The sequence below is a fragment of the Saccopteryx bilineata genome, chromosome 8, assembly GCF_036850765.1.
Source record: "Saccopteryx bilineata isolate mSacBil1 chromosome 8, mSacBil1_pri_phased_curated, whole genome shotgun sequence".
Taxonomy (NCBI): Eukaryota; Metazoa; Chordata; class Mammalia; order Chiroptera; family Emballonuridae; genus Saccopteryx; species Saccopteryx bilineata.
This window is the reverse complement of record NC_089497.1, coordinates 4376179-4448267: the sequence shown is the minus strand read 5'-3', so window position 1 is coordinate 4448267 and position 72089 is coordinate 4376179. Positions and strand designations below refer to the sequence as shown.

Here is a 72089-nt window from a genome sequence, read left to right as displayed (position 1 = left end):
TCCGTGTCCCAGTTCATTGCTCTATCCACTGCGCCACTGCCTGGTCAGGCCTCTTATTCTTGTTTTTACAGTTCTGTCATAGTTTCTTTAATTGTTAAAATTTGAAGGAAAATAAATTATTTATAATATTTTGAGTTCTCAAGTTCAGCAATTTTTTTATATAAACTTTGATTTTTTTCTTATAACGTGTTGTTTTGGAATCTGTGGATTATTTTAGAATAAAATATTTTTAATAAAAACTGTCTAAATGCAAATGGTTTTGTCTACTTCTTGTACTAGTACTTTTTTGCCATAAAAATTGTGAACATTGTACTTAGTGGCATGTATTGTAGTTCATCCAACTGTCCAGGTGTTAAATTTAGGCATCACAGATTTCAGGAATTTATATAAAATAATTTATGGAATCTATGGCTTATTTTAAAAAGAAAAAGTAAAGCAATTAAAATTTTGCTAGAAAAAAAGGAGAAACTCTTTTATTAGGTGTTGCAGAGTGAGGTAGTATTTTATGACTATCTTCCCCAAAAAAGTATTATCAAAATAACTGAAATGCATTTTCTGAGCATTTGCTAATTAATTATAAATATCTGGTTTTTAAGGTCAATTGCAATAGAAACATAAGACATCTCAAATATAAAAATCTGGTATTTTGCCTGAAACTAAACAAGACATGATGAAATTATTTGTTCCATGAATATATAAAAGCTAACATCAGTGAGCACATTATAGACATTATGCTAGGCTTCTCACATACAATTCTCTTCTAATGTCAATACAACGTAACAAAATGATTATTATCAGCTTACAAGCACAGAGGCTCACAACCCTCCAATGCTCAGGAGGCTTAAAGTAACTCACCAAATTTTACAGAGCTATTAGGGCTACCTCTTACAATGAGACTATGAGTGGACAGGAAATGGAAAAATAACTTTTAAAATACATAGAATGAGAATTCAGAAGGACAAGAGAGAATTGTTCCCCTTTAGGCCTGAATGAGTTATATTCTCATGGATGTGATCGCTCTCTCTTTTAGGAAAAGCAACATATAAACAACTAAAACCATCTCAGCCACTGACTGATTATATCTTTGGTGTCATTTTCGTGGGAATTTGTATAATTACTATTCTATATCACAGATTAATTGGGAAATAGCCTGAAGAAAAATATTTTTTGAGAAAAAAAATTTAAATGTTATTGGAGTTTATTTTTAACGGTCAAACAAAAAATACTTATAAAACATTTTCTTGTATCAGTAAATCATAAAGATTTTTTTTATTCAACTACATAATTGGTTTTTCAAAATCAATTTCAGCATAATCAAATCATAAATAGCATCTCAGTATTGCCTTTGGCACCTATATCATTCACAAGCACTTTGAATATTCTCACCCTACTATAGTTTTCAGTATGCTTAAAGCTAACTGTAGAAAATAGATAGACTAATAGAGAAACTAAACAGTTCTTATTTTTTAAAATAAGCCAAGCTGCTCACAAGCCAGTTGTGTGTCGGTAACACACCTGTAGTGTCCTTCACGCCGCACACAACAGCGACATGGTCCGCTCGCGCAAGGGCACCAGCAGACGCGAGCAAATATAAATTTCTACGGAATAGTCATTTTGCTTTTTTGTAATCTGCAATAAAACAAACGTGCTGATTTTGTATGTAGGAAGGTGAATTTAATGTTATATGTTATCAAAAAAGAAAACATCATTTTTATGGATCCATGATACACAACATGAAGGTTTAGTAATCACTGGTTTCGAAGACCAGACTGCATCCAATTCCAATCAATTCAGTGAATGCATAGCTTCCTATTTTTCCTAAAAGACAGAGTAACCATTTCTTGTCGAATATTAGGTAGAGGCAACCATAAAAATTGAATGTACAATGGAAAGTAAGATTCCCAAAGTTGATTTGCTGGTCCTCATTAAGGAGCGAAATAGTCACTCAACAAAAACTAAAATGATCTAGAATCATGCAGGAAATATCTTCGCTCTGGTCACTTGCCTATTGCATCTTGACCATCTTCACAGGAAATGCATAGGCAAAGCCGCAGCACACATGTGGAGTCAAATTTCTTCCAGATTTTGATGATTTCAGGCCATGGAGCAAGGGTAAGTGGGTCTGATCACGGATGGGAATGCCCCACCATTTTAAAATAGTAAAGTGATAGAAACACCAAAACTAGAATGCATATAAAAGTCAGAAAGCTGGGGGGAGGAGAGAAGCAGAAGGAGGGGGAATGCAGTGTAAAATATAAGAGAAATCAATTTTATCCTGTATGGGTGATTTTCAATCCAGGTGAAACATTTAAATCACATCTGAAAAATACTATTCGTGGGGAGATTAAGTCAAAATCCTTAGCCACGCCTCCTGGGCCACTGAGTTCTTTATTAAAGATCGTCCCAGTAATATAAATAGGCAGCCAGTGGGGTAATCAACTTTCTACTGAATGCTGAAAAAATAGTATAAATGGCATTTTTTAAGTTTAAATCCAAATTTGGCTTTGAAAAGCTTCAGTAATCTGCTGGCTGTGGTTTGCTTCTATAAACTTCCTGGTGGTCAGACCCATGAAAGTGTAGTCATGTCCCTCGGGGACCCTGTGCAAGTCCCTAGTGTATGATTGTCTTGAACCCGAGATTTCAATGCGCGGGGTGACTGTGACATTTCAGTAAGAGCAGGGGCATCGTCTTGTCATTGGTGCGTTTCAATAGAGTACTTCAGAGCAGTTCCGTGCACAGGGTCTCACAAGAAAGCAGAGAGTTTCAGTGGAACATAACCTCAGAGATGACCGGTACAATCTCCATATATTCAAGTTCTAGAAAATGAGAAGCTGGAAAATGGAATGATTTTCTTCTACTTCCTGTCCACAGGCCTTTTTTTTTTTTTTTTTTTTTTACCATACCAGAGTTTACATTAAAAAACAACAACAGTTAAAAAATATGTAAAGTCATCAACAATGCTGAATAGATGATGAATTATGGTCTGCACATAGAATAAAATTAATTTTTCTTAAAATTAGATTTTAAATCAGATAGATTATAGACACACTACATAAATATACAGGCGAAGGAGATAGAAAATATCTTTATCACAGCAGGTAAAGGAAAAACAAAGTTACTTTGCAAAAGTATGCAGAATAGGATCACTTCTTGTAAAATCAAAAATAATTATTTATGCGGTGTGTATAAAAAGAGAGGAGAGAGAAGTGCAAAGGTTAAAATATTTTTTGAGGTTCAATTTCTTATTTCTAATATATAGCAGGAGCACAGGCATACAATTATGAAAGCCATAGAAAATGCTTTTAGATATATGTTGAAAAGTAAGACAGCCAGAAAATAGGTCTACTGTATTATACAAACCCATGTCAATTTAAAACTTACTGTTGTCTCAACTTCTTCTTCTTTTTTTTTTTTTTTTTGTATTTTTCTGAAGCTGGAAACGGGGAGAGACAGTCAGACAGACTCCCGCATGCACCCGACCGGGATCCACCCGGCACGCCCACCAGGGGCGACGCTCTGCCCACCAGGGGGCGATGCTCTGCCCCTCCGGGGCGTCGCTCTGCCGCGACCAGAGCCAGTCTAGCGCCTGGGGCAGAGGCCAAGGAGCCATCCCCAGCGCCCGGGCCATCTTTGCTCTAACGGAGCCTTGGCTGGGGGAGGGGAAGAGAGAACAGAGAGGAAGGGGGGGGTGGAGAAGCAAATGGGCGCTTCTCCTATGTGCCCTGGCTGGGAATCGAACCCGGGTCCCCCGCACTCCAGGCCGACGCTCTACCGCCGAGCCAACCGGCCAGGGCAACTCTCAGCTTCTTTGTATGGAGCGGTTGCCATGTGACAGGGCTCTCATCAATGAAGCATACCAGACATCTCTTAGGACTTCCAGTAAAGCACTTTCCTATTAAAAAGAGCGGAAGTGGCCAGCTCTTTTGTCCCACTCACTTCCTCCTTGGAACATGATTGATGTCAGGAGATACAGCAGCGATCTTAATAAGTCAGTAAGCCAGTAGTCTAAAGATGACAACTCGAAGAATAGAAGCAATATACCGTATTGTATCATGTATAAGACGCTCCTATTCATAAGACACACCTTAATTTGGGGGCCTGAAATTTGAAAAAAAAATGTATTAATAAAATTCTTGAACTCCAGTTTTCTTCATCATAAAATTTATACAACTGCTCATCACTGTCAAATCGCCCACCCATCAGCTTGTCCTCATCTGTGTCTGATGACAAATCACTGGTAACAGGTGTGAAACAATGAGCACAAAAACAACAGCGTGAAAAGTGGGAAATGCAAGTAAAAATATCTATAACCACTGTATAAGACACACCCAGTGTTTAGACCCCCGATTTTTCGGAAAAGGGTGTGTCTTATACATGGGGAAATACAGCAGGTCTCTGGTGACATATTAGAGCGTTGTACCTGTCCCTGGGCGTCCTGTCTCCAAAATTCTTAAGTGAGATCACACATGTGTTAAGAAATCATTGAGCACTTAAGCCACTAGTCCCCTAGTAGATTGTAACATGAAGCTGAAAATATTGCTATCTGATACAACCACTCAGAAAAATTAAAATACGTTTTAGGGTCACACTCGCACAGAAAGGTATATAAGGAAAGAAAGCATAAAATTCTAGAAGAGTCAAATTTTCTGTTATGCAAAACAACGTGGACCAAGATGAAAGAAGAAAAGTGCTTACTCATATTGAGCAAAGAGCTTCTACCAATACGTGAGACAAATATTTTAAAAGAAAACAGGTATAGCAATAAACATAAAATCCACCTTAAAAGGAAATAATAATAGAAAAACTACAATTATGTTCAATTTTCTATTAAGGAAATAAATCAGATTAGAAAAGATTCAAAAGTTTGAATTATTCATTGTTATTAAGCATTCAAAAAAGCGGCATTATCCATTCACTCTTGATGGAAAAGTAAGTTGATATTAATCAAAAGGAAAATTTGGTATTAGGTGTAAAAAATTTACATGTGTATATTAGTTGAGCAAGTAACTTTGTGTTTTGGGGCTTTATCCTATAGATATGTTAAATAAATGTGAAAGCTTTCAAAGATATATGTACCAAAGGCGTTAGTTGCAACGTTGTTTTAATATTCACAATAAAATAGACATCCTAAATGTTAGTTGAATATGGATTATTTAATAAATAATTGTTCATACAGAAAAGAGAATTTCATTTTCTTAAAATTAGTTAGACTCATAGGCATTTAAAAGAGAGAAAAGGGACAGGGAGGGATGGAGGGAGGGAGGAGGGAAAATATCTATACGTAGTAGGTAAAGGAGTATCAAGTTACTTTGCAGAAGCATGAAGAACTGCAATTCTTTTTTGTAAGCAAGTTGCATATACATTCTATTATGCAGTCTATAGTATAGTCTTAAATTTAAAAATCTGGTAGAATCTATAAGTAAATTTTAATAGTGATTATTTCACAGTTGGAACAGGCATAATGCAGGAATTAATAGCTACATTATATATTTCTGACATGTTTGAACAATAAACCTATCACACACACACACACACACACACACACACACTGGTTAAAGTGAAACTATCTTCAAAAACAATTATTCAGATTTACCTCAAGGGAAAAATTTGAATTTATAGAAAAATATTAAGAAAAATAATGACTCTTTTATGATTACTTCCAGTTTTTAAAATTGTCTTCTAAATGAGTTCATCTTGATGAAAATCTATTTTAAGTCTCCCACTGAGTTATTTATCATAATGTCCATCCGATAAATATCTACCAAGTTTCCCGAGATCTACCATATGACCCAACGCATTTTTTAAGGTTTAAATTTCATAATCAAAACATGAGTTCCTGGCTTAACCACCCCAAGTCGTATTGCATGAAAAGTGAAGGGTGTCAAAAGTAGAAGGAACCCTTAGGCCACCACACTTAAAACCAAAAGAGAAAGAAGAGTCCGCAAAGGACAGAAAAGAGCTGCCTAGAGACCAGACATAAGAAGAACAGAACGTGACACTATAGAAATGAAGAGTGGAGAGGTTGCTATGAGGTGATCAGTCATGCTCAATGTTACAGCGAGTTAAGGTGACATAATATTCCAAAGACAGGTGGATACACCTGCTATTCAGACAAACATGCAGCCGCCCCCTCCCTCATAATCAGAAGCATATACATTTGATTAATCTGAGTTAAAAAGTTGAGCCTCGGGTATTATTTTATGGATTGATAGAAAAAGATGAGGAAAAATGAAGAACTAGATACAGAATTATGCCTCTCCCAATTTTCAATGAATTGCTCCATACTTGTTTACATGTAAATCCAGACATCATGGCTCCGTATTAGATTCCAGAAATTATAATTTGTCAATTAAAGTCAGCAGATGAAATTTGAATTACTTAAAACCTAATTATAGAGGTGGAAAGTAATTCTGAAGAGACATGCAGCCTGGAGCTTTCCATATTTTTTTATATTATAATTATGTCTATTGGTCATGCAAAAGGAGGCATTTATTTTTTCCTGTGTCTACACAACTACCAATGACAAAATAGTCACCAAATGCTACAAATTTCACCTTCTTTTTACTTCTCTTTTTTCATCTCCTTTTCTGCGGCCACTATCCTATTCCTGAACCCAATTACTTGCGTCGCTAAAACCAGTCTCTCCTTCCTACAATCTGTTTTCCATGTAATCAATACAATCATTTTTTAAAACAAGTGCCTCAGAAACGTCTCTTCCAGTTGAAAACAACTAAAAATAAAATGTACCTTCCCTTTCTGCTAAGTTCCTCATTAAATTATACAAATGAATAGGATGGTGAATAAAACAGGACCAGCAAAAGGCAGTCCAATATTTATATGAAGTCTCTAATGAATAACCGCCCTGGCCCCATGGAGGTAGGTACCTGGCTCAGAGACAATTGTCCTGCAGCATGAGACTAGGAAGAATGTTTACAACCCGAGTTATTGAAAGTCTGTCCACTGAAATACTGCGTTGTCTAGTGCCCTACACTGATTTCATCTCCAGCCCCTTCCTTATCTCCATGTGCACTGACCATCGCAGGCCAGCCTCATAGTCCCTGGCATCCCAAAATAGCACTCCTGAAGAAATGAACTGCACAAGTACAAGGTATTTTTTTTTAAAGAGACAGAGAGAGAGAGTCAGAGAGAGGGATAGATAGGGACAGACAGACAGGAATGGAGAGAGACGAGAAGCATCAATCATCAGTTTTTTTCATTGTGACATCTTAGTTGTTCATTGATTGCTTTCTTATATGTGCCTTGTGTGTGTGGGGGGGGTGCTACAGCAGACCGAGTAACCCCTCAAGCCAGCGACCTTGGGTCCAAGCTGGTGAGCTTTGCTCAAACCAGATGAGCCTGCGCTCAAGCTGGCGACCTTGGGGTCTCGAACCTGGGCCCTCCGCATCCCAGTCCCACACTCTATCCACTGCACCTCCGCCTGGTCAGGCACGAGTATAAGGTTTTGATGTTGCTGCAATGGCTTCCAGTGCTACAGAGTAATGCTCTACCCATTTTAGCATTCCAAGAGTGGTTTCCTCATTTGTTCACCTTCACAATGAGAAGCACTGTTCATCTCTGACCTCCAGTCCTGGTCCTCCAGGTGGGAGAGAGATGGCATACAGACAGGCAGACAAGCATGGAGAAGGGGGACGACAGTCACCAGTCTTCTGTTCTTAAATATGAACAAACTAAGACTGCCAGGTGTGCAGTAAACCAGGTGACTCAAGGCAAATAAAAAAAGTGCTGACAAACGGAAAAACAAATATCATAAGCTAGGGAAACAGAAAAGAACTCGAAAAATGAAATTCCAATGTATACTGAGGAATTTGAAAAATGTATACATGTACTCTGGAAGAACAGGGGGCTATGAAAAACAAATAAAAGTAAGAATTCTTGGAAAATAACACTTGACTATATTCTTGGGACACCTCTGATTTAGTGTAATAATTTAAAGAAAATCTGAATTTTCTATTTGAACTAGGAGTTGTAGCTCCCTTTCCAGGATATATAAATACTTATTATAAGTATTAATAAGTAGCATGATTAGCAAATTTTAAATACTAAGTCTTTTTATTCTCAGATGAATGTAAATAATAGCAATAAAGATATTATTATCCAAAACATAAACACTAGATTATATATAAATAATGCTAAATGCTTTATTCACATGTGCTTAAAAATGTACCACTTGTGTGCTTAGGCACAAGAATTAGGATTCACATTTGCATATAAAAAAAGAAGAAAAAGTAAATTTTACTGCAGTATTTTCAGAGAACTGTAAAAGAAACTAAGAAACTTATAAATATATAGTCCGTATAAATAATTCACATAAATGACAAACTGTTAGTTTTTTTCTTAGATTTGTAATGTTACTATTTCTGAAACAAATGCAAATTTCTAATAAATGATATTATAAAAGTTTTTCAGCTTATAGCCTATTAGTATGGTCTCTCTTCTCATAATCATTATGAATGAACTATGCAACTTTTACGAGTCAAAAGTATAAAAATATTACCATACTGTTTGGTAGGATAATTAATATGCATTTTAAGAAAACAAATACCAGGAATAAAGTAGAATGGACAAAAAATATCATATATTAAAAATTATAAAAAAAAAAAGAGATGGTGATTGACTTCCAGAGTAAATTCTGTTCCACCGGCCCTCTGTTTGCTCCAGCCTTGTGGGTCTTCAGACCCAAGTCTCCTTGACTCTCAGAGATGTTTTGAGGCCCATTCTTCCAATGGAAGTGTTAAAAGTTGGGGCACCAGATGTGGGCCAAACCCTTCCTTCTTGGGAGAGATGCTGGGAGTTGTGAGTCCTCCCCATTAGGAGAAGCTGCGCTGGAGAGGGGTTTGTTATGAAATTGTGTTTCAGTCTCTTCTACCTTGTTCCAGGTGAGTTTTTCCTCATTTGCCTGACATACAGGAGTTACCCATCTTGTTTCCGAATTTCTTTCAGAGGGGCTGTCCCATATTCAGCTGCAGATTTGGGGCAGGGGGGAGTGGGTTTGGAGGGGGTGAGTTCAGGAGTCTCCAACCTGGCTATCTTCAACTTTAACCTTACTTCAGTCTTTATTCTTTCATTGACACAACAAGCTGAGATTCGTCTTGCTGGTCCACCCTTCCGCCAATTTCAGGAGAGATGAGGACTGAGTGGGTAGAAGAATGTCCTTTATTTTGTTTTGCTGCAATTCTGAGAAAACAGGGGACATTCGTCCACAGATCTGTCTTAACAACCTCGGTTACTCTCTATTGTCCCAGATGGGACACAGAACAAAAATTATCAAGTTACTGAGTCAGGAGTTTATAGTTACTCCTGCAGCCAGAACACCCAAATCATGCTGCCTGTTTTTCTAACAGCCAAGGTCAGGACACAGAGCAAGGGCTTTCTTTGTGTTTAAAGCTTGTTACCCACAATTACAAGTATATGAATACATTGGCTATTCTAAGACACGTAAGAAGATGTCAGACAAGTTTCTCCCATCTTACATTTGGCAAAATCATAGCATCTTTTTATTTCTTTTTCTTTTTTTTTTTTTGTGGCAGAGACAGAGAGAGTCAGAGAGAGGGACAGACGGACAGGAAGGGAGAGAGATGAGAAGCATCAATTCTTCATTGCGGTTCCTTAGTTGTTCATTGATTGATTTCTCATAGGTGCCTTAACCGGGGGGCTACAGCAGACCGAGTAACCCCTTGCTCAAGCCAGCGACCTTGGGCTCAAGCTGGTGAGCCTTGCTCAAACCAGATGAGCTCGTGCTCAAGCTGGTGACCTCGGGGTCTCAAACCTGAGTCCTCCACATCCCAATCCGACGCTCTATCCATTGTGCCACCGCCTGGTCAGGCAAAAAAATCATAGCATCTTAACCTAATTTTTACACGTAACACCTGTATATTTTCACCTAATTAAGCATCAATTATATATCAAATAATGTAGCAGAATTCTTAATTTGGGAAAAAAAACACCACTCTGGATAGTTGAAGCATAAAATACACGTATTTAAGGATACCAGATAGTTTGCAGGTCTCAGGGAAGGCCAGAGTTCAGCACGTAGTAAGAAAAAATGCCCAAACACCTGGAGGCTTCCTCTAAAGTTCAGGGCATGTGCAGAACCGCAGAAGGCGAAAGGCAGGAAGGAAAAAATTAGGAATTCATGAAAAAGATGAAAGGATATTACAGATTCATTAGAGAAAACATTAAGGCATCATCAACATTTGGGGAATGCAAGCTCTTACGGTATTTTCTTCTATATTTTTCATTCATACACTCTACTGGTAGGGTTGGTGCCTTTGGGAGTAACTATTGTAGGTTGAAAGTAAATTGTGAACAAAAACACTCAAAGCAAAATGTAAAGAGAAGCCACAGCTCCAAGAACGCAGACACAGCCACCCTACGGCCGAATCTGAAGACTTCGAGTTTAATTTCATCCAGAGTTAATCAGCGATGCCTGTGAGAGCTAATGCTCCTTCCCTCCTAGAAGAACAGAGGAAAGTGATTTCGTGATGACGTTACATGACCTTTCCCCCAGTTTTCCACAGAAACCATTTAAACCAAAAGATAAATCAATTCGGGGATAAAATTGAAATCCTAGCTTTCTGTATTCTTCCATCAGAAACCTTGAATGTTATCAGTCCTGTAACATTTGATAAAAATAGGGATGCACTCCTTTTTTGTAGATAGAAGACAGAATTCTTTTCAAAAATAACACTGGTGATATTTGATAACTCAGTATGCTTTATGTTTTGGTTAAAATATTTTTAATGAAAATAGTTATGTGGATAGATAAAGTATTTTTTGGAAGAGGAAAACAGCTTATCATGGGGACTAAATGCCAAGAATTTTATGAGGAAAAGGAAAAGTTCCATTGTTCACCACTCAACTGCCTTAATCCACAACAGCAGCCGCTGAGGCCAAACTTTATTACATGAGGAAAAAAACAGGAGTCCAATATTTGGATACTAGAAAATTATAAATTAGATCCTCTCACCAAGGTAATGTTTTTCAGGACAAGATGCAGAGATATGGTGTATAGATGGTGTTATACTGAGTGGGACACTTGATATCATGGCAACACAATAAATTTTAAAATAAATTTAAAAAGGGAAAATATATAAGAAAGTATTATACATAATTGTGAAACACTGGAAACATGCTGCTCTTCTAAAAAGTTGAGAATAAAACATGAATACACTTTAAATTACTGACTAACCCACAATGTTTATAAAATTTTAACAATCAATAGGGCATGTAAAAATTAACAAACATATTTGATGATTTTTGAAGAGTTTTTGAGGAGTATATTGTTTTCTTTTTAGAAAGTCCTAAACAATAAATTGAAAAATAAAAAGGTATTCAATAAATTACCAACAGGTGTTAATTATTTTTCTATATATCAGCAATAAAAATTTAAAAGGTCAATGGAAAAAAAAACCTCTTTTAAATTAAGCACCAATACTAAGAATGAATACAAAGATGAACAAGAGCTAAACTTCAGAAAAATTTAAAACTTTGCTGATGGTCATAAAAGAAAACATGAATGAAGAGAAAGATGTTTTAATGTATATATTTTCCACTTGATAAACTGATTCTGAAGCTTATATGTAGGTTAATATATAAAAAATATATAACAGTATAAAAAAAGTACAGTGAGGGAGGACTATCTCGATTTCAAAATATACTATAACTCTAATTCATTAAAATAGAATAGTACTGGCCTGACCCATGGTGGCGCAGTGGATAAAGCATAGACCTGGAATGCTGAGGTCTCTGGTTCAAAACTCTGGGTTTTCCCAGTCAAGGCACATATATGGAGGTTCATGCTTCCTGCTCCTCCCCCACTTCTCTTTCTCTTCTCTCTAAAATGAATAAATAAAATAATAATAAAAAAAACAGAATAGTTTTTTTTTGTGTGCATAGTTTGATGAAAAGAATAAATAGAACATCAATGGTTCTATCTATGTTGTCACAAGTGGTAAGATTTTATTCCTTTTCATGGCCAAGTAATATTCCATTGTATATCTCTGTATCTCTTCTTCTTTATCCAGTTGACTTTTTTTTTTAATTAAGTGAGGGGCAGGAAGGCAGAGAGACAGACACCTGCATGCCCCAGGAACAAGATCCACCCAGCATACCCACTAGGGGGCAATGCTCTGCCCACTTGGGCGTTGCTCCTTTGCTGGAGCCATTCTAGCACCTGAGGCAAGGCCATGGGAAGCTATCCTCAGCACCTGAGGCCAACTTGCTCAAATGAGCCATGGCTAAAGGAGTTGAGGAGGTATTGGGGGAAAGGGGAAGAGAGAAAGGGGAGGGGTGGAAAAGCAGATCTGTGCCCTGACCAAGAATCCAACCTGGGACTTCCATACGCTGGGCTGATGCCTACCACTGAGCCAACCGGCCAAGGCCTGTCCAGTTGTCTATTGATGGGCACCTGGGTTGCTTCTATGCCTTGGCTATTGTAAACAATGCTGCACTTTCAAGCAAGCATAACCTTTCATTTTTTATAAAACAGTTCTTATTATCATAGAAAAAGCCAAATAAATATATTCTGAATAAAAATGACTCTTAATGTTTTTCTTAAAATACATATATATCAAGTTTTTATGTATGTCTGTGAATGTAAATTGAATATATTACACACATGAATATAATTTAGTTCATAGTGATTATATACATTTTTGTAATCATCAGATTCTAAATACTCACAATGAAATTCTGATATGATTTAGCAGAGCTGCACCTATTAGGAGTTATGGATATATTTAATGATCTCAAGTTCATTACTCAGGACTCTGTTGAAACGAAAGAGGAAATTTGGAAAATTTCTAGGCTGTTAGACTAGTTTGATTAAAGTTTGTACATTTCTTAAAAATTGATTTTTGAAGCACAGTAGCAACATAAATGAGAGGAAAGAATGAAGGGAAGATGAAAGGAAGAAGGGAAGGAAGAAAGAGGAAGGAAGGATGGAAGGAAGGAAGGAAGGAAGAAAGGAAGGGAAGGAGGGAGGGAGGGAGGGAGGGAGGGAGGGAGGGAGAGAAGAAGGGAAGAATAAAGACAGAAAGGGTGGAAGGAAGAGAAGAAGGAAGGATGGGCAGAAGGAGGAGAGAAGGAAAAAAGAAAGAGTTCATGTTTATCCTTCCACATTGGCTAGATTTAATAAATTCAATAAACCAACAAGGAAAATTGAGAGGGCAAAGCAGTAACTAAACAGAAACAGATCACCACCACAGAGCAAGCCAACCTTGCATGTTTCTGCAATCTTTTAGGATTCTAACTGGAAAAAATGAATAAGAATTTTCCTAGTGTAAGTATATTTTCAACCATACATATAGATGGCAGGTTGTATAATCCAAAATTTTTGGTTTTGCAAAGAATGTGGTTAGTTAGCAGTACACATGTTTATCTTTCCATAACTGATAAATTCACTTCCTTGTTTATCCAGCTAGCTGTACTTCCTTCCAATAACACACGTCATCCATCTAATGCGGCAAACCTTGTCCCAAATCCTGGCCCTAATGCAACGGGAGAAACAGGTAGGCAGAAAGAAAGAGGGAGCAGGAAAACAAAGTACATTTCCTACCACTGGTAAATAGTTATGACGAGGCAGCCAGCACATTGACTTCAGTTTCCTATCAAGTTGTTACTCTGTATTAGGTAATATACCAAACACTGTATATTAACTACTTGGACCCTTAATATTTTTATAGTATTATCTCTACTTACCAGATGAGACAAAAGAGAAGGAAACTGAGGAAGAGTGGGCTCGCTAGAATAGGGTATCTTTGCAGAACTTACACTTGAGTCAGCCTGAACAGTATGCATGGTGTGTAGGTAGACGTGATCAGTTATGGAATGGTAAGGAGTCTAAAACCTTGTCATGGCCCGCTGGCCAATTAATTCAGTGAGTGTAGTAAATATGCATACATTTATACATATATGTGCCTCTCTGTGTGTGTGTGTATGTGTGTAGTCACATAAGCATGAGGTCATCTACTTACAGGTTTATCGTTTTGATTTGTTTTTAGGATGAGGGTGGAGTAGCACTAATGTTGCTGTCCAGCTGCTCTCGGCCATCACAGAAATGGCCACACTCCCTGACTGCTGTGCCCTTATCTTTTACTTTTCTGTGTGGTCTACCCCACGTGGTAAGCAACAGGCAGAGCAGCTGTGCCAAGATGGTGGATGGATGACATTTCTTTCATGTAGAAATGATCTTCCCTTTCTGGCATCAGGAAAGAGGATTTTTTTTTTTTTAATATTTTGTTGGAGAATGAGCCTTTTGGAAAAACACAAGCCGAAACTCAATTAAATCAAGAATTTTATGTTACGATTATAGGCTACTTTCCTCAGGAAAACAAGAAGAAATTTGAGCTGGTTAATCTCTAAATGGATATATTGGAAGGCGTCTGAGCCAAGAAGCAAAACATCATAACGCTGAAGAATCCTGTCCCTGGAGAGAGGCTTGCCGGCTTCAGATCAACAGTTATCACACTCTTTAACTCTGTGCAAACATTCATCACTCATAAAATCAGAATAAAGTTTACTTAAAGCACAGAGAATTAAATGAGTGTGTACCTATACATAATTTATGCAACTCTATTTTATTTATAAAAATAAACAGACTTGTTCCTTTGTGACATTTCTGATCTTTTAACTTTTGCAAGGGCTTTGAATGTTCACAAGGCTGGACCCCAGAAGGCATAATGTCTAGAGACTTATAAGAGTGAGACATTAGTAGAAAAACATGAAGTCACATGGTATTTCTATTTGTGACTGCTATTAATAGTGGACTATTAGTTTCCTGAAGTGATTTGAGTTTAAACATTGAAAGAAAATTTATGAATTCAGATAGTTTGCTATCTAGTTGATATTTTTAATTTTTAATAAAAATAATATAATTACAGGCATTTTATTTTCACTGAAGGATTACAGAGAGGACATCCCCATAGAAAGATTTTAATTAACATTAACATTAAGGAAATCCTTAGACATACAGCTTAGAAAATCTGAGGTTTATTGGGAACCAAATTTAAAAAAAAAATTTTTTTCCTTGAAATAATTTATTTTTCAGTTATGGTTGACTTGCAATATTATATTAGTTTCAGGTATACAACCAACCATACAACCCAGTGATTCGACATTATATAATTACTAATTGATCACCCCAATAAATCTAGCAGACCTCTGACACCATACATAGTTATGACAATATTACTGACTATATTCTCTACTCTGTATTTTACATCCCTGTGACTGTTCTTTCTGTAACTGCCAGTTTGTACTTTGTAATCCCTTCGCCTTTCTCACCCAGCCCAACCTCCCTTCCCATCCTGGAAACTGTCAAAGTGTGCTCTGTAACCTGTGAATCTGTTTCTGTCTTTACGTATTTTTCTTTTTACATTTCACATATAGGTGAAATCCAATGGCATTTGTCTTGCTCATCCATGTTGTTGCAGAAGGCAAGATTTATTATAATAGAGCCAACACTTCTTCTTTATCCGTTTATCTGTGGATGGAAAATTTAGTTAGGTTGCTTCCAAATCTTGGCCATTGTAAATAATGCTCCAAAGAACATAAGGATGTATATGTTTAAAAAACTTTTTTTTTCTTTTTTAATTTTCCTGTGGATTTGAAAGACAGAGAGGACTGGGAAGAGAGAGAGAAGCATCAACTTGTTGTTTCACTTGGTTGCTCCATTTAGTTGTGTGGTCACTGATTGCTTCTCCTACGTGCCCTGACTGGGGGTAGAACCCACAACCTCTGGCACACCAGGTTGATGTTCTATCCATCGAACTGCCTGGCCAGGGCTATCTATGTCTTTTTGATTTAGTGTTTTGGGTTTCTTCAGATAAATTCACAGAACTGGAATTGCTAGGTCCTTCTTTGTCTCCTGTTATATAGATAGCCTTTGTTTTAAAGTTTATTTTGTCTTGTGTAAGTATTGCTACCCAAGATTATTTTTGGTTTGTTTCCATTTTTCTTAAATATTTTTTTCTATCTCTTTACTTCCAGTCTACCTATGTCTTTTGATTTGAAATGAGTCCCCTGTTGACAGCATATGTAAGGAACTTGTTTTGTTATCCATTCAGCCTCCTTATGTCTTTTGCTTGGAGCATTTAGTGCATTTGCATTTAAAGTAATTGTTGATCTATACGTATTTTTGCTATTTTATTATTATTTATATTTTTGACCTTTTCTTCTTTTTCTACCTTTTGTTCTTTTTTTCCCTTTTCTTCTTCTTCTTAAAGAAGACTCTTTAACATTTTCTAGTATATGTATTTTTACTATTTTATTATTATTTCTATTTTTGACCTTTTCTTCTTTTTCTACTTTTTGTTCTTTTTTCTTTTTCTCCTTCTTCTTAAAGAAGACTCTTTAACATTTTCTATAATACTAGTTTGGTGATGATAAACTCCTTTAACTTTTTCTTGTATGGGAAGTTCTTTAACTGTCTTTCAATTTTAAATGATAACTTTTCTGGCTAGAATAATCTTGGTTACAGGTCCTTGCTTTTCATCACTTGGAATATTTCTTGCCACTTCTTCCTGCCTGCAAAGTTACTGTTGGGAAATCAGCTGTCAGTCTCATGGGAGCTCCCTTGCAGATAACTAACTGCTTTTCACTTGCTGCTTTGAGGTTTATCTTTGTGTCTTAAACCTTTGTCGTTTAAATGATGATGTGTCTTGGTGTGGGCCTCTTTGGGTTCATCTTGTTTGAGGCTATCTGCACTTCCTGAACTTGTATGTCTACTTCTTTCACCAGGTTCGGGAATTTTTTTTGTCATTGTTTTTTTGAATAGGTTTTCAATTCTCTGCTCTCTCTCTTCTCCTTCTGGTGCCCTTATCCTGTGAATGGTGATACACTTGAAGTTGTCCCAAAACCTACTTATAATATCCTCATTTTTTTGGTTTCCTTTCTTTTTCTTTCTGCTATTCTGTTGGGTGTTTTCTGCTTCCTTAACTTCAAATCTCTGATTTGATTCTTTGCTTCATCTACTCCATTGTTATTCCTTGTAACATATTCTACATTTCAGTTCATGTATTCTGCATTTCTGACTGCTTCTCTTTTGTCTCTGTTTTCTATCTCTGTTTTAATGTTTTTTATCTCTTTAGGTCTTACCAAGTTCATCTATTCTTCCCCTCAGTTCATTGAGCATTCTTATAACCAGTGTTTTGCTTCCTGGCACTGGAATCCTTGCTGGGGACCCTGGGTTAGGGCTGGGAGCCCTCACTATTCAGTGGGGACCTCCACAGTCAAGATACCCCTCACAATTTTTATCTACCACATGTGAGTGAGGGAACCAACCCATTCTGCAACCCTGTCCTTCCTATCAGTCTCAATGTGCCTTCTCCTTAACATTCTTAGTTGTAGGACTTCTGTTCAGCGAGATATCAGGTGTTCTAAATGATAGCTGTTCTGTAGTTTTCTTGTAATTTTTATGTGGTTGCAGGAGGCTTTGAGTATCACATTTACCTAGGTCACCATCTTAACCGAAACCTGAAATATTTTTAAATAATCCAGCAGCTTCCCATATCTTCTCTCCTTTGTATGCAATTTTCATAACACTAGAGGTATCCAATAATCATTTCTTACAAATTTCCAATAGTTCACCTATTTGTAACTGTAATTAGTTCTTTTCAAATATATAACATGATTAGTTTATTATGTTTATATATATAGACATATGTATTTAAACACACACAATATGCAGGACAACATAACAAAAATAGAATTTTTTTTAATAGCCAAAGATTCCTGATCAAGGAGAAGTGTAATAAGACACTGTACCCTGCTTATCCCACTTAAGGTAGCAATAAATCCTTGTTTAAACATAGAGTAGCTATGTAAGCCCTTGGAAACGGTAATAATAGAAGGCAGATTAATTGAAAGCCCCAAAGAGCACTGCTTATGTAGATTTTACCATATTAGAAATTAAAACTAAAAAGTTGTTAAAACCCACATTCATATTTTATTTGCCTTGAGAGTAATGTCATCACCACCTATCACAAACTTCTGGAAATGTCCACTGTACACTCATTTGAGAAAGATTTAAAAAGTGGAGTAGGGATTTTATTTTTTAATTACTGACTTCTATCGCATCATTTTTTTTGTTATTCTATAATTAAGCTTATAAAGGATAAAGAGTTAGCTATATTTTAATTAACTCATCCTCCAAAAAAAAATATTTCAGCTACCCAACATTTATCTCATAGAGTCCTGATAAGATTATTTTTGTATATGTTGGAGGTCAGTTGAGAAAGCCCTGCTTTGACACGCTGGAGTATGACTTTGATACTGTGTAAAACATAAGACATCTCACAAATTCTCCACTTTCAGTTTTTTAATTTTTTAAAAAGACTCATTTTAATTTCATTAGTGTTTTCTTCTAAGAAGTGGTCATTTTTGTTGTTGTTGTTGTTGTTCTCAGTAGTGTGAATAGAACGACGACACTTTCGATTTCAATCCATGTCATTAAAGATAAGACCTCTGGATGCCTACCAAACCAAGCTGTTACTAGAAGTCTCTGTAACAATGACAGCAGTCACAAGAACAGTCGTCAACATAACGTACTAGTTTCATTTCTGCCCGTTCACACACAAGGCTACGCAGTTGGATCACTATCTCTCTCACGTTTCAGTGCACCGTGTCAAACCCTGCAGTCTGAGGTGGTCCCGTTCAAGTGGGAAGAGAAGCGTGTGTTTTCTTTCTGCTCAGAGAGAAGGATCTGTAGGACAATGCAGTCAGTGCAGAGGGAGGGGGGTTGTGGAGTGCCAGCTGTCTGAAAATCCTGCCGTGCCAGCCAGATGTTGCACAGAGATTCCACAGCCATTTCCATTTTAAAATAAGCCTTGACCTGGTAAATGGCTGAGAGAGGATTCCAGTCGCTCGAGCCTGCCCAGGGCACAGGCCTGTGTGATCGAGGGTATCCTCCTGAGTGGCCCTTTGGCTGTGATTTCAATGATTAGACACTGTGTGAAAGTTAGTCCTTAGCCACTTTTCACTGTTGCCTAAAGCAAGAGGCTAGTACTCGCTGGACTAGGTCGCCTTGTCTGTTCGTGGGTCCAACCCTAGTGGCAACGGTTACATCTTTTTTTTTTTTTTAATGAACAAGGTAAACCCGTGTTCCTCTCTCTCCTAATGGGGTTTTCAAATTCATCTTTATCTTTCATTCTTGTTCATTCTTCCTTCTCTCATCATCATCATCATCATCATCATCTCTCTTCTTCTTCTCTCTCTCTCATATATACACACACACACACAACACAAATTATAAGTAATTTGAGACTTCTAATTTAATTACTTAATCACATTTGGAATGCAAGAAAGCTACTATACGTTCAAAACAACTTCTGGGCAGCTGTCCAGAAAGTTGTTCTTTAGAAAAATTGATTAGTCAATTAAGAAGAAAAAGAAAGAAAAAGAAAAAAGTGCAGTTTTCTCCCCATTCACCACACAGTAAGGTAAGTCAATCAACAAGGCCTGTCACTGCAATCAGCCATGGGACCGCCTCTGGCATACATGCACACGGACTAGAGATCACCCGTCACGTACGGAAGACAAGAAAGACAAAAACAAACAAAAACAAAAGCTGAGGCCTGGCCAGTGGCTCAGTGGATAGAGTGTCAGCCTGCTATGTGGATGCCCTGGGTTCACTTCCGGGTCAGGGCACACAGGAGAAGCGATCACCTGCTTCTTTCCCCTCTCTCTCTTCCCCTTTCTCTTCCTCTTCCCATCCCACAGCCAGTGGCTCCACTGGTTCAAGCGAAGCGTAGCCCCAGGCACTGAGCATAGCTTGGTCGGTATGAGTAGTTAGGGCTCAGGTGCTAAAAATAGTTCAGTTGATTTGAGCATGGGCCCAGACAGGGATTGCTAGGTGGATCCCGATCAGGGCACAAGCGGGAGTCTGTCTCACTATCTCCCTTCCAAAAAAAAAAAAAAGGAAAGAGAAAAGAAAAGCTAAACTTAGGGTAAAGAAACAGAGATATTGTTGAAAAAAATAGCAAAAATCCCACCAAATCCATAAGTAATGACATAAAAAACAACCTACCAAACAAGAACAAGAATAGAAAACAAACTAAAAGAGAGGGGCCTGGGTGAAGGGCAGGAGTTGGAAACAGGATGACCAGCCTGACCAGGCAGTGGCGCAGTGGATAGAGTGTGGGGCTGGGATGCGGAGGACCCAGGTTCGAGACCCCGAGGTTGCCAGCTTGAGCGCAGGCTCATCTGGTTTGAGCAAAGCTCACCAGCTTAGACTTCTTGAACTCAAGGTCACTGGCTCGAGCAAGGGGTTACTCGGTCTGCTGAAGGCCCATGGTTAAGGCACATATGAAAAAGCAATCGATAAACAACTAAGGTGTCTCAACAAAAATCTAAGGATTCAGGCTTCTCATCTTTCTCCATTCCTATCTGTCTGTCCTTATCTATCCCTCTCTCTGACTCCCTCTCTCTCTGTCTCTGAAAAAGAAGAAAGAAAGAAAGAAAGAAAGAAAGAAAGAAAGAAAGAAAGAAAGAGAAAACAGGATGACCAAAGTTTAATACTAATCTAGGGTATAAAAGATAAATTGAGAAAACATCTTAGAAAGTTTAAAAAATAAAGATACTGAGAAGGAAAATAGAGAAGAAAAGGCATGTGAGAGCAGAGGGCACGGAAGAGGGGGAGAACTGCACGAAAGAGAAGGGGAATTTGAGCGCCTCGTTAGGACAGGAACACAGGTTCACCTTGGACATCCACATGAGACGTAACATTTGCAACTGCAACAGGTGTTAAACTCACTAAAACACCAGGCTACTGTGGTCCAGAGAAAACTAACCTAGGAGGTTTTGTTTGTTTGTTTGTTTGTTGTTTTTCTCAAAGAATGGAGGAAAGGTAGAAGGGAGGGGATAACTAAAGCATGTCTCCTGAATCTCTCTGTCCTGTTCCACCATTGATGAGTATTCTTTCTTAAACAAATGGTCCATCTCGTTGAAGAAGAATTATTGATGTTTTCTGAGAGTCCTTTAAGTATTATTGGCAGAGAGTGGCTTGGCTCTGATTATAAATGGAGGAAATGTTCTGATTTTAAGAGATCTCTCTGTATCTCAAATTCACTGACCAATTCAATGGTTATTACAGGACTCAAAACTTCTCTAAAGAATGAATTCTGAATTATCACAAACACTAATCTGAAATAGATCTCTCCAGAGTACACCATACTAAAACCTACTGATGTCATCAGAGTTACAGTAGACCTGTATTTTTTGTTACCTATAAGTCCAAGGATAAAGACCAAATAAACAGCAGACCCCCCCCCAAAAAAATTGAAAGCACAAGAGATGGTAAAGTTTAACTGGATTGTTCTTTGAGAGGCGGGCCTCTCAGAGGGAGCTAGTCATGCAGAACCTCTCAGAGAGAGCTAGTCATGCAGAATTCCTGCGAGACTGCTGAGGAGGAATCAGGACTGTGCCAGGTGATAAAATGGCAGCAACTACTCCATTTGGACCCCAATACCTGGTCATGCCCGGGAAATAACTGGTGCTTCCTGAACTGGCAAGAGTGAAGAGAAGAACGAAGCCAATAGCCAAGGTTCAGACATATTTCACTGCTGTTAGCATTACATGGTGTGCAGAATTGGAACCAAACAGACCCAGACATATATAATGGGCATGACCTGAGGACTAAGCAATCAGAACAGGTATTGGGGTAAAGAGAATTCTAAAGACGTTTTCCCCAATTTCCCAGCCCCTCATCTATTAATCCAACATTAGTGGAGATACTGCTGTGTAAATTCTTAAGGTTACTAATCAGCTGACCTTAAAATGGGGATAGGCTCCTGGATCATCCAGGTGGGGCCAGTATAATCCCATGAGGCCTAAAATTCAGAAGAGGAGAACAAGGGAAGTCAGAAAGGAAGATGTTGCATAGGTGGGGGTCAGGCAGATTCCAAACGTGAGGAGAATGTCGGAGAATGTCTACACAGTTGCTGCCGCGAAGGTGTAGGGCCCTGTGGGAAGCTAAGGGCAGTCAACAGGCAAACAGGAACCTCGGTCTACAACCACAACCACTTGAATTCCGCCAGCAACTTGAATGAGTTAGAATGTGGATTCTCTCCAGAACCTCCAGATAAGAATCCCAAGTGGCCAAGACCTTGTTTCAGCCTTGTGAGACCCAGATCAGATAACTCAGTAAAGCCAGCGCAGACTTCACACTCACAGAACTGTGAGATGACCAAGTTGTTTTATTTGAAGCTCCTCAGTGTGTGGGAATGTGTTACAGCAGCAGTAAAAATCTAATATTGATATAAATGCCCAGCTTTTCTGTACAACTATAGAGCCAGATCCAACTTTCTTTCTCCTTTGATAACATCTGCCTACGTGGCTTCAGATCGTGGCATAAAATTGTGGGATAGGTTTCCTGTTTAATGACCTCTCTTTCCTCCTTAAACTGAGGAAGTGGAGAGCTCAATAAATTAAGCCTTGTGCTTAATGTTTAACCAGGAACTATGGGTGAACATTCTTTTCTTATAACTAGATGTAAACGAAAGGACAGGATCTTATGACTGAATGCAGGATTTGGCCAGCATAGCCACTTCTATGACTTCCGACAGCTTGTGACAGCATGACCACTTCACTGTTAAAAAGTCAAAGAACAAAAGTAGGAGCAATTGTGTGCAGTTACAACAATAAATTAAGGATACACAGACACATAGACACAAAAAGTAAGAATAATGACAAAAACATACACGTGAAGAAGGTAAGGAAAAATTATAGTGATTTTAGAATGTGTTCAAACTTAAGTGACCATCAACTTAAAATAGATTGCAGTAAGCAAAGTTTAGTATATGGGATATACATGATAACCACAAAACAAGAATCAATGAGATTTGCAAGAAATAAAAAGAAAGAAACCCAGACACAACACTACAAAAATTCATGAACCCATAAGAGAAGAGACAAACATAGGGGATATTGAAGAAAGAAATTGAAGAAGAAACAAATAAATGGAAGGACATACTGTGCTCATGATGAGAAAAAATTAACATTATTAAAATATCTATATTATCCAAATGAATCTATGGGTTCAATGCAATTTCTATCAGAATACCAATGGAATTCATCACAGAACTAGAACAAATAAGTCTAAAATTTCTATGGAATTGCAAAGACTTCAAATAGCCACACCAATCTTGAGAAGGAAGAACAAAACTGGAGGCATCATGGTATGTAATATCAAACCATACTATATAACCCTACAGTAATCAAAACAGCATGGTACTAGCATAAAAAAGAAACATATAAATCAATGGAACAGAATAGAGAACCCAGAAATAAATCCATGCCCATATGGTCAATTTATGACAAAGAAGACAAGACTATACAATGGGGTAAAGACATTCTCCTTTAAAATGGTGTGAAGAAAACTGCACAGATACATGCAAAAGAATAAAACTGGATCACTTTTTTATACCATATGCAGGAGTAAACTCAAAATGGATTAAGACTTAAATGGAAGACCTAAATTAATAAAACTTCTAAAGGAAGACATTGGCAGTAAACTATTTGATATTGGTCTTAGTAATATCTCTCTCTCTCTCTCTCTCTCTCTATATATATATATATATATATATATATATATATATATATATTCCCCTTGGGGAAGAAAAACAAAAGAAAAATAAACAAATGGGATTACGGCAAACTTCAAAGTTTTTGCATAGCAAAGAAAACCAGCAACAAACAAAAAGACAGCCTACTGAAAGGGAGAAGATATTTGCTAATGAGACATCTGTTAAGGGCTTAACATCCAAAATACATAAGGAACTCATACAACTTAACACCAAAAACAACAATGACAACAAACAAACAATCCTATGGTATGAGGATCTGAATAAGCATTTTTCAAAGATGACCTATGAAATATTTTCAACATTACTAATTATCAGAGAAATACAAATGAAAACCACAATATCACCTCACTCTGCCAGAATGGCTAGATCAATCATTTGTCAACAAATAAGAAATACTGACAAAGATTGTACAAGAGAGAACCCTTGTGCACTGTTGATGGGATTGTAAGTTGGTATATTCATTATGGAAAACAGTAGGGAGTGTCCTCAAAATGTTAAAAATAGAACTTCCTTATGGCCCAGCATTTCTACTTCTGGATATTTATCCAAAGAAATCTAAAACCCTAATTGAAAAAGATCTATGCATCCTTATGTCCACTACACATTATTTACAACAGCCAAAATATGGAAGCAACCTAAGTGTCCACCAATAGATACAAAGATAAAGAAGGGGAATACATACAATGCAATAATACTCAGCCATAAATAAGAATGAAGTCTTGCCATTTGTGAGAACATAGATGGATTGAGAAGTCCATGTTAAATGAAGCAATCCAGGCAAATCATAAGACAAATACCTTATGATTTCATTTATATGTGGAATCTAATAAAGCAAAACAAAACAAAATAAAAACAAACTCATAGATATAGAGAACAAGTTGATTTTTGCTAGATGGCAGGGGCATCAGGAGGATGGATGAATAAGTGAAGGAATTAAGCAGTATAAATTTTCAGTTATAAAAACTGTCACAGTGATGTAAAGTACAGAATAGAGAATATAGTCAATAATATTGTAAAAACTATGTATGTTGTCAGATGGTTACTAGATTTAATGGGATGATCACTTGTAAGGTATAAATGTCTAATCAATACAACCAAAGCTAATATAATGTGTCAACTGTAGTTGAAAAATAAAAAAATAATAAAAATTTGTGTTCTGGTATAAAAAAAAAAAAAAAAGAATAAACAGGTGTCAAGGAAAAACTCACGTTGGAAGTTCTAGGGTACATACAGGAAGCTTTCTAAAATACTATGCAGAGCCCAGAAGTTAAAAGTGAACAACACAGTAAAATATGATTAAAAATAAAAACTATGTATTGTTAAAGCGATTTAAAATTAGATGTAATTCGTCCCTGGCTGTTTGGCTTAGTGGTAGCGCGTCGGCCCAGCATGTGGATGTCCTGGGTTCAATTCCTGTTCAGAGCATCGGCCCCCACCAAGGTTGCTAGTGGATCCCATTCAGGGCACATGCGGGAGTCAATCTATCTCCTGTCCTCTCGCTTGGGAAAAAAAATTAGATATAATTCAGAGACCCACTGGGCAAAAATAGTGTATCTTATTAAGAGATCAGGGATTCAATCCACAGTATACAAAGAAAAAACAAATCAGAAAGAGGGAAAAAATGTCCCAATCCAACAGAAAACTCTGTATTAAATATCACAAAAGAAAATGGTATAATGTTCAGTAATAATATGAAAAAATTACTCAATATTACTAGCAGTCACCATAAACAAAAACAGTAAGTTAAAACTCTCCAAACCATATAGCAAACATCTAGAAATGATACGCAAGAAGAGAAGTGATAAAACGAACCTTCTTGGACTATTGGCAGAATGTGTAAATTTCTCTGGTGTGTTCAGAAAGATATGTGCAAGGGTAATGACCATAACATAATCTGTAATTGTGAAATTGGAAGTAAAGTACACCGTGATGATAAAGTTGTGTATTAAATGCAAGGGTATTTCCAAGATGTGTCATAAGGTAGAAATGCATGGCATAACAGTTTGCATAAAATAATCCTGTTTATGTAAAAAAAAAAAAAACAACCCACAGAACCAGAAAAACACTGTATGTACTTCTGCATATAATTGGAGAGCACTTAATCTGTGGCAAGCATCATTCTAAACTTTTTGTATATTTTAACTTCCTTAATCCTCATAGAAATCCTATGAGGTAGATGGTATTGCCACCCTCGTTTCACAGATTTAAAAAGAGACACAGCATGTGCAATTTTCACAGTCACAGAGACCAGAAGGGGTCAAAACTGAAGTGGCTTAGTTTCCTCCCTCCTTTTTCAGCATTATTTCAATTTGCCTGCCCTCCCTTCCAACTATCCCCTCTTTCCTCCTGCCACCTCCTCCATTCTCTCAGTAATTGTTCAACCAATGTCTGTTAAGTGTTGCCATATCCGGCTTTATTGTGGGGAAGACCATGTGTTCACTTTCTGAAAGAGAAATTTTGAAAGGAAGGAAGAAAGGAAGGGAGAGTGAGGGGGGAGAGAGAGGCGGGGCAGGAGAGAGAGAGACAGGGAGAAAGAGAAAGAAAAAAGAAAGAAAGAAAGAGAAAATAAAAGGAAAGAAAGGGAGGGAGGGAGGGAAGGAGAGAGAGAGAGAGAGAAGAGAGAGAGAAAGAAAGAACGAAAGAAAGGAGGGAAAGAAGGAAGGAAGGAAGGAAGGAAGGAAGGAAGGAAGGAAGGAAGGAAGGGAGGGAGGGAGGGAGGGAGGGAGGGAGGGAGGGAGAGAGAGAGAGAGAGAAAGAAAGAAAGAAAGAAAAGAAAGAAAGAAAGAAAGAAAGAAAGAAAGAAAGAAAGAAAGAAAGAAAGAAAGAAAGAAAGAAAGAAAGAAAGAAAGAAAGAAAGAAAGAAAGAAAGACGCTTCCCGCCCAGAGAGAGACAGAGATGGAGGCTGAGCGACTGGAGGACTGAGAAAAAGCCCAAGAGTGAAAGCGAAACGGACCCAGGAGGAGCCTAAGCTCGACCCTCCCCCTGGCCGCGCGTACCGCCCGCGTCGCCCGGCCCGCAGAGCCGCCGGCGTCGCCGGGATGGATGGAGCGCACGGCCAGGGCGGGGGAGGCGTCCGCAGCTCCGCGCCCGCGAACGCGCCCCGGAGGGAGCCACCGCCCCATTCCTGACCGTCCCCGGTTCCGCGGGGCTGTGGCCGAGCGCCCGCTGCGCACGGAGGATCCGGGAAACGAAACTCGGAGGCGCGGCTCCCCCGCCCAGGTCGCTGGAAGGCCCCTTCCTGGTAGTGACTCAGGGTAGGCTTGTGTCACTGGCCGCGCAGCGGGACACCGGGGAGGCTTGGGTGAGGAGTCCTTGTCCGCGCAGCGAGGCACCGGAGCAGCAGCAGGAGCAGCAGCAGCCGCAGGTGGGTGGGCGGCGTGCGTCCCCCGGCGCGGGCGCGGGGCCCCGGGGGGCTGTCACCCCGGGCGGGACGGCTGGCGAGTTGCGCTGGCGCTGAGGTTGTGGGTCCTGTGTGGGACAGGGGGTCTCAGTGGCCTGAAGACGCCACCAGGAAGTGAACCGAGGGCTCAGCAAGGGGCCCCCTCAGGCCAGGTGGCGCCCTGGCCAGTAGGAACGGTGCCCAGGACACGGAGTCTCTCCCTTAAACCTCCCGCAGGCTGGCTTCCCCTAGCTGGGTGTCCTCACAGCCCCTTACATCGTGGTGAGAACCTGGGCCCCTGGGTGATTAATAAGGACAGTCCGCTAGCTGTTACTTTAAATACTAAGTAGGGGTGTGGCTCCTCGGAACCCCACAGTGGGAAAGATAAGAAGCTGTTTGTAGCCTGGAGGCGGAGGCATTATCTCAGGTCTCCACCTGCCTGACTTGAACTCTGCCTCTGCTACTTACATCTGGGGACCCCGAGCCAGTTTCCTCAGACCTTCCTTCCTGACCTCACCTCTGAAATTGTGTAGCGATTAAATAAGAGTACCAGAATAAGAGTCTGACATGTATTTGTGCATTAGTCCTGAGTAAAAGTCCAGTTTTTGTTGTTTTTAACATTTGACGAAGTCCCCGCTTCTTTGAGCTTACTATCTGGGTCTCATGACGTTTTTTTTCTTTGTTTTTTTTTTTTTAATTGAATTTATTAGAGTGATACTGGGTAACAAAATCATACTGGTTTCAGGTGCACAAGGTTACAACACATCATCGGCACACTGTCTTGCGTTGTCAGCTGCCCAGCCCGAGTCTGAATCTTCGTCGGCACCATTTATCCCATACCCTCCACCCCCACCCCCACTGCAGTCACCCACACTGTTGTCCTGTTCATGAGATTTTTTTGTCCTTTTTTGCTTAATCCCTCCATCCTCCTCATCCAGCCCCCCCCCACACACACACATACACAGCTGTCAACCTACTCTATCTCTGAGTCTGTCACTATTTTGCTTGTTAGTTCATTTTGTTCACTAGATTCCACTTACGAGTGAATTGTAGGTTACTTGTCTTTCTCTGACTGGCTAATCTCACTCAGCACAATGCTCTCCAGGTCCATGCATGTTGTCACGAAGGGTAAGATGTCCTCCTGTTTTACAGCTGAGTAGAATTCCATTGTGTAACTACACCACTGCTTTTTTATCCACACATCTACCCTTGGGCACTTGGGCTGCTTCCAGATCTTGGCTGTTGTAAATAACGCTGCAATGAACATAGGGGTGCATAGATTCTTTCAAATTAGTGTTTCAGGATTCTTCAGATAAATTCACAAGTAGAATTGCTGGGTCATAAAGCAGTTCCATTTTTAATTTTTTGAGGTAACTCCGTACTGCTTTCCACAGTGGCCGCACCGTCTGCATTCCCACATTCCCACCAGCAGTTCGTGAGAGTTCCCATTCCTTCACACCCATGCCGACACTTGTTATTTATTGATTTATTAATGATAGCTGTACACACATTGTTGAGTCAAGAAGACCAATTAGGTGCCTTGTCCTGGACTGGCTCTGCTCTGGCCTTGGCTAGCTAAGAGGGATTGTGTAGGAACTGTCTCCTGTCACCTCTCCATCCTCGAGTGTAACAGTCTCTCCCACTTTGTCTGTAACCCACAGACCTTTCCTTTCCCTGAATGAGACAAGCTCCCTCCGTGGCTGGACTTCAGTTACGTTCCCTCTGTCTATGATGCCTCCAGACACCTACTCTTCCAACACACTGCCTTACCCTCACCCACCATCCAGCCCGGTGCCCCATACTCTTTATCATAGCACCCTTATATTTATTTATAGCTCTTAGAGTGTTTGTAATAATAACATATTGTTGTCTGTCATTCTGATTTTTATGGTACCTTACATGCTATGCTCTATGCCTTCCATCAATAGTCTTTAAGAAAAAGGGCACAAGCTTTATACTAAGTAAATATTTAAACAATATTTCCATCTATACATATATATGTGCATCTATTTACACAATATTTATACATGTACATATATAGAATGTACACACGCTCTACAGGGTTCTCTTAAATAATGCTAAATTGAAAAAATCGAAGTACTGTAGCTAATCAGTACTAACAACGGTGCTCTTTACTTTTCCAAATTTTGAATTTTGTGTTTACAAAGGAGTGTAGCCTGGCCTATTAAAAACAAAATTGGCCATAAGTAAGTTTTAAATTTATAAGAAAGATACCATAAACAGTCTTTTAAGACATTTTACTGGGACTGAACAATTTTGGAGACTTTTTTTTTTCATTGAGTCAAGTACATGACTCATTTTAATTCAGCTAGTTAGTGAGCGCCCCAACATTAAGCCACCATTCCTGCTCTGCTCTTACCTCCCTTGTGTAGAAGGAGGCCAGGAAACCACTCAGATTTATGAGGGAGCTCGGACTTGTCAGGAAGGGCGTCACAGCAAGAATAAAGCAACCACACGAGCCTAACTGACTTAAAGTTCAGTTCTGCCTGCTTTTGTCTTTTTGGTGTACTTGTTAGTTTTGTAGACCACCCTTGGCCACCCCTCTCTCAGTTGGTCCCTGTTGATGTAATATAGACTTTTTATTCTTTAAAGTTTACTCTAAAACGCTATCCCAAAGTTGTTCTGGACATAATGGTTTTATTTATTGATTTGGACAGAGACCAAGAGAGTCAGAAAGAGGGACAGACAGGGACAGACAGACAGGAAGGAAGAGAGATGAGAAGCATCAATTCTTCGTTGTGGCACCTTAGTTGTTCATTGATTGCTTTCCCTTATGTGCCTTGACTGGGCTCAAGCTGGCAACCTCGGGGTTTCGAACCTGGGTCCCTCGCATCCCAATCTGACACTCTACCCACTGCACCACCGCCTGGTCAGGCTGTTTTATTTTCTTTAACATAGAATACTGAAGTAGATTTTTATAGGACGACTCCCAGTTGCCAGGTGCTCCCCTTTTATAAGGCAGCCTGGGCCACCCCATCTCCATCCAAAATTTTGTCCGTGCATATGGCGGACTCGTGGAATCAACCTCTGTGTAAGCTCTTCTGGGTTTGCTCTACTTTTCTTTTTATCAACACTGCAGTTCGACAAATGAAATATTTTTGTCCTTTGATGGTCACAAAAGCTTTTTAAATGCACAGAACTGACCTACAAGCAGAAGCTGAACAGCATGGAAATGATGCATTTTATTCACGACTTAACTCTCAGCAAGTATTCTCCACTTTCTGTGCCCAGTTTCTTCCCTCCCCCAAGCCTTGTGTCTCCTTCTCACTTATTCATAGGAATTTAAAGACGTGGGATTCTGAGACTGGTTTTAGAGCAGTAACATCTTGCTAAAAAAATATAATTTAGAACAGATGTCTCCATCCTGGGAATCTGAGGCCGGGAAAATGTCAGCTGGTTCGTTCTTAGGCAATTAAGAAGCAAATTTGGATAAATAATTAAAATCTAGTTTTGCCTAATTTGTAGGCATGCTAGTTTGGGGATTTTCCAAAATAAGGGATGCTTTCCCCTTGGTATCCAGATTTTGCATTTATAATTTTTGAAAGCAATGAGATCGAAATTTCAGGACCCCAAAGACGGTGAAAGGGGATTCACTGTAATTATGAATTGTGGAACCAGAACAGAATATCCCCTGCACTATTTCTGCCTTCTCCCCAGGGGTAGAAGTTTATCATTTGAAGTTCCGTATTTGTCCTGAAGTAATGACGATTCCAGTGATACCCTATGTAACAGGACTTTATTGGAGACATTTTTTCTTTTTTCTTTTTTTTTTTTTAGTACAGGAGATATTAGAGTTTCTTTTCTTGGAAGTCTTTCGGGGATTTGTTTCTCACAGAAGTACTTGTGAGGCATTCTTTAATAACAATGACTGTGTGTTACTCATTCATCAATTCACCCAAGACTCAGCAGTCATTTCTAAAGCTGAGTGATTAGGTCTGAGAAAAATCAATAGGTCTGGAAATCAGCAAACGAGAGTGGACAGGAATGACCATGGCGGCCATCTCCCATCCACTAGTCCTTTCTTCTACCTGGCACACCCACAGCTACAACCATTCCTTAACAGTTTGCACCAGCGCTTAGGACCTTGATGAACCTTTTTATAAAACCCGCCCACTTTTGCAGTGCTGGTCACCCTGGTCCCTCCCGCCCACTAGTGGGCGGTCCAGTTTTCATGGTGGACCAATCGCGGCACCATTTCGTTGCTCCGCTATCACCCACCATGAAAGCTGGAACGCCCACTAGTGGGCGGGAGGGACCAGGGTGACCAGCTCTGCAAAAGTGGGCAGTTTTTATAAAAAGGTTTGCCCTCACGGGCTTAGGCCATAACATTTCCGTGCTTGAGATATTATGTAAGAACGAAAATGTTAAAACCTGCAGGAAAACGAGGGCCCAGAGTTTGTCCCACAGTATTTTTCCCAACAGATAGTCCTCCTCACAAGCCTGTGGCATAAGACTCAAAATAATGCAAGCAAATAGAAAGGAAGAGAGCAAATATGAACCAATGAGCCCTGTTTGGGGGCCCATTGAGTTTCTCTTCGGAGCCAGAACGGGATGACCTCTGACACCACGAGAGAAAGGCAAATATTCAAGTCTCGGTACTCCCACGGCCAGGCCAGGGGAGCTCACTGCAGTGCGCGTCTTAGCGGCCCGCTCCTGTTCCTAGCGGGAGTCCCGGCGTTTGTTTTATGAATTCCCTCTTTCTGGCACATTCCTTCTTTCTGCCCGGGCCTGGACTCCCTGTGCTCAGACAGCGAAATGTAAGAAAAGTTATTTTTAAGTTAAAAATATTTTATCATTTTAGGCAAAAAATGTTTATGTTAATAATTTTAAAGTCCCTCTTGCCCCCAATACACCCAGAGAAGGGGACTTGTCTGTGTTCTTCCTCCAAGTACAATATTATTAGGATTTGTCCTTGAAATGAGTGTCTTTCTGACATGGTAAGCGAGTGGAGAACGAAGAAAACAATAATCCCTTAAAGTTGCTGTAAAATTGGTTAAAGGCTATAGGAGGTTTTTTTTTTTTAAACTAGCTATATTAAAGGGTATGGTCCTAAGAGCAACAGAGGAGAGATCAGAACATTAGAGATGTCCAGCCCAGCATGTTGATTAAGGGATGCTATTTGATTCTACTCCACATGTTTAGTCCTTTGATTTTATATGTCTGCGAATATATTATTCTACTTGGCACACACACGGGTACATGCATCATTAACATAAATACCTTAGCATGTTTTAAGGTAAGGGGTGTTGCTTCTCAGGTATAATCCTTGAGCCTGGAAATGCGTGGTTAACAAAAGTAACCATGGCATTTGGTGCGTGAGACTTGGGTCTCCTTCAGCTGTTCCTTTCTTGACAGAACCTGAAACCTGAGTGTGGCCCATGAAAACTTTTAGCCAACTTTGGTTACAATGTTTATTTGCTGGTTGATCATCTTCAAGAGTAACTGAAGGAGCCTGACCTGTGGTGGCGCAGTGGGATAAAGCGTCGACCTGGAACACTGAGGTTGCTGGTTCGAAACCTTGGGCTTGCCCAGTCAAGGCACATATGGGAGTCGAAGCTTCCTGCTCCTCCCCCTTCCTCTCTCTCTGTCTTTCTCTCTCACTCCTCTCTCTCTAAAAAACCAATAAATAAAATATAAAAAAAAAAAGAGTAACTGAAGGAAAAAAAACCCAAAAACATAAATTTTGATCTTTTTGTCCTTCTCACCTGGTGAGGTCCACAGCAGTTGGTTTCTGATTAGCTGATGAACACGTGGGTTACTGTTATTCTGGGAAAACCCGGGAAGTCCAATCAGTAACTCAAATTCTTTGCTTTATTCCAGGGCCAAGTAAACCCATTCCGGACTGCTGTATTTCTTGAGCACATAGAATTAACAGGTGACTATCGTTGGAATATTCGACTTAGACGGTAATAAAGAAATAAAATGATAAAGAGAAGAGGAATGTGGTTTTATTCTTGGGAGCATCAGATTTTAGTAAAGGATACAGAGGGATCAGTTGATTTTTATTTACCATTTAAGATGACACAATAGGAAGAGTTAATAAAGTAGCAGCCAAGACTGGAGAGGGCCCGGGAAAGGTCGTTCATACTAGTGTGTAGGTTTAAGATCAGACAGGCACCAGACTTTTTGCCTCATGTGTTCATTGTCAGTAACAGGCACATAGGGGTTGGGATTTAAAGCGGAGAGATAGGAAGAATAGTGACTGGGAACTAGTGAGAAGGCGTAGAGTAGGTCAAAGTACTGGAAGGCAGAAGTACTGAGTACAGTGTTTATTATTTTATTATTATTTACTATTTTTTCAGTGGAAATAACCAAACACACAATTTCAGTTGGACTGTCACAGTACTACAACTATGACAACCCCTGAATGTGGGTTCTCTGGCTAATAGCAGGTCGTAAATCCTAGAACACAGGGTCAGGCCTTTCTGAATGTAACATTAAGAACCCGTGCACAGGCCTGACCTGTGGTGGCGCAGTGGATAAAGCGTCGACCTGGAAATGCTGAGGTTGCCGGTTCGAAACCCTGGGCTTGCCTGGTCAAGGCACATATGGGAGTTGATGCTTCCAGCTCCTCCCCCCTTCTCTCTCTGTCTCTCCTCTCTCTGTCTCTCCCTCTCCTCTATAAAATGAATAAATAAATAAATTAAAAAAAAAAAAAAAAAAAGAACCCGTGCACACAACTTGGAATTAGCAGAGCTGTTTGGCAATTGTGTGACTGACAGCTAACCGTGCTCCCTCTCACGTGGGACCCCGCCTGGAGCCCCGCCCTGAGCTGTCCACCACCTGGGTGGACCCACGTCTGCAGTCCTACTCAGAAACATAGCACTGGGCAATGGGTTCAGAAAAAAGGGTTGAAATGACCAGATTCTGGTAAACTATAGATGAAGAGAGGAATATCTTATGGGTATGTATACTTTTAGAGATCTTGTTCTAACAGTCATATTTGCCCTTAAAATTGTACCTGATGTATTAATAGCAGCTCTTCTTTTTCAGAACTCTTTAAATCATGGACAAACAAGGTAAGTAAATTAAGTATTTACTTTCCTTCTATGATGTTAAATATGTTGTTCATTTATTGTTCATCAGATGTGTTATTCAGTTTCTGAAAGGATATAATTTGCTTTGTGTTCTTTACGCTCCCAAATCTAAAGTCAAGTTCAGTCTTTGATACACAGACATAGATATTTACTACCACCAGCGTTTCCTTTAAAAATAAAAAGCCTTCGATAAACCGAAGATTTTCTTAGGCTTTATTGGAAAATATGTTGTATAATTTATACTATATTTCTTCCAGATCAGTTTTTCCCTTTTATATGTGTATTCCATAGGCATAACAATTATTCAAATCATATTAATGAACAGATAATAAATTTACTATGTCAGTTCTCTGTAATAAAATTCTCACGTAAATTCCTGATACATAGTTCATAACATACACACATGAACAGTTTTAAATAAATGCCAACCATTATGTTCTAGGTTTGTTTGTTTGTTTTCTTTCAAGAAAATTCTAAATAATTTAGGTATTGACCACACATATAATAAGTCTGATTAAAAATATTTAAAGAAAAAGAAAACAAAAGACCTTGTTTGATTAAAAATATAAAGCGACACATATGGGGGAAACTATGCGAAAACAAAATCCTGTGTTCTGAAAGGGTTTAGATTCAGCCTCCTCATTGTGTAGACAGCCAGAGGTGTTTCTCTCTCACCACAACATCAGCCTCGCTGCCTGAGGCATCATTGATTAGGACCAGAAACCCAGGCTCTTCTTCAGGAAGTTTCATGATTCTCTCGTAATGTTTGCTGTGTTTATTTACTCTTACACACAAAACTCAAAGTTTTTTAAATGTGGGTTTGTCTAATAATATTAAGCTGTTTTGTTTGCTGTAAAATTTAGGATGCTTCAAATCACTTTAGAACGATTCTTTTGGCCACGCCCATAGTCAGCTTTTAACTCTTCAATTTTATTATATATAAATTGTCTGGGTATAAATAAATACATATATGTACATGTATGTAAATATACATATATAAATAAAAATAAAATACCTTTACAACAGCATGATACTCCTGTGAGTTCATAAACTGTAGTACTCCAGCCCACAGGGAGCTACCAGTGTCCTGTGGAAGAAACCCACCCGAGACACATACTTATGTCAAGAGGAAGAGAGAGGGAGGTCTGCTAAGGGAGGCAAAGAAGACCTCCTGAATGTCCTTCTCCCTCAGCTTTTATTGATCAGAAGCAGAACAGAGGTAGCAGGATTATAGGGGAAGGAGACCAGGTGACAAGGGGAAGAATGACTGATGGCTGTTTTGCTGACTTGGAGAAAGGGCTAAATTGGTCAGTACATTCTTTTTTCTTTGCTAATTCACAAGCACAAAGGAAGGGACAATCTAGAACCCCTAGGCTAATTTTCTAAAACCAGTTTACATGCATTCCTTTGTGTCTGCACAAAGGTCACTCACTCACACAGCTTCTTGGTGTTTGCATCTGATAGACATTCACTCCGGGGCTTTTTAACTAAAGTTTCCCCATCCAAGTCAGAGAGGTCCAAGGTTAGAGGGGTGATTCCCTGCAATAAACTATCCACTTGTGATTTCTGTGCTCTTGGCTCTACTGGGCCACTCGCCCATTGACATACATATTTTCTCTTTGTATGAGTTTCCGCTGAAATTTCTGAAACCAGGATCTTTGCTCTGGTACCGAAATCCCGGAGATGATGAGCTCCTAACTTCTTGAATCTGTCAGGTCATGGTCATAGGTGTATCTTTAGAGGCGCTGTGTGACATGTCACTTCAGGGTAGGTCTTCCAGCCAGACTTGTAGTGTGTTGTTTTGACACCTGTGGAGTCAGAAGGGTTGCCTCCAGCTCAGGTTGGGGGTGGGGGCTGTGAGCTGAGCCACAGGAGCTGGAGCACCAGGACTGGGGCACTCACTCCTGTGATGCTGAGAAACAGAGGGAATGGCTGAGAGGGAGCAGCTGCAGGACAGCATTTCAGAAATCTGTGACCTTTCGGGGTTCTTTTTTTTTAATTTTAATGGAGTGACATTGATAAATCAGGGTACATATGTTCAGAGAAAACATCTCCAGATTATTTTGACATTTGATTATGTTGCATACCCCTCAACCAAAGTCCAATTGTCTTCTGTCATCTTCTATCTGGTTTTCTTTGTGCCTCTACTCTCCCCCCACCCCCCAACCTTCCCCCCACTCTGGGTAACCACCACCCTCTTGTCCAGGTCACCGAGTCTCATTTTTATGTCCCACTTATGTATGGAATCCTATAGTTCTCAGTTTATTCTAATTTACTTATTTCACTCAGTATAATGTTATCAAGGTCCATCCATGTTGTTGTAAATGATCTGATGTCATCATTTCTTATGGCTGAGTAGTATTCCATAGTATATATGTACCAAAGCTTTTTAATCCACTCGTCCTCTGATGGACACTTGGGCTATTTCCAGATCTTTGCTATTGTGAACAATGCTGCCATAAACATGGGGGTGCATTTCTCCTTTTGAAACAGTGCTATGGTGTTCTTAGGGTGTATTCCTAAAAGTGGGATAGCTGGGTCAAAAGGCAGTTCGATTTTTAGTTTTTTGAGGAATCTCCATACTGTTTCCACAGTGGCTGCACCAGTCTGCATTCCCACCAGCAGTGCAGGGGGGTTCCCTTTTCTCCACATCCTCGCCAGCACTTATTCTGTGTTGTTTTGTTGATGAGCGCCATTCTGACTGGTGTGAGGTGATATCTCATTGTGGTTTTAATTTGCATTTCTCTAATAATTAGTGATGTTGAGCATTTTTTCATATGCCTGTTGGCCATCTGTATGTCCTCTTTGGAGAAGTGTCTATTCATTTCTTTTGCCCATTTTTTGATTGGATTGTTTGTCTTCCTGGTGTTGAGTTTTACAAACAGCCTGGTACTGGCATAAGAACAGGCATATAGATCAGTGGAACAGAACAGAGAACCCAGTAATAAACCCACAGCTTTATGGACACCTGATATTTGACAAAGGAGGTAAGAGCATACAATGGAGTAAAGACAGCCTCTTTAATAAACGGTGTTCGGAAAATTGGACATCTAACCTGCAAAAAAATAAAACTAGATCGCCAACTTACACCATTCATAAAAATAAACTCAAAATAGATAAAAGACTTAAATATAAGCCGTGAAACCATTAGCATCTTAGAAGAAAACATAGGCAGTAAGCTCTCTGACATCTCTCGCAGCAATATATTTGCTGATTTATCTCCACGGGCAAGTGAAATAAAAGACAGGATAAACAAATGGGACTATATCAAATTAAAAAGCTTTTGCACAGCTAAAGACAATAAGAACAGAATAAAAAGACAAACTACACAATGGGAGAACATATTCGACAATATGTCTGATAAGGGGTTAATAACCAAAATTTATAAAGAACTTGTAAAACTCAACACCATTCGGGGTTCTTGCAGTGGCTGTCCAGGGAGAAGCCCCGAGAGAGGCAAGTGATTCTCTGTTGCCTGAATTTATGGTCTCCATAGATTCTGTAAGGCCAGTAGCCACGGCCACCATCACAGCCGCCTGGCCCATGCAGGTTCACATTTAATTCGAACAGATGGTAATGAAACAACGGAGCTAAGAACTGGTGGGCCATTAGCTTTCATCCTAGCTTGCACCCAGCTGGCAAGAAATACACACAGTGGGAAAACACTTCCCTTTCCATTCAGGGCTCTCAAAGCCACTGACTTAATCCAAATTTCCTAGAATCAAAGGTTTCTACCTCACCAGCCTTATGCACCTCTGTTCCCCATCTCCTTCTCTCTGCACTAACTGGCTTCTCCTTCAACACTCTGCCATCTTGGCTGCTTCTCCTCTCCTCCACATGGCCTTTTTCTCCTCTCCTACAACATGGGCTCCTCCTAGAACATAATCACTCTTCCCCCGGAACAACGTAATCTCTCTTCCTTGTAAAACCTTTTGGAGCGAGAGCCCTCCCCCAACACATATTAACATAATCGTGCCCATCCCAAGCAAGAAGGGCAACTAACATTATCACCTGGGCAATGGGCTTCCACGTGGACAGCGCCATCTTTAACAAAGTGAGCATAATATATATTATCTGCCCACCAGACTCCAACCTGCTGAACGTAGTATGACGCCCATTGAAGGAAAGAGAGAGGTCCAGCCTCCTGCTGACACCCCCCTCTCTGTTGAGCGATCTTAAAGGGCTCATGAAAGAGAAGCATGGAGGAAATGGGTCAGATGGAGAGTTTGACCTACATTTTCTTCTGTATTGATGCCATGTCCCCATGAGTCAGAAAGAATCTTATGACTTCACAGTGAGTCGTGGGGAAGAGAGGAGGACGGAATAGACGCGGGGTGTCCCACTAGACCGTAAGTTCAGCCCCGGAGCCTAACCTAGGGAGCGACACAAGATGCTGTCCTGTCTGGCCGTGGCTGGGCTGGCTGTGAAATGAATTCTTGGAGAAACACAAGTATGAGCAACCAGGATGCCGAACCATTTGTACGTATATGAATGTTATTTAAGGCACACTGATTGGCAGATAACATTTCAGGTGTTAGTTTATTGTCGTTAAGTCAGCTATGATTTTTCTAGGTCTGAATCAGTCCAAGAGTAGAAGTTACTTTGGTCAACCTTCTCAGAGTAGCTCCAGAGGAGACATGAAAAGGGCACTTGGCTGACCAGGCAGTGGCGCACTGGATAGAGCATTGACCTGGGACGTGGAGGACCCAGGTTCCAAAGCCCCAAAGCTGTCGGCTTGAATGCGGGATCATCCAGCTTGAGCACAGTATTGCCCGCTGAGCACGAGATCATCAGCATGATCCCAAGGTCACCGGCTTGAGGCCCAAGGTCCCTGCTTGAGCAAGGGGTCACTGGTCAATGCACTTATGAGAAAGCAATCAATGAACAACCAAAGTGACGCCAGTCAATGCTTCTCATCTCTCTTCCTTCCTGTCTCTGTTTGTCTGTCTGTCCATCTATCTCTACCCCCTCTCAGGGAAAAAGAACCGCATATTTAAGTACAGATATGTATGCATTACTTTCAATATTTTTTATAATTCTTATAGCAATGATTTTAGGTATCTTTTAAATCATCCATAACCCTTCCATTCCCATCCTCACTGCCTCCTCATTTTATTTATCTCTTTGCACTCTATGTGTGGCTTTTTTGTTTGTTTGTATTTTTCTGAAGTTGGAAACGGGGAGGCACTCAGACAGACTCCTGCATGCCCCCGACCAGGATCCACCCGGCATGCCCACCAGGGGGCGATGCTCTGCCCATCTGGGGCGTTGCTCTGTTGCATCCAGAACCATTCTAGTGCCTGAGGCAGAGGCCATGGAGTCATCCTCAGCACCCGGGCCAACTTTGCTCCAATGGAGCCTTGGCTGTGGGAGGGGAAGAGAGAGACAGAGAAGAAGGAGAGGGGGAGGGGTGGAGAAGCAGATGGGCGCTTCTCCTGTGTGCCCTGGCTGGGAATTGAACCCGGGACTCCTGCATGCCAGGCCGACGCTCTACCACTGAGCCAACCAGCCAGGGCTACGTATGGCTTTAAAACCTATCTTTTTTCTACTTCTACCAAAATCAAAATTCTGACGAGAACACTCCTCAGGCAGAGTCGAAAGCTAGAAGTTCAACCCTAGTAGCTCAGCTATCTCATTTTATCGAAAAGGGAGTTTGTTTCCAGCAGGATTCAGGGGCAGACATAATTCTGGTCACAGCTATAGCTTTTGTTAAGGGAAGAGCCCGCTCCATGTCAATAGAGCACAAGATCTGACAAGGGAAGCTTCCTGTCGACAGGCATTGCGGTGTTCTTTCTCATATGATTGCACTGAAACCAACTGATGTTTACCTCACCTTCAATTACAGATATGCAGACTCACCCAGGGGCCAATTTCCCAGCTCCGTATCATCCTCAGTATCCACCGGGGGCGTTCCAAGGTAAGGCATCTGTTTAAAGCAGCGGTTCTCAAAGTGTGTGCCAGGGCACACTGGTGCACCCTAGAAGATTTCCAGGTGTGCCTTATGGTATTCCAGAAAAATATGTGCCTGTTGGGGACCAAAACACCAACAGGGTTTTTGGAGTTTAGATATTTGGGGAACAGAGGTGTGGGGAATTGGCTGTAAGCTGACAGTCTGCCCAACCCCCACCTTACTTGTCTGATTAGGTTGCAAAAGGCTGTTAAACTGTGGTGCTGAGTTGTTTACACTACCCTCCATGTTCCCCGGAAAGACTGGAGGCAAGTTTCTTCTATCCTTTGTTTGGTGTAAAGTTAAGATGATATGTATGATGGGGGTTTTCTGCACTCAACACAATTATATGTAAAAGAGAGGAATTCTTCAATGTATTGATGAGGAAATGAGAGTTTGCCTTTCAAATATACACCCAAACATTGAAGAAATCACTAGGACACACCAGGCTCATGTTTCTCATAAACACAAGAATGAAAAAACTTAACCTGGTTGCACCGGGACCTGCCGAATTTACTAGATCTTACTAAGAATGTATCTATATATATATAAAACACAACTTTTGGTCATTTTTTTATTTTTTAATTCCTCTTTTTTTATGAATTCTAAAAAGCATAACTCAAAAAATGTAACATAAAAATGTTTTTTAATGTCAGAATAAATTTAATTTTGTTGTATTTATTTCATAAAAGCACACTTGGACTTTATTTTTTTTCTTTAATATTTGACTTAATTATCATATTTCTCAGAAATTTGTATATAGTGCGGCTACAATTAATAGTAGGATTTTAAATGCTCCCCGATTTCAAAAAGTTTGAGAACCACTGTTTTAAAGGACCAGAACCAGAATAAACCAACCACTGGTATCCCCCCCCCCAATGGGTGGACGTGTGTGTGTCTTCTGTCTATTTATGATAGTAGTGAGCTTTGTGAAAGGTGCAGGAATGAAATTGGCAACCCTGTTCCTGACCGCTTTTGGTTGATGATGTGTTATCGTAAATATCATTCAGGTCATTTTGACTCATACCGGATACTAAAGGTGTAAGTTAAAAAAAAAAATAGTCGTGAGTTTACATTTAGCAAGAGGGATTGAAAGCTGCACAGAACTTAAAGCCTGACACGCACATATGACATAAGAGATGGTATTGCGGCCCTGGCCGGTTGGCTCAGTGGTAGAGCGTCGGCCTGGCGTGCAGAAGTCCCGGGTTCGATTCCCAGCCAGGGCACACAGGAGAAGCGCCCATCTGCTTCTCCACCCCTCCCCCTCTCCTTCCTCTCTGTCTCTCTCTTCCCCTCTCGCAGCCGAGGCTCCATTGGATCAAAGATGGCCCGGACGTTGGGGATGGCTCCTTGGCCTCTGCCCCAGGCGCTAGAGTGGCTCTCGTGGCAGAGCGATGCCCCGGAGGGACAGAGCATCGCCCCCTGGTGGGCGTGCCGGGTGGATCCCGGTCGGGCGCATGCGGGAGTCTGTCTGACTGTCTCTCCCCGTTTCCAGCTTCAGAAAAATACAAAAAAAAAAAAAAGAGAGAGAGAGAGAGAGATGGTATTGCTTCTCCTCCTCTTTGGAAAATGAGGATCAGGTATCCCATGTAGAAGGTTTCAGCCTGAGGGTTTCGGGCTCAGGTGTCGCCGAGGCTGATAGCGTTCGGTGAGAGACACGGGAGAGAGGCGACTGATTCAAAGGAAGCTGCACGCAGTAGGGGCGCAGCGACCTGGGCTGAAGCTTCTCCTCCAGCGCGCACGCGACATCCTGCCTCGCGTTCCAGTAGGCAGGCCACCCACACCTTGAGGGACCATCCGGGGGACTGAGGACCCCAAGGCATCAGGTTTGAAAGGAAGGGTGTATGTGTGCATTTTGTGTTCTACTATGAACAATGTTTGTGGGATTTCAAAGGCAAGGCTCTGAGGTGATACGCTCCATGGGGTCTGCATTTGAGTGTTCCTTCCATAAGAGCTCTGAAAAACACTCGTGGCAGGCCCGGGCCGGGCGGCTCAGTTGGTTGGAGCATTGACCCAATGTGCCAAGGATATGGGTTCGACCCAGTGAGGGCCCATGCAAGAGTCAACCAGTGGCGGCATGGGTGGGTGGAGCAGCAACTCAATGTTTCTTTCTCCCTTTCTCTCTCTCTAAAAGTCAATAAAAAATTAAAAAAAAAAAAAAAAAAAACCTACTAGTGCCAGAGCTCTAGCCCAAAATAACTAAAGCAGAAGCTCAGGAAGTGGGACCCAGGGTTTGGTATTATTTTTTTTATAAATCCCCCCCCCATTAGTCTAATGTGCAACCAGGGTAAGAAGCATTATTCTCAATTCTTCGATGGTTGATTTTGGAGAATTATTAGCAAGTCGAGAATAGTCATCCAAGGCACTTGGAGAATGACTTAATCCACCTAATCCAGCTAATTAAATGTAAGAGATACCAAATTTTGGATGGTTTTCATCAGACTTGAGAGTTTGTAAAAAAAAAAAATAATAATAATAATAATAATAATAGCTCAGTTTTATTCCTTTAGTTCAAGGCCACATATGGCACAGTCTTAATAGAACAGTGATGCCAACAATATTGAGAGCTTCCTCTGCATAATGAGGATTAACTCATTTAATTCTCAGAGAGCCTTATGAAGGAAATACTGTTAATCATTTCTGTTATGCAAGAAGAAAACAGGTATAAAGAGGTTTGATCAGGCTTCAGGTTCTGGCTTCTGTACTTAATAGTTGTTGGTGTTTTTTTATTTTAAAGTTTTCTTAAATAAAATAAAGTTTTCTTATCTTAATATTTTTTATTTTAAAGTTTACATCCAAGCCTCAGTTCTCATCCATAAAATGGGGATACCATTTTCCAATTTAGTTCTATTTAAAGGTAAAGGAAAGTTATTGTAAAACACCTAGCACAGTGCTTTACAAGTAATAAATGACAAATATCGGCTGACTGTATTAATAATATGTTAAATCAACTGGGCATTATATAAATGAAAATAACCACATTTCATGTAATTCTGTGTGCTCATCCAATGATTTTGGAAATAATGAATCATCCTCCTCTCATGCCCTGAGATGATTGGATCGATGCCATTAACTTTACCATCTCCACTTCCCATTGGCTCTTCAAAAACATACATCTCTTCACACTACAGACAGGGTCAGCCTCTGCTGGCTTCCCATCACTTTACGGCTGGAGCCACAATGTCTGATTTGCCCACCCAGGTCCTGGGGCATCCCCCGCCCTTGCCCTCCAGGGCCTCTTAATCCTGGCTCTCTACTGTGAGGGGACAGCCTTCTTCTCTGCTGTGACAGGCCCCTGTTTGTGACTGTGCAGGGTACTCTGAGATGCTCTTTCTGTGCCACTGGCCTGCTCCTCTTCTTTATCCCCTGGTCCTCAGGGAAGCTGTCCTGATCCTTCCCTTCCTCCCTCCTCAGCCACACACCTGCCTTTGCAAATACACTCGCAACAGGGTCCCTCCCTTCAAATGGCTTCTCTCCAATTCTAACCAGTCCACTCATCACAGTGGTGGAGCATCTCCTTACAGTCAGGGTGAGTATCTAGTTCCCTCTCCCATGAGGCAGGAGGGCAGGGATTTACTCTGTGATTCTCATTTTAAGTCCCAGTGCTGGGCACTCCTACAGCTTGTTCAGATAGGAATCAGATCTGGGAACTAACTCCCTCTTCTGCTGAAATCCTCTCCTGCCTTCAGTCACATGGAGTAAAATCCAAACTTACTAGGGGCTCCCTAGATGAGTCTGTTTCTTTACTGACAGCTCTCTATTCTCTCTCTCCCTACGATGTTCCTCTCTCTCTCAGACTTGCCAGCTCAGCCCTGCATCGGGGATTTCTGCACTTAGTGCTCCTTCCTCTGAGAGCATTGCTCACCAGGTCACACACTAAGCTTTTCTCTTATTCTCAACTTAACTTTTACCTATTTACAGATGCCTTTTCTTCTCTGCAGGCATTTTCTCCATCAGTTCAACCTGAAACCTTTAATTAAAACCTTAATTTCTGTCTCTCAAAAGTTGCCTGCAAGCCCCTGACAGCTGTGGCCTCTCTAATAGCTGTAGTGTCTGACTCTAGAACAGTCCGATTATAGATCCTCTGTAAATATTTGTTCATTGTAAAGGGGATGAATTTTAAAAGCTTGTGAACGCCACATAGAACACAGAGTGCACCCCTGTGAAATTCATGTGGAACGTGGAGTGTGTGCTTGTCAAAGTCACGTAGAGTACAGGGTGTACACTTGTGGCATTCAGCCATTCATGTGGAGTACAGAGTATACACAGCGGACACAGTGCTTATTAAGTACTGGAGACAATGTTGCCCAATATAAATTTTTACCTACCTTGTTTCTCAAATTGTATTTCCAGATAGCTCAGGCTGCTGAATTGTGACTTATAAATGTGTGACCTAAATATTGTAGTGCAATTTTTTTTCCCCATGGGGAGAGTCTCAGGAACGTACTATCCCAATGGATTAAAACTCCGGGGAATTGTTAACCAGAAAGTCACCCCCACAGTCCTGGAAGACATGATACGCCTTCCCCTCTCCACCAGCATTTCTCAACAGTGGCACTGCAGTGTTTTAGGGTAGATAATTCCTTTTCTTCAGGGTGCTGTTTGAGGGCATTTTAGGATAGTTAGCAGCATTCCAGCCTCTATCCACCAGATCTCAGTATCACCCCCGCCCCCCATCTAGCTGTAATAGCTGAAAGCACATCAGAGCTTGCCAAATATGCCTCGAGGGAGCAAAACCAGCCCCGGATCTAACGCGTAGGGTCTGACAAGTGTGTTATAATTCCAAAACTAGTATTATTACTGTTTTTCCCAGAGTGCTTTGGTCCTAGAAATCCTAGCTCAAAGCCTTTATTTGGGGCCTTCTACTCAATGTCACCTCTGTTTTCCGTGAAGGCATTCCAGAACGTTTATGCAAGTGACTCTGGGTCATTGTTGATTTTCTTTCACTTTCTTGGGTGCTAAGCATATTTTCATCTGAGTTTTGAATGTAAGAGTAAGACCTGGGCCAACTCTACTCCACCTAAAACTCTCAAAATAGAAGTGTCTGTGAGACTGCAAATATTTTACTGGAAATTTGCTAAAAGATAAAAAAAAAAACATGATCTTTCATCTTCATAGAAACAGGCATCCTGAACTGACGTTCCTTTTTGTGATAGATGCTGGGGTAATCCCAAAGAGTTGATGTTGCCATTTCTCAGTGCAGTTACTGATTATTCCACTTGTCTCTACTTCAGGACCTCCAGGTCATACTGGCTACCCTGGCCCCCAGGGGGCCTATCCCGGACCTCAGGCAGGTTATCCTGGCCCCCAGGCCGGCTACCCCATCCCACCACCTGGCTATGGAAGCACTGGTCCAGTAGGCTTTGCTGTCCAACACCAGCCGGTGTATAATCAGCCAGGTGGACCTGCAGGGGTGCCATGGATGCCAGCACCGGCACCTCCACCAGGCTGTCCACCAGGACTGGAATATTTAACTCAGGTAATTTCAAATACATAAAACAGCCTTATAAAAGAAAACTGCCTTCGGTTTACATAATCACGTTAACAAACGACTAGTTCACAGGAGTCTGAAATGGTAAAACGTGTTTTGTTTTGTTTTTTGCTATCAAGTGATTTGAAATCATTGGGGTCAAGTTAACTTTGAAAGCAAACTGCAGATGGCTTAGGAAGTTGTGTGTCCTGTGATTTGACTATCTGTGATAAGACCTGAGAGCAAGCATTTATGAAGCACCGTGTCCAGGCTTGGTTCCTAAGTATCACACAAGTATTCACTCACTCGACCCTTTCAGAAAGCCATCATATATAGGTGATATAATCATTACTGTTTTCCAGAAGAGGAGGCTGAGATCTAGAGAGGTAATATCATTTGCTCAGCATCAGAATGTCACATGAATGAGAATGACCTTTTTACTTCTGGGACATTGGTTTTGTATCCTGGACTCCTTAATTCCATCACCAAATAATTAGTTAGGAATTAAAATAAAAAGATAAAACCATTTACTGCTAATAGCTATTTTAATTAAAAACATTTTAATTTTAATTATACCTTGAAGTCATATAAACTATTATTAAATATTGATAATAATGGTAAATATTAATTGATTATATGTATTCTCTAGAATATAAAAGCACTACTGTGAATTTGATAAAACATGATATATAATTTACACCTTAACTTTTTTTTTTTTTTTTACTATAATAGATAGATCAGGTACTGATTCATCAGCAAGTTGAGCTTCTGGAAGGTATGTGTTAATTGTATTGATTGTATTTCTTGAAAGAGAAGATGTTTGTGCAGATAAAGGCATATCAATCACCACAAATATAACACTTTCATTGATGGAAATGACTAAGGCTGGTTGTTCACAGTCTCTCATCCAGACAATGAAATGATGATGACCCTTAAAATCTCCTTTGCAGTTAGGAGTGGAGGTAACATACTGTTTCTCTGGGCCTCTGCCCTCAGGATGCAGACCCCAATTTAGAGGGAAACCAGCCAGCACTTCCTGTCGCTTCCCCGTCTCTCTGGAAAGCACTTCAGTGGCAGATAGGTCATTTGCCCTGACGCCTATCACTTCAGCTCTTTTCTCCCCAATATGTGATCACCTGGAGACTGGGGTCTGGCTGGGAAAAGGTTGATGGAATTAGCAAAGAAATAAGCCTCATAGGCACAGACAACAGTGTGGGATGAGCAGAGGGAAGGGGGTGGGAGGAGGTGGAAGGGGGTGAAGGGGAGATGACCATGAGGGGAGGAGACCGGACCTGGGGTGGTGAACACAGGACACCATAAGCAGATGACACATTACAGAATGTACTCCTGAAACCTGTATGTTCTATTACCCAGTGTCCCCCCCAATGGAAAAAGAATTAATAGTCCAGGTACCTCAGTCTATTTCCAAAGTGAATAATATTTTTCCTTTTTAAATTGGGATGGGTATATTTTGGAAAATTCCATTCCTGCCCGCAGTTTCTCTTGGCAGTTCTGGGGATGACCGCTGTCAAACCTTTTTGCTGTGGGCTGAGGATTAGCACTTGGGTTGTTGGAGGAGGCTGACCAGCAGGCTTGGAGGTCTGGCTTTCTAAAATAGCACTCTTTCTCATAGATTGGGCCTGACCCTAACGGATGTCCCTTGAGTCCAGTGCTCCTTGGGTCAAAGTGATCTTAGGGAGTCACTAGAATTTTCAGAACTCCCGCCAGAGGAGAGAGAACCTAGAGGCATTCATGAACTAGTGTGTCTTTTTTTCTAAGTATAGAGTTTAATGAGAACTCTGCTGGATTTTAGAATGTATCTATTAAATACTTCTCCACCTCTCTGCAAAGTTTCTTTCCAGTAGTGGAAATTATAATGTGAATTACACTACACAATAGCAGATCTGGTTAAACTATATCATTGTTATCTATTGCATTTAGAGTACTTACCATAGACATTGTTAGAAATGTACAATGTTCTCATTATTGTTAGTTTGTTTAAACTAAGTTTCAACTCCTGGAACTGAGATCTTATTGGGATCATTTGTTTTCTGAATTTTTAAAAAATGTTTTACTTTATGAAATTTCATTTTGAGAATATGAACCCTTCCCAAAAGACCCTATGCAATATACATTACCCCATTTAGTTTTTATATTTCTAACTTTTATATATATTTAAAATATTATGTATTAATCATAAAATATAAAGTATGTTACAAATATTAGTTATTCTTTAGTTTTTAAAAGGAATGCCTTTAACATTTTTTTGTCTCAAATTGAAAGTCTTCATTTTAACATTATGAATAAAATAATGAATATAACTCAGTTTCTTTTTAGACTCAGACTAGGAAAGACACATTTCCCCAGAACTTAATTGACAATAAACACAGTCACAGAATGTATTTATTTTGCTTGTTTTCATTGTTTAAATAACTAGAAGGGAATTTAGAGACTGTGTGAGCCTGCTGATTACATTTTCTAGATAAACAGGTTGAAGCATTTGAGATTAAGCTAGTCAACAAAGCGCTTAGATAACAAAGCCTGTGTGACTCAGAGAAAAGACATTAAAGGACCTCATGGTGCTAGAATTTGTGCAAGACGTCTCCATATGGATGAAAGTCTCCATATGGATGAAAGTCTATCCACACATACCGTAGAGAATCCTTTGTATCCATAGATTTCTTTTAGTCACTTGTTTTTTGGGTGGCTTGTGACATCCCATGTCCTAAGTTAATAAGAGCGCTGGACACACGGCACCATGAATAGCCCCCGCCTGGCTCTAAGCAAGGAGCAATGTCCAGTATGTAGTTTGCTCTGGGCAGACTCTACCAGGTGCTGTCAGTATTTGCCGTATCTCCTTTCCCCTGGTGAGGAGATCAGCCTCTCTCAATGGAGACATCACTCAGGGTGCCCGTGGTCTAGACATTCTGTGAGTAGCCGCCTGGGATGCCAGTCACCCTCCCCCTTGCTCTTACCTCCTCCCACATCTGAACAAGACTGCTGCGCTCACCAGGGGTGCCCCGGGCCCCCTGTGAGGTTCTCACCCACCTTCCACTTCCACTCTCCCTTTCTGCACGCCTGCACGGAGAGTAGATGCCTTCATTACCCTCCCTCACCCGGTGCAAGATGATAAGCCTTCAGCCTGGTGTAAAACAAATCTCAAGCCAGCTGATGTAACCCACTCTCTCCCGGAGCGCCAACACAGCAGGCACCCTCTCCTCCGTCCCTGACGGCTGTCTGAGAACTGTCCCGAGCACGGGCACGCGTTCTGCACGCACCTAGGAGGACCATGGCCATCTGCGGCAGGCCCGGCCCTCAGCGGGGTCTTCCTTTCTGTCAGGAGTCCGTGCAATTAGGAAGATAGTCTCCTTCTCCACGTCGCATGTCGGGAGTCTTCATTGTCTATTCCTCCGTGCCTTCTCCTCCTTCTCCTCCTTTGCCTTTCTCCTCCGTCTGGGTCCTGTCCACACTCCTTTCCCTCCCATTCTCCCTGTAGCAGGCAGCGTCCTCTGGAAATGATACAAGTAGCTATTAGAGTATCTTAGGATGGATTCAGGACTCTTGTTGACGGGATGGTCACAGCAGTGTGCTTCTCTGTTTTCAGTCCTAGTGGGTTTTGAAACCAATAACAAATACGAGATTAAGAACAGCCTGGGCCAGAGGATTTACTTTGCCGTGGAGGACACCGACTGCTGTGCCCGGAACTGCTGTGGGTCTAACAGGCCTTTCACCATGAAGATCCTGGACCTGATGGGCCGAGAGGTCATCTCTCTGTACAGACCGCTGGGCTGTTCCAGCTGCTGCTGTCCCTGCTGCCTTCAGCAGGTCAGTGAGCAACTCCTCCCGCTCATTTTAAAGGATTTCAACGAGAAGTTGACCTTTCCCTTGTTTCCTGTATAGTCAAACGAGACTTTCTAAAAACCAGGCCCTGAGATATGCGTGAGCACCATTTGGGCAGAAAGGAAGGCAGGAAAAGCTGTGACCAGTTAGTCCCATGTCCCTGAGATGTTTGTCTCAGAGGACTGAGCATCTGCTCAGAGTCCGACGTTGGGGACAGCTGAGCTCAGGCACCCAGTGAAGTCCCTTATGTGGAATGACCAGCAATCCTGGCCAGAGCCAGAGAGGGAGAGATCCACGGACACTGTCCTGAGTAGAAGTCCAGGAGTATGTGGCGAGCAGAGTGAGGAAGAGAACGGACGTGTGCCTCTCACAGTTTTGGCCCCCTGTGGTGACACACACCTAGGAGAGTCCTGTTCCAGGAAATTTCAGCTCCTGTGTTTTTAAGTTCCCCATTTTAAAAATCAGTATAATTGAGCCTCTGTCATTGAGATGTGCCAGGTGTGGGGTACCCTCAGTTCTATGAAGACTGGCTTACTTCTCAGCCACTGATACAGAATGTGGATTGGGAACCACCAGGCACAAAGCGCTGGGAGGGACGCTGGCCTTGATCTGTATCCCCACCGGCCTGGGAGCAGCCTGGCCCGGTCAGTCCCTCCAGACAGGCAGCCGTGAGACCACGGCACAGACAGAGGCACAAGTGCATGGGTATTTGAAGTGTAATAGCGCAGTTATTTTTAAAAGGTAACTGAAGTTATCCCCGCTGAATTATTTTGGATTGTGCGTGTGTGTCATTTAGGTTAGGTGTAATGTCGTCTCTCCACAGGAGTATCTGAGGAAACACAGAGAGTGGGTTGAAATATGCTCTGAAGGAAAGAGCCATTAGCAAACCATTTATCTAAAGGGACAGTCTAGAACGACGTCATCCCCACGTGAGCAGACTGGGGCTCTCCCCAGGTCCCCCAGCTCATAGCACAGCCCGGGTGCCAGGCCCACTGTCGTCCCGGTATACTATAGAACCGTGGCCCTCACATCGGATCATTGCACCCGTGGTCTGGGCTCTGTTCACACAGCTAAACCACTGCCTTTAAAGGAGTTTGAGAAAAGAGTTCCTTAATGATTGAGACACGTTTCACAAGTATGGACATTTAAAAATGCAGGAGGTCAGCAGAGCAGGGCTCAGGGGCGGAGTCCATTCCTGCATTCTCTCCTCCCTGCCACATTGTAGCTGGGGCGTCCTATGCACAATGGTTCACGTCTCTGTTCTCCAGTTACTTTCTCCATAAAGAGGAAGAATAACATTAACCTGGTTACATATGTTATAAATCAGGTGGTGCTCAGAACAGTGGCTGGTACTTAGAAACTATTCCAGAAATGAGAGTTGTTATTAGACATTATTATTATCATGTATCCATGCTCTTTTGCTTTTGTAGATAGAAATCTGTGCTCCTCCGGGTGTGCCAGTGGGTTATGTTACTCAGACCTGGCACCCGTGCCTGCCAAAGTTTACAGTTCAAAACGAGAAGAGAGAAGATGTGCTAAAAATTACCGGTCCGTGTCTTGTGTGCAGCTGCTGTGCAGATATTGATTTTGAGGTAAGGGATGTGGTGGTTTTATAGGATCTGCTTTCCAGATATGAGGAAAACATAATTTAGTAGGAGGTTAAAGTATATGAAATAAGTTTGGGCACCCTATTGTCTCAAGAGGGGGACAGTGTGCTCATGTATTTAACTCCCGTCAGAAAGGTGCTTCCCACTCTCTCTGAGAGTCACTGTTGACCACGTGAATGGAAAAGGTGAGGCAGAGCCGGGCAGTCACACCCGCAGAAGCAAAGCATCAACGTGTCCACGCGGCCGGTTCTGTTGGGAGGCACTCTCTGTGTCATCCATTTCGAACACAACGCTGACCTTGTCCCGTCCGTCTGACTGCCAAAGCCTGGGGTCCCCCCTAGTCTGAGACGCAGGCTGCTGGGCTCTCTCCTCTACCGGAGCTCTGACCCTGTGAGTGCTGCAAACAGACCACTAAGCGAAGCGAGTTTTCAGGAGGGTGGCGTCAGATGTATGACCCAGTTATCACCCTCTGTGGTCTCTCCTGGGGCTTTCTGTTGAACTGGGTTATTAAACACCACAGTGTATCTGTGCCCTTACTACCCTGAGCAATATCATTACAGCAGTTTTCCCACAGATGGCCTCGCCCTACAGGTCACATTATTTAGGCACAAACATTTAAAAATCGGTGTTTCTCTCTTTCTCGCTTTCCTGTCTACTCTCTTGCTCTTCCTTCCTCTCTCTCTAAAATTAATCAATTAGAAATAGTAACTGCACTTCAAAATAAAAGGTAACATTTCATTGCCAGCTACAGATGCTTAGATGACAGCAGTTAGCAGACAAACACTGAAGTGTCAAAAGAGAATTTGCATTCGTCTGTTTCCCACAATGGTGTTGTGTAACAGCAGCCCCTAAAGCCCAGTGGGCTTCAGACAGGCCTGTGTTCTCATGTCCATCATGTTCACGGACCTGCAGGTCGCCCTGTCCCCGTGGATGTGCGCAGGCGCCGCGGGATGGCTCTGGGTCAGGCCGGACGCTGGCCTCGGCCCCGCCCCACACTCGCTCACTCATTCCAGAGCTGCGGCAGAACCACTGCCTGGACCCTGGTCTCCGAGTGCCTGTCCACTGGAGAGCGGGAGCTCAGCCCCATCTCCACCCGTGGGTCAGGTCCCGGCTCCGTGTCCTGCACACCGACACCCCCGGTCAGACGAGCCCACGGCCAATCCCAGAGCCCAACCTGAGCGGGAACTTCAGAAGTACTGCGGGCACATGTGCTACCTCGTGCACACCTGAGAGGGCTCCCCTCTTCCTGGGTGGACACCACCCGCCGTGACCACACCGTGGGGAGTGTGGCTACCTTCAGCGCCCGCACGTCCACGTGGCGAGGTCCCTGTGTCCAGCTACGATCTTGCCGCTGTTCAGCAGGGCCCCGGGCTTTCCTTAGAAGTATTCACTTCAGAGATGGTTTAGCCACCTCCTCCTCTGCTGTCCCCCGCCCCTGCGGTTGTCCTGACACCGGGACCCTGGACCCGTGACCTCCCACCTGCTACTCCCTGGATGGCCCCTCACTCAGAACAGCCAGTCAGCTTCCGAGACCCTGAGCGCTTCCTGTGTGCCCAGGGACAGTGAGGGGACCGCCCTCCCCTCACTGGGAAACCCTCCGCCTGTGTAAACTTCTCCAGCCTGTCTTAAAGCACGTCTGTCACAGGGGGCTTTAGCTTGCTTCTGGTTCCAATGGCTTCTGGAAATTTCATCAAAGACACTTCTCACATTTGCATCTTTTCCTGTTTAAATTTTGTTTTAGATCCTTTCAAACAATTTGTTAATATCTGTTTAAAGCATAATATAAAATGTTAAATATATTAGTAAAACTACTTTCATATAAGTTCTTTGTAGCAAAGACACACTTTTTTGTTCCTAAAAATAGATACAGAAATGTGTGCCTCTAAGGAGTGATAGTTACTTATTATTGTACATAAGTTTTAGTAACATTTTGTCTTATCATATTTTAAATCCAAAGGTAATTCTATTTTAATAATGTTCTACAATTCTTCAAGATCATTTTTCTTTTCAATTTAGATTAAATCTCTAGATGAAGAGAACGTGGTTGGCAAGATCTCCAAGCAATGGACCGGTTTTGTGCGAGAAGCATTTACAGACGCTGACAACTTTGGGATCCAGTTCCCTCTGGACTTGGACGTGAAAATGAAGGCTGTGATGATGGGCGCCTGCTTCCTCATTGTGAGTCTGTTCCGGCCGATCCTGGGTATTTCCTTAGCATGGTTCTGACATGTTTCAGTAACATGCATACCCTTAAACGACCTGCTGAAACATATAGGTTTTATTCAAAGGGGGTGGGGGTGCTGAATCCCAGCTCTGAAATTCCGTTTTCTCCTGCTGGTCTGGAGTCACATGAAAAGTAAAATGTGACCTTGGCCTTAGTGAGGTGTTTAACCAAAGTGGTGCCCCCAGGGAGATGGGACAGATGGGATGTGAGATTGCGGGTGGGGGTGGGGTTATTAGTAAATGGCTGTGGGATTGGGGCTTCTACTAACGGAGCTTTAAGGACTGGGCAACTGTGTAGAGACATTGGGAAAATATTGAAAATGATTTCATTAACTTTTTTTTTTAATATCTTTCTTATTAAGTCAGAGGTGGGGAGGCAGAGTGATAGACTCCCACATGTGTCTGACAGGGATCCACCCAGCATGCCCACCGGGGGACAATGCTCTGCCCATCTGGGGCGTAGTTCTGTTGTGCAGCAACCAAGCTATTCTTAGAGCCTGAGGCTGAGGCCATGGAGCCATCCTCAGTGGTCAGGACCAACTTTCTCCAATCGAGCCATGGCTGCAGGAGAGGAGGGGAAGATAGAGAGAGAGAGAGAGAGAGAAAGAGAGAGAGAAGCAAGAGGGGGTGGAGTGGAGAAGCAGATGGGCGCTTCTCCTGTGTGCCCTGAGTTGAAATCGAACCCAGGACTTCCACACGCTGGGCCAGTGCTCTAGCACTGCACCAAGAAGCCAGAGCCAAATGATTATTTTTAAACTAGGTCTAAAGAAAATAATTATCAATCCAAAATCTAGAGAAGTTGATCTTGGGGACTGTGTGAAAATGGATTGAAGAGAGATATAATCACAGTGCACTAACAAGTGATTGGAAGTAAGGATTAAATTGTGTCTGTTGAACGGATAAACAGAAATGATAGATGTGAAATTGAAATCCACTGGGCTGGACATGAAGTCACGGAAGAGAGGGTCTAGTTAGACACCGCTGGGGAGCGGCAAGCGGAGACTCTGAGGACACGTTCAGAAGAGACGTAATACTGGGTTCAACAATTTTACGCAACTTCGGCTAACTCAAGATAGCTTTCATCCCCTGAAAAAAAAAAATCTAAAACGTATACATGGTATTTCAGTCACTAGAGAAGGGATATAAATAGTTTGGGAATAAAGGTTCAAAGAGGAACATTCCGAGGGACTTGAGAAAAAGTGACATTACCAAAGGACTGATTAATTTTACCCGGGATTGATAAGTGATACAGTAGCAGGATCTAGTCGCTATTAGAATGGAAGGCTGATGCTGTGGACTTTGACCAGATCTGCTCATTACAGTCTGTCCTCGTGGTTAGAGGCTGTGTCACTCTGTGTCGTCAGACCCTCACGCACCTGAGAACTGATCTCGGTTTTGTTACTGAAAACTCATTTCGGTGTTTTGTGCTTGTTTAGGACTTCATGTTTTTTGAAAAAGGAGGAGGCCAAGAGCAGAGCGCAGGGGTGTGGTCCTGAGAGAACAAGGTCTCCCCAGAAAAGGGGGTCTGTCCGCCGATGGGGCCCCTGTGCCAGTGACCTCCAGCGGGTCTTCTCTTTCTCTATGGAAGTGACTGCTGTGTGAGCCACACTGTGAGGCCTGAGGCTCCAGCTATAAGATTTCACATTTCAAATTAGAGTTTATTTTCTGTATCAGTTACTTATAAATGCTTTTATACGTTTTATATTTCATTGTGGATTACGGAAAAAAGACATGGCATTTTTACACTTCAACATGACACTTTCTTTTATAAATGGCTTTCTTTTTAATTATATAATAAAATTAATTAAAATGATTTTAATATAAGATTATCATTATTGTAATCAATTTAGTTGCAATTTCCTATGTAACAATTCGTGTTATTATGTATATATTGTGTATTCAAAAATGTTTTCAATGAAAATAACGTGTTTCCTTTATAATTATGTTTATATAACACTATATTCATATTATCAAGGAAAACTAAAATATGTTCTTATCAACTAATAGTACTGGTATTTAACTTTTATATAAGCTCATGTAGTAGCTAAGATTTTCATGTTCACAAGACAATGTATTATTAATTTTTCTTAATGGATTTCACTAAAAATATGATTCTGTCTCAAAAAAAGACACACGTAAAGACTCACTCACTCTAATAGTGTTAAACCCTTTGAAGTACTTCTTTACACATGGAATGTGTAGTGCCTAATTCTGTCATTAATACACCATGGTGGTTATGGGATTATTCAGGCATTAATTAAACAATATATGTATTCCATCAGAGTATGAACTTCAATAATGGGCTACTAGGTTATTTATACCAACAATCAAGTAATAAATAAAAGAATTGTTGATATCTTTCTTTGCATGTTTTTGTTTTTAAACTGAACAATTCATATGGAATTCTGAACCTTACACATTTTCCTTTCCCCCTTTTCTTTTAAGAAGAGCAAAAGCAGCCTTTCAGGGGGCAGTGCAGTGGACAGAGCAGTGAACTGGGATGCTGAGGTCTCAGGATCGAAACCCCGAGGTCACTGGCTTGAGCACAGGTTCATCAGGCTTGAGTGCAGGATTGCCAGCTTGAGCATGGGGTGGGATCGTAGACATGACCCCAAGGTCACTGGCTTGAGCACAAAGGCTGCTGGCTTGAGCAAGGGGTCACTGGCTCGGCTTGAGCCCTCCAGTCAAGGCACATATGAGAAGCAATCAATGAGCAATTAAAGTGATGCAATTATTAGTTGATGCTTCTCATCTCTCTCCTTCATCACTTTCTCCCTTCCCTATTAAAAAAAAAAAAAAAGGAAAGGCATTTGATAATCTTTAATAAAAACTCACATCAGGGCTGGAAACTAAGATTTCTACCTGTCAGAAATGTTAAGGAATTTTTGCACAGTCTTCCAGGGAAATTTGAATTGAGTGAGAAGAGAAGGCCAACCCATAATTGAACTCACACCAAGGAAAAAGTGTGCTCAGTATGTAAGGGGCTCAGGGGAGACTCCCTCTTCTCTTCAGCAGAATTCCACCAAACCACTAGCCCCTGATGTCGAGAACGTGGCGATGTCTGGGGAGCTACAGGAAAAGCGAAGTCTAGACCATTATTCATTCATCAAGTAATTCACCCGATGCCATGTTCCAACGGTAAGAAGCAACCATGGCACTCCCATTGTGTTCCTGGTTGGTGCAGACAGCATTTTGAGTCACGTGAGGCACTTGCATAGCTGGAGCCCAGGGGCATTAGTCATGCTAGTTAGAGAAGGCTGGCTTTCGGGTCCACAGCCCACCCCACAGGAGGCCAGAGGTGCTGACATTGTGCTGTGTTGGCGACATCTTGTTGGCATTCTCCATCTTTCTCACCCCCCCTTCCTCCTCCTCTCAGTCCTCTGCATAAAATCCAGAATCTCTGGTTCAGCAAATAAAACTACAACTGATTCGACAGTTACTTTTGTCAACTGTGCAAGGAAGACTCATGTGGAAACCCCTACACTGTCTGCAGAATCTATTTTAAATTTTAAATACTAGAAAAAACCTGACATCTGCAAAGAGAGAAATCATTACTCAAGGAAAATTAGAAAGTTAAGTGAGAACAATACCAGGGATGACAGGAGGTCCCTGTATTTGTAATCTCAGTGATGTCTGGGGGAAGGCTGTCTGTGTCTGGAACAGGCTGCAGAGAGCAAGGGGCATTCTGATGAGGCAAGATGTTCATCCAGTTGAAAAATACGATGACCACGTTTTAAAGCATGATGGAGGCCCTGGACCAGTAGATTGCAGAAGGAATAAAGGGAACGCAGCAGAGCAGAAGAAAAGTTAGAAACTCTCCCAGAAATCATGTAAAGTATAGAGAGAAAGGGGATTCCTGAGTAACAAATACATCAAATTGAATTTATGCACAGAAATCAATGGGGCCAAGAGAATAATAATTTTTAAAAAGGTAAAAGTAATTTTTTTAAAAAACAGATAGACTGTACTCTCCAGGTGAATAGATTTAGCATAGATTATCAAAATTCATTAGAATACCCATTGCTCTGATGGTGGGGGAATAAAACCCACACCTTCCCAGAACGGGGTCCCTTTCTATAAAGGGGTTAATAACATAAAGGGGGTTAATAGCAAAACCATGTGGCGGGCAGTTACATAGACCACGAGAAAGAACAACGCATTTCTAAGTTAAAAGACAACCTCAGGCCCTTATCACACTCTGTACATTCATGACCCTCCCTCCTGGGACCTGGTGTGGGTCTTCCAGCAGCAGTAGTCCCACTTTCTGAGCTTCAGCCCAGCGGGAGGCTGCAGAGTCACAGAGAGCCCAATGCTGAGAGCACTACATTTCCCAGAAGCCTCTGCTACGGGAGCCAACTGCACCTCCAAAGTGACTTCCCTCACAGTGCCTGGCTCCCCTTTTCCCACGCACGCCTGTGAGTGAAGACTTTCCATCCCAACCTTCCTGACTTCAGGCTGATGTGACATACAGAGGTGTGGGGTCATGGGCTCACTCAGGACAAGGGGTCCTGTGCCCGTCTCTCCCCCTGCAGAGAGAAAAGAGAAAGCCTTCCATCGTAGGTCATGGTTCTGCCCCCCGAGTCCCAGACCTCTATGCAAGGAAGCACCATTCTCCACTACAACCAGGCCCCTGGGGAAGCGGCTCCACCCAGAAGTGAGCCAGATGGCAGAAGGACAAGATGAGTCTGAGAAATTTGTTGCATAGCCGAGGGGCTGCTCAGAACGATTGGTGAGGTGTCAGAGGGGTAGGAACCAAACGGAAGGGACTCCCCCCAGCAAAGCTAAGACAATGGGAGCAGTAACATACTTATTCAACCAGATCATCACTTACTGAATTCATTAGAACACCAGACATCCCTACCCACAGATTTGAGTAAATAAAAAGTCCAATGAGGACAAAGATACACAGTTTCAGATGACATCCCCAGGGACACTTTCTAATGTTAAAGGGGGGAAGTCATTTTCACCGGGGAGCCTTGGGATCAAGTGTCCCATGCAGTCAGGTCATCATAGTGACAGCACTTAGTAACAGGACTACATGTAACTGGGAACCACCTGACAGGACGCAGGACGACGGGCATCAGGGGAGTCTCGCCCTGTCCTTGAGGCCAGCACATGGTGAGGGGACCTCTCTTAGTGCCTGCCGGTGAGCTGACCTTGCCCTGTGGGGCGCCCTTTGTCCCGCACTGGTGTTTATCTGGTCAGGAGCTGGGCTTACTTGGCAGTTCCCTGTTGTAATTATGCCCCGAGCACCCCAGGCTTCAGATCCTTCTAGTGATGACTTGGGTTCAGGATGTGGGCCAGTTTCCTGGACTGTTTACAAAAACTTTGGCGGGAATCTGTCTCTCGCAGCGTGCTCAGCCCTAACTCAGAGTTCTTTTTGATTGGAGCTTGTTATCCTGGGGATGGAGAATGAAGAGTGTTCTCTGATGTTCTGTTTGAGTGTCAGCCCTGAGTACTGCACATCTCCTGTGGCCACGGCCCCATTCAGTGCAATCCTGAGGCTGTCTGTGGGACTTCGCTGATTTCTCTCTGTAATCTGGCCATCACAGCAGGCGCTCACAGAGGGCTCAGGACTGGATGGCAATCTGAGTGCATTGTCTGGGGTGCTGGGGTGAGGGGAGTCGGCGGGTAATGGGATGGAGAAGGAAGGTTGGGTGATGGGATGGGGGAAGGTTGGGTGATGGGATGGGGGAGAAGGTTGGGTGATGGGATAGGGGAGGAAGGTTGGGTGATGGGATGGGGGAAGGTTGGGTGATGGGATGGGGGAGGAAGGTTGGGTGATGGGATGGGGGAAGGTTGGGTGATGGGATGGGGGGAAGATTGGGTGATGAAATTGGGGAGGGAGGTTGGGTGATGGGATGGGGGAGAAAGGTTAGGTGATGGGATGGAGGAAGGTTGGGTGATGGGATGGGAGGAAGGTTGGATAAGGGATGGGGGGAGGAAGGTTAGGTGATGGGATGGGTGAGGAAGGTTGAGTGATGAGATGGGGGAGAAGGTTGGGTGATGGGATGGAGGAAGGTTGGGTGATGGGATGGGGGGAGGAAGGTTAGGTGATGGGATGGGTGAGGAAGGTTAATAGCATCTGTCAAACAAAAGGGACGGAACAAGCATACAGAGCTGAACCGATGGATACCAGGTAAAAACATGCTGAGTGGAAGAGTTCAGAAAAGCAGAGCGAGCCCCCTCTTCTAGAGTCACTTGCCCTGTGTGGCTTGGCAGGGGAAGACCTGCAGAGGACATGAAGCTGCTGGCACGTCAGACAGGAAAGGCCTTCTGCACCCCTGCTCTACCGTCCCCTTGCCCCTCCCACCCACCGCCCACCACTCCCCGCCCTGAGAGGGAACACAAGGGTGAGACCTTTTCCTTCTGCTCTGGAAGGGCCTGGGGCCCAGGAGATGGGAGTTCAGGGTAGCCTTGGGCCTAGGAGTCAGGCAATGGAGGTGGGTCGTGACAGTGAACGTGTGTCACTAGAGGTCCCTGATGGATAGAGAGAAGACGCAGAGACAGGAGTGTGGAGCTGTGATTTCAGTCTTGAGAAGGAAGTTTCGGGTGAGTGGATTGGCTAATGTGTCACGTGCCTGGTCAGACAGCCTTGGCGGAGGGGGTTGGGGGAGAGAGAGAGGACTACAGTGCAGTAGCCCCTGGGAGAGAAAAGACACTCCAGGCAGAGGTGCTTAATAGACCAGAAGGTCATGTCTGGGCTTCTAGAATTCATCAGCTACTCTTTTCAGTCTAGGTATTGAGGTTGATTGCAGTTGGGGTTCAAAAAAAAAAAAAAAGAAAAGGAAATTATAATTATATAAGAATTAGAAGGAACTCAGCATGAAATTCCTGGAATTACTTAATAAAAAATATATTTTTTAAAAAAACTTCCAAGTGCCTGAGGTGGGTGCTCTGAGGTTGACCCAGCACCTGTCCCTGTCCTTCCCCCACCAGCCATGCCCTGGTTGACTGACCTCCATGCCACGTGCCTGACCCTGTCACCTCAGAGGAAGAGTCCCTCCCTGTCCCTTACTGTCTCCAACTGTCCAGTGGGCCTGATAACATTGTATGCCTCATACATTCTGTGTGAGGATCACATCTTCTTATGCAGATGAAGGGACTTCGGCAGTAAATAAAAATCGCTGCATGCTGGTCGGATTCACAGGTTTTTAAACACTGAGAGAAGTGACTGCTGCCAATATAGGACATTTTGGCTATATTAAATCTCTGCATAGTGCCTTTAAATGGCATACAGAATTCATTCTGAGCCCGCTGATGGAGACTGATTCTCCCTGTGGGAGAGAGAGGATGTCTTCACACAAGAGGCCACATGGGGACCATTGTCATCTCAGAGGAGGGAGGAATACTATTAGAACACAGAGGCCTTGACTTCCCTTCTTAGTCTCACGGTCTCCAGATGTGGCCAACATGACAGAAGGGACCAGATGAAGGATCATTCACTGGATAATCCAGGTTTGAACCAGAAGCTCGGGATGTATGAGCAGGGATGGCCATAAGAGGGAACCCAACAGAGTTGTTGGCCACAGACGTCTGCGTTTCCCTCTCTCCTCACAGAGCTTCTAGCTCAAACCCTGTCTTGAAGAGTTTAACTTCCATCTACTTGTAATAATAAACAGTGGGAAAATATCCTATTTGTGGCAAAAGATGGCTAATAAATGTACCCACCTTGGAAACCAGCTAGATTTGGAAAACAAATGCTGGAAGTCGACCTGCCTCCTAACGGCAATTATTTCTGCCGGTGAATTCCAATTCCCCATCTCCGACAGGGAGGTCATTCTGTCCGGCAATGGCAGGAAGGAAACATTGCCATATTCCCGCAGGAAAAGCTGTGCTGGAGACTTAGTTGCTCAGAAACGTTTTCCCCTTCACTGGGCCATTGCCCACCGACGGCGGCCACGTAGAGGCATTCCAGAGGAAGTCCCTGTTGGGTAGAGTTCACAGTGTCAGCTGGACCCCCGGCTCCTGTCACCCTAAGCCCATCTGTGTCAGGCTGGAGACAGAGTCTGTTCCTGTCACTTCCATTCACAGTAGCAAAGGACTTGCTCGCACAATTCACTTTATTTACAAATCTATTTTTGTGTGTGTGGGAAGAACGCAGCCCCACTCAGATCCCTCAGAGAGACGTAGGATATGTGGCAACTGTTCCCTAGAGAAATTGAATAGTCAGCAAAACAAACAAACGAAACCATGTCTGGATTTGGACGTAACTGAAGGACAGAAAGCGAAGTTTCTTACCCATTTTCCACAGAGTGAGGCACAGCCGTCAACAAGGCCTGTTGCTGAAATCAGCTATTTGACTCCCTGGGCTTCTCTGCTCTGGAGTGCAGGGTGGGGGTGGGATGGCGCTGGCACGAAGGACCAGAGCTCATTCACAAACCCACTGCACACGTGAGGAAGGGCACAGACAAGACAGACAGACACAACGGACAACAGAAAGTAACCTTGGGGAAGGAGAAACATGACTGATAGCAGGAGATAGAGAAGGAGAGCAGCCCGTGAGTACCACCTCGGGGCATCAAAGCCACCCACACAGAAGACCAGGGACATCTAGCCACCCGCACAGAAGACCAGGGACATCACAGCCACCCGCACAGAAGACCAGGGACATCACAGCCACCGCACAGAAGACCAGGGACATCACAGCCACCCGCACAGAAGACCAGGGACATCACAGCCACCCGCACAGAAGACCAGGAACATCACAGCCACCGCACAGAAGACCAGGGACATCACAGCCACCCGCACAGAAGACCAGGGACATACAAAGAGCACCCTTGGGGAAAGCAGGAGTTGAAAATAGGGTAGTGAACTTCTGAATTAGATATGAAACATGAGATCGTGTCTTAGAATTTAAAACAAACAACGGCTTCAGGTATGAGAGGGGAGAGGCAGGTGTCTCTGGACACCCCATGGGGATAGGAACCCAGTTTCACCTGGGTCACGCATCAGGGAAGTGCCTTGGCTGCCTGAATGGGACCCGGAAACACCAGGCCACTGGGGCCCAGAGGAAGGTGAGCTGGGTGGTGGGGGTTTCATCTTCCAAGAAGAGGCCAGGGTGGAGGGGTGGATCCGGAGCCGTGCCTCCTGCGTCTGCTGATCTATTTCACAGGACGTGAGCACTCTTTTCAGATAAAAAGGCCCATCTCTATACGAAGACTTTTGTGTAGACAGTTTTTGAGGAAGTCCGCAGAATACTATTTTGCCAAGAACGCATCAACTCTAATTACATTAGGGGATAATGCTCTTCTGTCGGGATCTCTCTGTTACCCAATTCTCTGAGCCAATGTTCTAGGGTTATGTGAGGTCTCTTCTCTTCTCCAAAGACTGGATTCTGAATTGTCACAAACTAATTCAAGACCGGTCTCTCCACAGCACGCCAAACCTTGGCAGCCGTAGAGGAAAGACCCCCGTGCTGCCAGTCGCCTGGTTCCTATCTGATGCCATCAATCAAAGCCCCAACCAACCAAAGAGGGAAACTTCCACGTGGTTGTCCTATCATGAAACACCAGCTACCACATAGCCTGTGGCATGTGGTGGAAGCGTTATGGTTGCTCATGCTGCCAGCATTCCCCTCCAAATTTATAGGGCTCAGTGTTAAAGACCGAAGAATTAGCGTTTGGTGATTTAAGGAGAAAATGTAAATAATACCCTCCTAAGCTTACTTTCTCAAGATAGAGACCTTTGTCAACCCACGTGAACCTGAAACACCTCAGTATCAGGGTGTTTCCTTCTGCTGACCATGAAGCCTTATTATACCAACTCCACCCTGGGACCCGGGGACTCGTGGAGCCACTAGCCCACAGCAGTTGGCCTTGATAAGAAAACAGAGGCAACAGCAATAAAAGAACTTTCAAAGAAATGTATGTAAGATCCTCAGTGATACAATGCTTTTGACTAAAAACAAAGAACAAAAAATACCTTAAATAGCTTAAACAAAATGCCAGAATCAAAAGAGCCTCAATTATAGTATAAAATTAACAAAGAATAAACCAGCCTGACCAGGTGGTGTCGCAGTGAATAGAGCACAGTGTCGCAGTGTCTGGAACACAGAGAACCCAGGATTGAAACGCTGAGGTCGACAGCTTAAGCGCAGGCTCACCAACTTGAACACAGGGTCACTGGCTTGAGTGTCGGATCATAGACAGGACCCAAAGGTCGCTGGCTTGAAGCCCAAGTTTGCTGGCTTGCGCTCAAGGTCACTGGCTTGAGCAAGGAGTCACTTGGTCTGCTGTAGCCCCTGGTTTAAGGCACATATGAGACATCAATGAGCAACTAAAATGCTGCAACTATGAGTTGATGCTTCTCATCTCTCTCCCTTCCTGTCTGTCTGTCCCTAACTGTTCTCTCTGTCTCTTTTTCTGTCTCTGTCACAAAAACAAAACAAAAAACAGAATAAACTCCACTGTGCAGAAGAGGACAGCAATAAAGACCTGGCTTGTGTTGGTAATGTCATCAGGGGAAGAATAAAAATAAACAATCTTGGCCAGTGCACAAAACAACAGCTCACCTGGAACTACGTGAGTCCAGGGTCAATCCCCAGCTCGCCGGTGTCATTGGACTCTTTAAACAGTTCAGTTCTACCTCCCTCAAGACTTGTTCTCACATGGTCTCTAGATCGATGTCAAACTCCACCTATCCCTGCCACAGACCAAGGAGAAGGAGGCATACATATATACGGTAATGCAGAAGAACCAGGCTCAGGAAATGGACCTGGTATTGTTGGGGGTCCCAAAGGAACTACAAGAAGGACCAGATGGAGTGGACGTAGCCTTTCGTACTTACCTACAGGGGCAGCACCAATGGTGGCTGATGGGTGGAAGTTCCACACCCCACTGGGTGGGGTTGTGCTTTAAATAGCTAAGCCCTTGGCTGTTAGTCTCAAGGGCAACGTTCTGTGTTCCTGCGAGCAAGCATGTGAGCAGGGAGTGGGGGGAAGTCTACACACCATTCTGTATTGTCCCTCCTTGATACATATCTGGTGACTCAGTTCTACTGCTCATAATTACAGTTTTACTACCCTTTATCTTACAGCCTGTGGTCAGGATCTGTGACCACGGTGCCACGTGGCTGGGGAAGGGAAAGGGCCATGTCCAGCCTGGACCCTACATATTCACGGCTCACAAAAATGAGGGGACCAGGGAACTTGCAGATTCTCCGGTACTTTCAGCCTTTTGTTTAGTGCATTTTCATCAATGAAATAAAAGTTGGTTTTGCATCTCATTTGCATAATCAAACAACTTTTTTTGACTCGTTGCTTGCTTTTCTGATGTTCTTGTTTGATAAAAAAAATCAAATGCTTTTTTTAATTGCTTCATATGCATTTTAATATATCCCTTAATTTTTGTAAGCAGTTGCATAGACACACACACACACACACACACACACACACACAGATGCATATATAAAAATAAGCAGGAAACTTCTAGAAGTCCTGAAGAAGATTTTGCTTTAGCCAGATCTGGGTCATATATCCCATGTCCTCCACTCATAAGCAAAAGAAGCTGGTGCACTATGATTGTCGAATAATGAAAATTCATCCTTTGCATTGGGACCCTCCTTATACAAACACATTGTCACAGAACCTGAACAAAATGGGATTCTTTTCCCCAGTGCTTCTCAAAGTGAGGTTCAGGAAACATCACTGACAGCATCTCAGGGGAACTTATCTCAGCCAGTTCTCAGGCCCCAGCCCAGAGCGACTGAGTCAGAAACCCGGGAGGCGAACTCTGAACACTGAGTTTTACGAAAATTTCCAGGGGATTTGGAGGCACTCTAGAATTTGAAGATCGCTAGTTAGCATGTAAGAGCAGACACTAAATGTTGGATAGGCCACTAATAGTTTATAGCCATACCTAGATGTTTTCTGATTAAGGATGGGACTTTTGGCCCTGGCCATTTGGCTCAGAGGTACAGTGTCGGCCTGGCATGTGGAAGTCCTGGGTTCAATTCCTAGCCAGGGCACACAGGAGAAGTGCCTATCTGCTTCTCCACCCTTCCCCCTCTCCTTCTTCTCTGTCTCTCTCTCTTCCTCCTGCAGCCGAGGCTCCATTGAAGCAAAGTTGGTGCGGGCGCTGAGGACAGCTCCATGGCCTCCGCCTCAGGCACTACAATGGCTCTGTTTGCAACAGAGCAACACCCCAAATAGGCAGAGCATTCCCTCCTGGTGGACATGCCTGGTGGATCCCGTTGGGGCGCATGCAGGAGTCTGTTTGCCCTCCCCACCCCTGCTTCTCACTTCAGAAAAATACAAATGCAGTGAGGAGAGAATCCTTTGCTGAATTATTGCTCCTTAAATGGTGGACACTTCAAGGGGAGAACCCAGGGGTCCTCTCCTACCACCATTTCTCTGATGTCACCTCCAGAGATGTTAGGTTCTATTAAAGTTTCAACTGAGCAAGGTATAAGTCTGTCATTGTCTCACAGTATATCATAGTATAAATATCATCACAGTACTTTGACTATCCCTTTATACTACTCACTGACCTGCTCAAGGCAGCCAAGCTACCTTCATTACTCTGTACTGAGTATACACTATAAAGAGCAATATTCCTCACTTCCTGCTCCTCATAATGCTCAAATACAATATATATAGGCTTTCATGTAGATATAAATGAAACTAAAACATTTAAAAGCATTATTGTTTAAAAACTTAAGAATTACATAATGAATTTGGTACTTACATTTCATGATATAAACATTTTACACACACACATATTATAAGGTCTACCGGAAAGTTCTGTCCGTTTCTATCACAACAAGTTTCAACATATAAGCACGTTTATTTGGCGCATGTGTGCCTCTCTATTTTTATCATTTAATGTATACATACTGACATAGAAAATTAACTAAAACAAACTTGATTCATGTTAGTCTTATGTGTGAAGCGATAGTGTACCCATAGCTACTGATAAAGTTCATTTATGCCACTGTGTTGTATACGAATTTCAACAAGGAAGAAATGCTACAGAAGCATGTAGAAATTTATTGAAAGTGTTTGCTGAAGGTACAATTTCTGATAGGACATGCAGAAGATGGTTCAAAAAATTTGAAACAGGTGATTTTGACCTTTCTGATAAGCCACGTACTGGGCGACCATCTCTGATCGATGACAATGTTGTTAAGACCATGTTGGAGCAAGATCCTTTTCTGACAACATCAGAGATCGCAGAAAGGCTTAATTCAGCTTGGCAAACCATTTCGGACCATATTCGGAAGATAGGATTGGTGTGGAAATATATTATTTAATAAAGTTTATTGACGGTAAGAAAAATTTGTATTTTGTTTTATTCCAAAAATGGACAGAACTTTCCGGTAGACCTTATATATATGGTTCTTCAGTCTAAAAATTAGAATTGAAGCGCTAATATACCTGTCTAATAAACCTTGGTCTTTTGGGTTTTATAATATTAATAATATATGTCTTAGAATAAAACACAAGTATTTGTTGGATACGATGTATTTTTACTGTATTTTATTGAGGTGTGATAGACATATAACAGCATATTCTTTTTAGTGTGCAGCATATGGCCTCCATACATGTACATATTATGAAGTGATCACCACAATCAGTTTAGTCAATATCCATCACCACAAACAGATAACAATTTCCTTTGATGAGAACCCTTAAGATCGACTCAGGCAGTTTTGAGTATACCTGACCTTGGTAACTGATCAGGCTTCACGTCCTGGCTTCTGTACTTAATAGCTTTTGATGGTTTTAAACAAATTGCTGTAGCTCCAACCCTCATTTCTTATCTATAAAATGGGGATAAAATCTTACAATACAGCTTGATTTAGAGATAAATGAAAGTTATTGTAAAACACCTAGCAGAATGCTTTACAAGGAATAAACAGCCAGTATTTGCTGACTGTTTTAATAATATGTTAAGTCACTCTGGCATTATGTAAATGAAAATATCCAAGTTTCATGTAATTCTATGTGGTCCGCCACTGATTTTGTTGTTGTTGTTGTTGTTATTAGTTGGAAGAACCACACAGGCCATTTATTACTCACAAATCCTTCTGCTTTGCCTGGGTACAGCTTAAGGGAGCCCTGTGGGCTGCTGCTCTCGGCTGTCTTTGGTCAGAGCTGCGTGGAGACAGTCCACAGCAATGTTGGAGTCTGGGCGACTAGTGCAGCAGGGGGCCCTCAGCTTTAGCACCTTTTCTGGCCAAGGACTCCTAACAGGTGTCAATCTACAGGATTATCACCTCAAACCACCTTTTTGGGAGTTCCTCACATGGAACCCCTTTTTTATTAATATACTGAAATGTCAACCCACTTTTTAAGATGTTTTTATTTAGGTTGTCTAACAAAGTTATGACACCAAGCCACTTCTTAACTATATAACTTCACACACACACTATATTTATTCCTATCCAGATGACATAACTTTATTTAATTTCCTTAATTAATTTTAATATTATATCTTAATTGCTTTTGTACATCTTCCATATTTCTGTTTTCTATATTTCTATATATTTAATTACTATAACATTATATTAACTACAACATTCCTGTACTGGAGGGGGAGACACCGTTTCAAGTGAAAATGTCTTTTTGTTGTTGTTTTGTCTTTTCTTTTGTCATTTTCTACCTCTTTTCTTTTTCTGTCCAATCACCTTTTAAGTATATTCAGATAAGTTCAGCTTAACTATCTTAAAAAACAAACAAAAAAACCACCCACATTTTGAATTCTCTGGATTTTTCTAGTTCCAGTTTCTTGCTTTTCCTCAAGTCACCTGAGTTTGTTGGAGCCGTTCTTGGAACGCTAGCCCAAGGCATGGAGCTTCAACCCTGCCCCTGGAAAGGCCTGGATAAATGTAAATTGCCTTCACAAGAGGATCATTTGTGCCTTGTTTTCAAAGCCTTCCCTGCACCCACTGGCTCCCAATAGACTTTAACTCAAAATAGTTTCTTTGCCAAAGAGAGCTATTCTGGGACGACAGGTCTGGTGTCCTTCAACTTGCTTTTGCCTGAAAACACATATTTGAGGGAGGAGAAAAAAAAATGTTTTAAAGCCTAAAGGACTGGACATTAAGCCATTAGTTGCCACAAATGTATTTAGTAGGGGTTCAGAATGAGTCACCCCAAGATGTGTCTCTGTGGTAAGTTGGTAGTTTTGAGCTAAAGGCAACTTTAGCTGCAGGCTCAAAAGAAACTTCTGCCCCTCCCCTTAACGACCTAAAATAATTTGAATTAGGGGCCTTCCTTGCAATAAAAGATGACCACAGATAATCAATTCTGACCTATCTCTAGGACAGGATAAACTTCCAATTACTAAACATCTGCTCTTCTTGTCAGCCTGCAATGACTCTCTGAAATCCCCAAGGCCCCTAACCTCACCCTGAGCTCAGAAGGTCACATACACCACAGTTTCCTTCTCTGTCTTTGAACCTCACACATATCTGGGATCTCTGAACCTCTCATGAATATGAAGTTTCCATACGTACGTGTGTAATGAGAAGTGGATGTTTTTCTCTTATTAATCTGTCTATTTAATTATTAGATCAGCTGATAGAACCCAGAGGGTAGAGAAAAGCTTCTTCCTCTTCCACATATGTCAATTATAAAAGTTCAAAATAAAAAAAAAATGAAGTGGCAGAGGTACCCTGGTGGATTAAGGGTGGACAGGTCCCCAGAAATCATCAGCCAGCACTGCGAAGTTCTAGAACAAACTTTATAAATCAGGGGGAGGATCATCAAAGTGTGGCCAACTTCCCCCAAATGTTCCTCAAGCTTACTTCAAAGACTCAGTTCCCTCTGTGTGTTAAAGATCTGCTAATGTCCCTCTAATCAGAATATCGAGCAACATGGTGGTACCTGGTGGCACCAGCTAACTTGTTCTGAGGCACACAGAGAACTAATGTCAGGTGATGCCACTCCAATACATGGCCCTCTGGCGTAAGGATTACTTTGAGTCACTTATTTAAGACTCAGCAGTCACAAGGGAGGCTCTAAGACTGACCATAAGCTTCCCTTTCGAAAAAAAAAATCTACATCTATGAAAAACATCTCCATTTGTAAGAGTGTCTCCCTCTGTGTATCAGGAAGAAGAGGGTGACTCTTAATCACAATGACTCATCAGTATAAAAGGCACTGACTTAAACCTGTATAACAAAACTGGTCTGTTTTCCATAATCTCCTGGCCATTTTCCAGAACTTTCTACCCTCACCCAGAAGCCCCCAACCCCCTTTTCTTTTTTTGGTACTTTAACCTGTGAAAAAAAGGGGGGTGTTCTGTAATAAAACTGCCAAGTCCAGTGACCTCCATTGATTTTAGAAATAGTGAATCATCCTCCTCTCAAGCCCTGAGATGATCAGATCTATGCTATTAATCTTAGCATCTCCACTTCCCATTGGCTCTTCAAAAACACACATCTCTTCACACTACAGACAGGGTCAGCCTCTGCTGGCTTCCCATCACTTTACAGCTGGAGACACAATGTCTCACTTGCCCCCCAGGTCCTGGGGCATCCCTGCCTTGTCCTCCAGGGCCTCTTACTCCTGGCTCTCTACTGTGAGGGGGACAGTCATCTTTTCTGCTGTGACAGGCCTGTGTTTGTGACTGCGGGGTTCTCTGAGATGCTCTTTCTGTGCCACTGGCCTGCTCCTCTTCTTTATCCCCTGGTCCTCAGGGAAGCTGTCCTGATCCTTCCCTTCCTCCCTCCTCAGCCACACACCTGCCTTTGCAAATACACTCACAACAGGGGTCCCTCCCTTCAAATGGCTTCTCTCCAATTCTAACCAGTCCACTCATCACAGTGGTGGAGCATCTCCTTACAGTCAATGAGTATCTAGTTCCCTCTCCCATGAGGCAGGAGGGCAGGGATTTACTCTGTGATTCTCATTTTAAGTCCCAGTGCTGGGCACTCCTACAGCTTGTTCAGATAGGAATCAGATCCGGGAACTAACTCCCTCTTCTGCTGAAATCCTCTTCTGCCTTCAGTCATATGGAGTAAAATCCAAACTTATTAGGGGCTCCCTAGATGAGTCTGTTTCTTTACTGACAGCTCTCTATTCTCTCTCTCCCTACGATGTTCCTCTCTCTCTCAGACTTGCCAGCTCAGCCCTGCATCGGGGATTTCTGCACTTAGTGCTCCTTCCTCTGAGAACATCGCTCACCAGGTCACACACTAAGCTTTTCACTTCTCATCCTTTAGTACTTCATTTAAATTTTATTTACTTAAAACTGAGTAGCTGATGTCTTTCCCTGTCCCCATGTATTCTCTCCATCAGTGTAACCTGAGATCTTTTTCTAAAATTTTATTTTCTGTCTCTCCAAGGTAGCCTGCCATAGCCCTGTTACAGTTGATGGCCTTTTTAATAGCTGTAGCATCGGACTCTAGAACAGAGTCAGATTATAGATCCTCTGTAAATATATCTTCATTACAGAAGCAAAGTGCTGGGGTCCAGCCCCGGGGGAAATTGAGTGAAAGAGCCAAATTCTTTTTTCTTTAGCATTCACTGCCAGGCATCTCTGCCAATGGCTAGTCTAGCTTTATTTTTATACACACACACTAAGTTATAATCACATAGTATTCAGAATACATTGATTAATAATTGTTTTTGTTTCACTATGGTTACATATTTCTAGGCAACAGTGAATTCATTTCTATAAGCTATAAATCAGGTGGTAAGTCATTCTGAGTACAGTTATACAATAACTTGAACAGCAATAACAATATTGGTGCAAACTTCTAAAAGGTCAGTACTAAGAACTCTACCTTACTTAATGTCCTATTGTCTAGTCAAATTTTATTTATTTACTATATTCATATACTAGTTAAGTTCTAACTTTATTTTTCTCAGAGTGTTCCACCACCTGCAGGTCAGGTATGCAAGAAGAAAGGAAAGTTTCTCTAATCTACCACATGAAAAGGCTAGGGAGGGAAAGTAATGAATTAAGTAAAAGTTGAAAGGTGCTTCTGTGTATAGTTACTCTTTCCTACCTATTCATAAGTCACAATCTATTTTCTCTAACATGATTAATAAGAAGGAATTCTCTTACAAACTTAACCCTTTTGGGGGGATATCACAGCCAGCCTCTTATGTCTATGAGCCCAGGCAAAGGGGCTTACAGGCTTTTCTGTGGAACTCACGCCCTCTGTCTCATTTCCAGAGAAATTACTACGAATCTACAGGGAAAGCACAGTGCTTTATCCCTGTGCCATCAATGACAGCACATACACCCAGAAAAAGGGGGATAAAAGGCCAAATTAATTCAAAAAGTCAAAGGGGGAAGTATCATTGCGCCTTTCCTCTACTGTGACTTTGTCAACCAGCAGTCGTTGATCGACTTCCGACAGGAAAGAACTATAAAAGCTATAGTATATAAATGATATCAGTATGAGTTTTAAGCTTTCTTATTTGTCTTACTTTTTTGTGTGACAGAGACGAAGAGAGAAACAGAGAGAAGGAGAGATAGGGACAGACAGGAAGGGGGAGAGATGAGAAGCATCAGTTCTTCATTGTGACACCTCAGTTGTTCATTGATTGCTTTCTCAGATGTGCCTTGACTGTGGGGCTTCAGCATAGCGAGTGACACCTTGTTCAACCAGTGACCCTGGGCTCAAGCTGGCTAGCTGCTCACAGCAGATGAGCCAGTGCCTAAGCCAGCAACCTTGGGGTTTTGAACCTGGGTCCTTCGGGTCCCAGTCCAGTGCTCCACCCACTTCTCCACCTCCTGGTCAGGTTTTGTCTTACTTCTAAATAGTCTGAATTTTTCATTAGTATCCAATTAGAACATTTACAAATTGTATATTTGTATTTTTAGCATGCATGGAAAAGAGAGAGAGGGGGAGACAGAGACAGGCAGAAAGGGAAGCATATAAGAAGTATCAACTCATAGTCGCGGCACTTTAGTTGTTCATTGATGACTTTTCATAGGTTCGTTGACTGGAGGGTGGGCAGGCTTCTGTTGAGCCAGTGACCCCTTGCTCAAGCCAGGGAGCTTGG

At 42.1% G+C, this 72089-nt stretch overlaps 1 protein-coding gene across 1 annotated transcript; it reads left to right on the top strand.

The window, feature by feature from the left end:
• The first annotated feature begins 26434 nt into the window (after positions 1-26434).
• On the top strand, positions 26435-55486 carry LOC136311966 (phospholipid scramblase 1-like). Its single transcript, XM_066241340.1, has 10 exons — positions 26435-26965; positions 32822-32876; positions 33995-34020; positions 39884-39955; positions 45220-45464; positions 46188-46230; positions 49060-49280; positions 50726-50887; positions 52919-53080; positions 54562-55486. Exons 3-10 carry the CDS (start codon positions 34008-34010, stop codon positions 54619-54621), a joined length of 978 nt encoding a protein of 325 aa, XP_066097437.1. The 5' UTR covers positions 26435-26965; positions 32822-32876; positions 33995-34007; the 3' UTR covers positions 54622-55486.
• Positions 55487-72089: the final 16603 nt, after the last annotated feature.

What these genes read in the sequence shown, in the direction of transcription:
- LOC136311966 (XM_066241340.1), top strand. An exon ending in TCCACCGGGGGCGTTCCAAG is followed by an intron (nt 39,956 to 45,219) that starts GTAAGGCATCTG and finishes TCTCTACTTCAG; the next exon opens with GACCTCCAGGTCATACTGGC. An exon ending in GTCCCTGCTGCCTTCAGCAG is followed by an intron (nt 49,281 to 50,725) that starts GTCAGTGAGCAA and finishes TTGCTTTTGTAG; the next exon opens with ATAGAAATCTGTGCTCCTCC.